We start from the raw sequence: 72089 nt of genomic DNA on the forward strand, positions 1-72089 counted from the left end.
GAACTGAGGTGGCGCTGGATCAGCTGGGGCATATATTTGGCACTGTGAAGGCGCCACTCCAGGGGGCACCTTAGCTGACCCGTGAGGTGTTGCTAGTGTAAAAATCTTCCGATGATTGAGCACGTGGCACGCACACACCTAATTGGAATGGATATGAGCAACACATGTCGAAGAACAACAATTACAAAGGTGAGTAACCGTCTTTTTCCGCACATAAACCGGTTGCTTTCCCCAGTCAACACTTCAGGTTGTCATAACTTTCAGAGTCCCCCTAGGGCTTATCTGGAGAGGAAACAGCCTGTGTTAGTGGAGGATTGATGCCAATTCACATGATCTCAGTGACTGTCAGCATCATAAACCCTATGCAAAAGTGAATCCCTTTAAAAATAAAGAAGTAGCCTGCTATAACATTTCTAAGCATATCTTCTCCCAAATTTAGGTCACAAACTAGAAAGAGAAAGGCGTGACCTTGAGATGTAATTAAGATTCACTGGCTGCAAGGTTTTGTGCTCCAGTCAGCTGGGATAGAGAGTCGAGGCTGTGAAATGGAGTAACCCGTTTTTAAAGGCAACAGTTAGGCGCTGAACTCCCCCCAGCCCCTTCTGTCACCACTCACTTCCCTGAGTGCCAAAGTCATATCCGGAATGGGAACGGGGAGGGGGGTTGATGGATGTCGGTGAGTGTTCCCTTTCTGGCTCCAACATCGAGGCACAATTACCCCCAGACGATGCGCAAAGCGTTCGCCGGTTGCAAAAGCGACCCCGCCGCCAGGGAGCCAAGCCCCAGCGGCGCGGGGCGGCGCGGGGCGGGGCGCGGCCTCTCCGGGCACAGCTGGATTGCGGGCCCCTCCAGCTGTTCCCGCAACATCCCAGCGCTTCTGCCTCTCGCTCCTGCCGGCCGGGCAGGCTGAGGAAGGCGGAGGCGTCCCTCCTTTCCCGTCACGCCCTGGGGAGCTCAGTCCGCCCCGCAGCCAGGCAGGGAGAGCCCGGCGCGCCTCCGCCCCACTTCTGCCGGCTGCTAACATCTGCTGCAGCCCGCGCGCTGCCTCCCAGCTCCCGGGCTCCCCGCTCCGCGGCGCCTTCGTCCGAGAGTCTGGCCCGGGAACTTCCCGCCCAGCCAGCCCCGGCTCAGAGCCGCTCCCCTGCCGGGAAGCCTGGTCCCCGCCCCCCGGCTCCGCTGTAACTTCGCTCGCCGGGCTCCCCCCCAGTTTGCCAGGCGGGACTCACTCACCCAAACTTTCGCACAGGCGCCGCCCCGCGGGGGGGGGGGGGCAGCGGCGCGCCGCGGCTCGGGGCGGGCTCGTGACGGATCGTGTCCAAAGCTGCCGAGCGCGGAGGCCACAGCAGCGACTTCTGCCTCCCGGGCCCCGGCGGGCGGCGGGGGAGGGACGGAGCGAGCGAGCCGAGGAGAGGCGCGCAGGGGCTCGCTCACGGGTATTCGCCGCCGCGAGCGCTCGCTGCCTCCCGGGGACGCCGGCTGGCTCGGCTCGGCTCGGCCCGGCCCGGCGCGGCGCGGGACGAGCAAAGGTCGCCAGCTGAAAGGAAGCCCCGGAGGGACCCGCGGGGAGGCCCAGAGCCACTGAGTTGCTGCGCTCGGCCAGATGGCTGCAAAGGTAAAGTCCGTGTTCGAGCTCGGTGCTGCCGGGCCAGGGACGGGCACTTGAGCGTCCTCTTTGTGCTCCGAGGAGCCTCAGGGAGTAATCGGACTCCTGAAAGGGGTACAGTTGTCTGGAAAGTTTGAGAACCATTCTTTAGACTGTAAGTTCTTTCAGGCAAGGAATCTTTTACTCTGTCTACATTTTTTGGCACAGTGTTTACAGTGCATGGCCAAATGTTGCAAAAACGGTCGCATAATTTAGGCTCCGCAGTCGGTATTTGTGCTGAATGCTCCTTGAAAACTTATTAATAAATGTAATTAATAATGAATATTCTGTGCCAGGTGTTGCACCAGAAGGGCATGCTACTTTTGTTTGTTTGTTTTTGTTTTTTACTAGCCACACATTTGTAACTGTAAACTTGCCATCTGGAGAAGATGTAAGTACATTGTTACAGGATAGCTTGTAGGAATTGTATTGCATGTTTACATTTGCTGCTTGTGCTTCAGCTCTATGCACCGCATCTGTCACTCCATTGAAATAAATGAAACAAGGAATAGACAGGGTAAGTGTGTGTGTGGGGGGGGGGGGGAGACGGTGCACATGGGCCTGATTCTGCTGTCACCTGCATCAGCTTCACACCAGTGCAATGCCACTGACTACTTCTATCTCATGTAGGTGGAAGCGGGAGGAGGATCAGAGCATTCAAAATTTTAGATCTTCTTTTTTGTAGTTAGTGAAAGATACCAAGGGTTTTCCTCCAAGATGGAGATTCCATGTTCTTGTCAGTGGTGTATTGCTTGAGATTTCTGACAGGAATACTGGATGTTTTTAAAATCAATTTGAGGAGAACCGTTAGGCTCGTAAAAATGAAGAACTGGGTTTACTGGTTGTGGTCAGGCATTCAGATTACTACAAACTCATTCTGCTAAGGCACTTCCAGTCTGATCTGCAGCACTCATGCCTTACGGTTCTAGTTTTAGGCCTTTTTATGAGCAGCAACTGTTAATCATGCCAACTTCTTAGTAAATTTTGGTTCCCCATTACAATACCACTTAGAAGTTGGCTGAGCCATTCAAATTTGTTTTTTATCATTTGATGTTAGGTCTCTGCAGATGAAAGGCTAATGCATTAATCTATAGTAACACTTAGCTTCCTAGTACATTTATTCTTGTTAAACTCAAGACCAGTTTTTTCTAGTAGAGGTAAAAAGTTAAAAAATGTTAAGTGCTAATCTAGCCAGGAGAACATTTCCCCCTAGAGAAGACAAGTTAGCAGTAAAGAGAGTTGGTGAACTCTCCTTTTCCCATGCTGCAAACCTGATCACCCTATCCCACAGAAAAATACATGGATTAGGTCATTGGGAGCAAAATTAGCCATGAAGTTCCACATAATAGGCCAGATCTTTGGCTGATGTATATCACTGTTTCATTTAATTTCATACAGCAACACTGATTTACACCAGTTGAGTATCTGGTCCACAGAAGTTCCCCTAAATTATTCCAGGGGTTGGGGTTTGTCCTCCTGTGCAATGAACAGAGGGTTCCACACATATATCCTGAGGTCTGCGAGGCTGGGTACATCTAGGTGTTGAGCCTTCAGCCTGGCTTTGTGGCCCCATGATCCCTTTAGGATTCTCGGTAGCTCAGCTTTATTGGAGCCATGCTGCGGGAGCTTCTTCCATCAGCAGCTACTGATAGCCCATTCCCCCTGCCCATGAATAGTGATTTCAAGATATAGAGAGGGACAATGAAAAAATTCTTTGAAGCTTCAAGCTACATTTACTGTTTTGCAGATTCCCATGAGTTTTGGAGAAGGCAATACATGCCCATACATACATCAGAGGATCTCTGATTTTGTAGAGAGGAGGAGTGGGAAGAAAGAATGGCAACATGGATCTCAGAGCAGGGGTGTTGGAACTAGGGGAGCTGGCGGTGTGGTAGTGGTTTAAGTGGTTTCCATCATGTACAGGGTTTACAGTTTTGTTCAGTGACTTTCAGCACCCCCACAATAAAAATTGTTCCAATGCCGCTGTCTCAGAGGATCATTAGGCCCCTTGTAATTGTAAATCAAGGTGAAAACACTGAGATGAGAATTATTATTGCAGATTATTTTTAAGAGAAAATGGGCCAACATTTTCAAAAGCACCTGAGTGATTTAGAAGTTTAAGTCCAATTGAAAAGCAATGGGATTTACACTTCTAAGTTACGTAAGTGCTTTAGAAAATTTGACCCATGATGTTCTGGGCACTGTGTAAGACAAAACAATAAGACCATTCCTGCGGCAAGGAGTTTACCATCCAAAAACAGATGCATAAAAGAAGATGCACTTGGAGACCCAGTTAACTCAGTGTAGGTTTGTAATGATATCTCCCCTCTTATATAGTGCTGGGGTAGAGTGTAGATATTGTGTGTGTATGTCATATGCTTTTGCAGAAATTACGATGTTGCCTTTCTGATCACAATCGTACCTCTGAGGTTGAAATATATTTCTTTCTAAACACATGAATCAAAATTTCAAAAACTGAACATCTGAGCAAAATTTCTTGCTGCTTGTACTGCAACTGATCTGAAGAAATAAAGCCTGTTTCTCTTCCCACTTATACAGGAACTGCTTACTAGTGGAACTCCACTGACTTGGAGAGAGTTACTTCTGTTTTATACCAGGGTTTCTGAAAGTTGAATTAGGCCCAATGTCTTTCAAAGTAACTGGTGTCTAATAAAAAAAAAAATGTCTTTACTTGCAGTTTTCCAAAACCGTATTTTTCAAGTTTGCCAGATCCAGGTACTATCAGGAGCAGATATTATGTTCCATTGTATAACAAGAAAATGAGTGACAGCCTCAGGTGCTACGCCTCAGTGTATTAAGCGGTACATTTGAACAACGGACTGAGATCAAATTTTTCAGATGCCAAATGTTCTTTTACATAGTTCTCCTGCTATCAGGAGAAATTCTGAGCAAATGTCAAACTCAGGTCATTGTGGGTATTAGAAGATGTCCATAGTTAAAGACAGCAGTAATGTCACACAATTCATGCTAAGAATGGGTAGTAGAGGATTTGGTACAGTGAAATCACGAAACCAAGCTGTTTAAATTATGAACTAAATATAAGCAGCTAAAGAGATGTGCTTATTACATAACACTTCCACAGTTACTGTACTTTTTAATTAACATTTTTATTTATGTTTTTTTTCTTTGCAGGCAGGAATGTTCCCCCTGGTCCTCACATATACATGGCTGAGTACTCGATTAAAACATAGTTAAAGAGGATACTGAAGCTTGGAATATTGTTTGTGGGTTCTAGGAGGATGGAGAAAAACAACTACTCTTGTGTATTCAGTCAGTCATGGTGTCCCTCGAGCAAAGCTTTCTAGAACACTTTCCCAAGGAAAGAAGATAAAGCAAAGTTCAAAAGGTAGGTTTAGACTGAATGTTGATTTGAGCAATGTTGTTGACTCAGCAGGTATAAGTTGGAGTGGTGAGGATTCCTGTGTGGAATAATAGCCTTGAAGTATCTGATCCACAGCAAAGGTTCAAACCAAAGAGTCCATAAGGAACTCAGTAGTAATGTGAGCTGCTTTGTGCTCATAGAGAACTTGTGAATAACTAGCTGAGGGTGGCTGGTGACTCAGTATGTTTCCCCTCCCATTGCAGCTTAACAGGGAAGCATCATCCTCTCTCCTTCTAATGCCCTCTGCAAACCCTCCCCAGTTCTCTCCATGTTAACCTAAATTTCATGTCCCATGGAAAGCATATCGGGGCTTTCACATCAGGTTATGTTTAATTAGGAGTCCAAATATGGATTTAGATGCTTAACTTTTAGGCAACTAAGTTTGAAAATTTTGCCATTAACTATATCTTTACTTATCCCTAGGCCTTATACTTATTTCCCCCCCCTGCTGGGTTCCGCATCTCCGGCTCTCAGCTGGCATGACACAATAATTTGGGACATATGAGGGGAAGAAATTTGCCTACTGAATCTTGGGCACTGAGATGTCCCAATCAAATAACATAACAGGGGGCCGGACCTAAACTTTGCTTGAGGGGAAGAATGGTCTGGTGGTTAGAGCAGTATCCTAGGACTCAGGAGACCTACATTCATTTTCCTGCTCTGCCACAGACTTCCTGTGTGACCTTGGGCAAGTCACTCAGTTTCTCAGTTGCCATCTGTAAAATAGTGATAATAGTTCTTCCCTCCCTCACAAGGTGTAGTGAGGATGAATATATTAAAATGCATCAGGTGATCAGATACTATGGTGATTTGGGCCATGTAAATACCTAAGACGGATGGAAAAGAACATACAGGAAGTTTAAAGAACATACAGACACCTAGGACTGAGTAACTGACAGACAGGTAAAATAGTTAACGTTGGGTGCATCTGGTACTATAGGGAACGAGAAATAAATCTGTGCACCCAGCTACCTTATGGGGTTTCAGTGCCCGGGCTCCAGCCTGAACCGAAAAGTCTACAATGCGATTTTTAGTTCCATGAGCCTGAGGCAGCCAACCTGCGTTCTGAGACTTGGTGCTGTGGGGTTTATACTGAAGTGTAGATGTATCCTCTGATGTGAACAAATACAATAGATGTATAAATACAAATAGATAATTATATAAATACAATGTACCCTCTGATGTGAACAAATACTAGGACTTAGGATATAGAAGTGAAACTCTTAAGGTAGGATTTTACCCACCAGAAATATGAATACAGTCAGCAAGTGAATCTGTGTGGATCACTACTGAATCTTCCTTAGCAGGGTTAACAAGATAGCATGGTGGGACTACATAATTGGCAGACCCATCTGGCAGCTCCTGACTTGGGTCACTGAAGCAATTATATTCTGTGCATGCTGCATAGAAACAGAAACAATGTGAGGAGGAAATCAGATAAAGTATCTAGTAATGGCAGAATTCCTTATGATCACAAATAATCCCTTGCAAAGATGCCATCAGTAAAATAGCACCATTTGAACAAAGATTAGAAATGTGTCAACAGTTCATGGGAAAGGTTGGACAAGACTCTGGGTAGAAGCAGTTATGTCGGATCTTGCCATTGACAAGTTTGTCCTTCTGGACAGATTAGATCCAGAACTCTGGTTCAGGTGACCTTCAGGTCTGAGCATAACCAGTGGCCCTCATCAGAACTGTCCCCCCTTGGATTTCAACAAATGTTCTTCATGGTTATCCCCTCCCTATGAGGGCAGGACTGAATTATCTTAATGTGTAACCCAAAAGATGAATAAATTTGGATTTTTTTTTAAATGTAGTTTAAACAGTGTAACTATTACTTTAAATATATCCTTGGACACTGGTTAATTCCCAAGTGTATGGTATGTCAGTTGGCTGTTTTTCTAGAATCTAGAGTTTTTTGCATGGCCACATGGGAGCCCAATGCCAGGGAGGAGTGATGCCTTCTGGAAAGGCTGGGTGAGGAATCTAGGGGTGGAAAAAGTTGTTGAGAACAACTGAGAACCACCACCTCCTCCTCTTCCCCTGGCTTGCAGTCCTGATGTGACCCACTTCCCCCCATTGCTAGTTCAGGAAGCAGCTAGACACAGCTGCTTGTGTGGGAAGCAGGCAAGAAGCAGTACTGAGCACAGAATGGTCTAATGCAGGAAAGAGTTACCCAGAAGAGGTCGGAGGCAGTCCTCTCTTCTTGTGTACAGTCAATGTATCTAAAAGTTGGTGGTGCATGAAAAGGTCATTGGCATCTCTGAGTTTCACAAGGAGCCTGGGATTTGTTGTTACTTTGTGTACACACAGTTTATGGTAACAATAGTAATAATAGTCAGGAGCTGCAGTAAAACATTTAAAATCTCCCAACAACCCAAATGCTCCCTACATAAATCGTTAGAGACTTAGTCAAATTAAATCATGCCTAAGTCCAGGTCTTCAGATATAGCCCATAGATTATGTTTACTATCCTCTTCTGATTATTTGAGTCCATAAACGTGTTTAGTTCATTTGAAGCCCAATTTAAGCTTTTCTTGCCCTGAAACCCAGCTGAAATAGCAATGCTGTCACTGAGCTGGTCAAGACAATCTGCTGCCCAAGGCAAAACGTCAGTGTGCTGTCCCTCTCAGAACAGTGTGGGAGGATATGTTGAGCCATCTGTTGGTTCGGTGGTGCCTAGTTTGCCTATAGCTAGAGTGATTGGTGAATTGGTGCAAAGCCCTTCTGTTCTCGTTTAATTCTGAAATGGACCTGCAATCTTGGCCCTGAAATTCCAGGTTCTGTTGCTGCCCTTAGCAATTTCAAGACAATGAGCCTCATTCAGAACTTGTGTGCCAGTTTTATGCCACTTTATCTCCACTGACTTCCCAGGAGTTACTCTCCAGTTACACTGATGTGAGGTCAGAAACCGATCTAGTGCTCCTAATTGTCAGAGCACTGCCGGTCACAAGTAGCTTGAAGAACTTAGATACCAGTGTGATAGGCCCTATGTGTTGATTAAATAGCTAGAGTACAAAGAATTCATGAAATAGGAAGGAAATAAGGTGATCATATTTTTCCAGAGTAGCCTATAAACAGAAACCAAACTTAAAATCTCTCCAGAGAGATTAACTTTAACCACAATGGGCACACCCATTATCTTCTAGTTGCCATGAAATGTTCCTAAATATCATGCAATAACTCCATGCAGTGCACTGGAATTCCCATCTCACATAGCAGGATCTCATACTATAGTGTGTGCTAGCTTATAAAGTTTCTCATGCACTGTAGTCAATAATGTTATCTTCTGTTCACAAACTATGGGCCAAATTCTTTTCATATATATGGTTCCCTTAACTTAATTAAAAGCTGGATGCTTGCTGCAGATCATAGTTATTCCACCCGGATTTTGTCTGGGATACCAGGATTAACGTACATATTCTTTAAAATGTCAAGTGGGGCTTTTACTGGCCACCGGTTGCCAACACATAAGGTTTATGGTTCCTCTGAATTAACTGCATCTGATGTCAGTGGAACCACTGGCCCGTCCCAGCTGAACCCCTTCAACTGATACCCATGTTCTAATTTTAGTTTGATTTTTCCAAATAATCAGCTGCGAATTCTAGAGATTTACTGTCAGGCAAAACAATTGTAATTGACCTCTGTGGTCTGCAAGTGGGCACTCAGAATTGATAGCATTTAGTTATGCACCCTGGACTCAATTCTGCTCTCAGTTACATCGGTGAAGCCCAGCTGCATGGGGTCAGAATTTGCCCTCACCCCCATGCTTGTGAGTGGATTCATTTTTTGTTAAATGTGTACTCGGAAGGATCTTGAACAGCGTTCATGGCTTTATGAATGAGAAACTCTGAATATCTTTTCAATCAGCAGTGTCCAACACTTGCAGCATGACAGTGGAACTTATTGCTTCAAAGAAGTCAAGAGACCACAATCCACACTTAAGGGGGACAGATTCTCTGCCTTGTTCCACTCACTTTGTGCCTCTCAGGCTGAGGAACAGCAGGGGAGGGACAGTAGCTGTTCAGAGCGCTCCAGCCTCCCATCAGGATCCATTCCTGACTGTAGTCAAAGCAGTGGGAGGCACTGGGAGAAATGAGGCCCCCGAACACATTCAAATACTTCCATTTAGAAATCACAGGGCATGGCTCTGGGAACACACACTGAACTCCTAATCAAATACACATTTTTTTCTTAATCCAATCGTCTCTGAGGGCCACAATTTAGAGCCTGGAGGGCCAGAGGTTGGACACCCCTGCTTTGGATACAACAGATTTCATCTCGGACAAGCTGCAGATATGCATGTGTCAAACAAAAACATCTTCAGATGAACTGCCCTGGATTTGAACATTCTACAGACATTGGTACCATAAAATGTCAGAGTGTCTGGAAATGTCTTTTTAACTCCAAACAGAGCAACCAAGACTGTTTGGTGTTATCAGAGCTGTCTGCTCTCGGTGGGCAGGTGGGTGGAGAATCCCACTAGGTTTGTTAAGGAGGCCAGGTTGAGCCCCTTACAGAGACTGCAGGGGAGCTATTCCCCTTGAGCTGGTGGATCATCTAATATCCATATAGATCTTGGGGGAGAGCCACACAGAAGTCCTGTGCTTCCATTCCAGATCCAGAGCCCCTGTCCTCCTCCTGGATTGCTGACATAGGAAACTCCCCCCACCCATTGCTACTTTGAGAACTTCTTTGGAAGTGTATGTGTGTTGTGAGGAGAAGGCTGTTTTGATTTCCCAGCATAGAAGGCGACTGAGGCTGTTTTAGCTGGATTTGTTGTTGCTGGGTTGACGGAATGATGTGTTCCCTTGGCCCTCCCTTTCTAGATTCCTCCCCACAAGCAGCACTCTGGATCCATGGAGGGTCCTTCCAGAGGGTCCAAAGTGGGGGGTGGCCAGGATCAGAGCAAGGCCTCAGTGAAAGTTGTTGACTCCTGCTCTGCGCAGGATGGGAGAGATCAGCATGCAGAGAGTCCTCTCTGTGCTTTGATCTTTGAAGATCCTGTTCCTGATTGTGACAGAATCTGACTGGCCACCCACAAAGGGATATTTGGAGAAGCATGCGGGGTAGGCTGTGCTAGGCACATGGTACTGTATTTAAAGAGCTGTGACTCGGTTGAGTCACTGCAGCGATTATCATACTTTAACTTTATTTAGCATATGTCTCCAGAAGAATCTCAAGAGCAGGTTTCTGTTTACACTGTGCAGAGCCTTGTCTGGGGTTTCTCAAGTCAGTGGGTTGGTCTATAGACTAGTATGCTAGGTGGGGCTCTGTATCTCTCAGTAGGATTTCAACGCCTTCTGTATTGTTGTATTAATTCTTAGCTTAGTAATATAATCATTGTTTGTCCTGCCTCCATGGTCTGTCTACACTGGTGTATTTGTCCCTATGTAATTACATGAGTGCAAACTCACAGTATAGATACCCTGCACTGCTATAAGTCAGGAGGGTCACTCTGTGTGACTTACCCAAGTGAAAGCCCTGTTTTGCACTGGTGTGCTATGGTGTGCAAATAGCTGGGGTTTGCCCAGGTCTAACTACATCAGTGTAGCTACATTAGTGCCAACTTCTGTAGTCTGCCCAAGTTGGTGACTGCCGAGGAACAATCACTGCTAAGGAAGGACGTGATCCTGTTCTTGGACTGGATTTACAGCAGTGAAATTCCGCTGACTTCGTTGGAACAGCTCCTGATTTACTCTAGCTAGTATCTGGCTAGAGTGTGAGATGTGTCTGGCTAGTATCTTACAGACAAAAAAGAGGGGGCTGGCTGGGGTGGGGGGCTAGATTGTGGGTTTAAGGCTTGTCCTTCCTTGTGGGGGTTATGATGCAGCTGCACTGCAGGGGGAGCCCCTGGGGAACTGCAAAATTCCTCCACCGCCTCCTCGTGGTGGAGCGGCAGCCTGCCACCAATTTGAAGGGCATAGTGTGCATCCAGCTCAACACTGATGCCTGTACTGAGAGGAGCAGGCCCCACCCCTACTCCACCCACTTTGGGTTGGCTACAGCCACTTGGGTTAGCCTGGAGCATCTCTACATTCAGGGAGTGCAAGGACAGTAACTGTAGTTGACCCCTGTTGCAGCAACACCAGGAAGAGAGAGGCTCCTCCAATCTCTCTCTCTTCTCCCTTACCCACTTACACAAGGCCATCACAAACTGCCTGAGATAATTTGTGGTTTTCATACTTATAAAGCTGCTCAAATCTGTGTCTTGCAAAAAAAAACAACAACACAGGAACAGAGAAGGATGCAGCTGTGAATCCATCTAGACTGGCCTATCAGTAGCCAAACACACATGCAGACAATAGCATAATAGGTCATGTGAAATAAGATGCCTGTTAGTGGTTTTTGCTCTGAAAACCTGGCAGTTAGGTGTAGACAGACAGACACCAGTGTAGACAGAGCCATGGAGGCAGGACAAACAATGATTATATTACTAAGCTAACCTCAGCACATACCTTGAAACACAATGGTTCATATGCCCTATCCCTACTTGTGTCCTGTCTCATGTAACTGTGGATGTTCACATTAGTCAGATAAATGCCTACACTTACAAAGCTTCTGAGCTCTTGGTCTCTATGATACAACATATAATGAGCCTGGCGCAAGGTTAGAAAGTGTTTCCTAAATCAGTTTTAAATGTGTTGCTTAGCAGTTTTATGGTGGTCTTGCATTATGTGGAAAGGTAAATAAAAGTCCTGATTTACCTTCTGTCATTACTATCTACATTGCTAGCAAGTCCCCGCTCTAACTTAGACAGGCTGCATAGTCAGTGCAGAGTAGTGAGGGCTACAAGATGTAATAAGCCTTCACTGAGTCCTGAGGGACTATCCTTAGGCAGGTAGATGAATTACTACACCTACCAGCTGGCATAACCTTGGCGGGACCCGATCTTGGCAGGAGCATCAAAAGAAGGTGGCGACTCCCACCTCCTTTCCTGCCATAACAATCCTACATAAGGGGAAAAAAATATTAACCCTGCATGCAACACATAAGGAAAATGGAACTTAATTAGAGGAATGGTATAAGCACCTGAGATACGTTATTAGGCACAGCCAGAGATTGGATTAGATAACGAGAGGCCAAGGAGAAGGGTAAACTTGGGCATTTCTATTCTATTCTGTATAGGTTCTTGTATCACTCTCATCATCATAGTATCGGAGCGCTTTTCAGTAGCGCATTAAGCATCATGACTAAGACTACGATTTTGTCACAGAGGTCTTGGAAGTCATAGAATCCATGACTTCCAAAGACCTCCGTGGCTTCAGCCCCAGTGGCTGGGAGCTGCAGGGTCCCACCACCTCCCGCAGTGGCAGGGAGCTGTGAGGTATCCCCACCATCTGAGGCAGCAGGGCCCCCAAGCTCCGAGCCACCATGAACAGCAGGGGTACCCCACAGCTCCTTGCCACTGCAAACAGCAGAGGGGGTATCCCAGAGCTCCCCACCACTGTGGATGGCCGAGGGACCCCTGCAGCTCCTGCTGCCGCTGAGGACAGGGGGACCCTGCAGCTCTGAGCTGTGAGTGAAGGGGAGACCTGGAGCTCCGAGCCCCCATGGGTGGTGAGGGCCCCCGGAGCTCCCAGCTACCCCACAGCTGCTCAGCCTCTTCCCTTTTTATCATGGATATTTTTAGTAAAAGTCATGGACAGGTCACAGGCTTTTGTGAATTTTTATTTATTGCCTGTGACCTGTCCATGACTTTTACTAAAAATATCCATGACAAAATCTTAGCCTTAGTCAAGACTGACATCCCTCTCTCTCTCTCATCCTTTCCCCAGAGGGAGAATGATGTGTGCAGTGGAGTGTTATGTTTTGGTAGGGTTTTGGGTTTTTTAAACATACATGCTTTGTGTTTGTTAGGGCAGGCTGGCTGAAAAAATATCTTGTGTACTTGGAATTGACGAACTTGCCCCTGAGAGAGCATGGTCTCCTGCACAGATGAGGTGGACATCTCCTTTCTGCCAGAGGGGTGGCATTGTCAACCACAGTCTTCCTCTGAGGGCTGTAGGCAATCTTTTAGATATGCTGAGCACAGGCCACTCAGCATCTTGAAGATAAGAACAGAGACCTTGAACTTGACTTCATGTTCTATGGAAAGCCAGTGTAGATAGGTCTGATGTGCTTGCGGTAACCATGTTGCTAAGGAGAAGTTCTGTGCTAGCTGGAGTTTCTTAAAGGCTAATGGCTTCATGCCCAGGTTTATCCCATTGCTATAACCCAGATGGGAAGTGATGAAGGTGTGTCTAACTGAGGCCAGCTCATCATCCACCAGGATGGGACACGGTCTCCTAGCCAACAGGAGATGGTAGAAAGCATTTCTCCCAGATGCTGCTATGTGAGAGCTTAATGTCAGCTAAGAATCCAACAGCACTCCTAAGCTATTGATTGAATTGACGAATTGGGTGTGTGTGCCTTCAGTCAAAGGAGTCTGCACCTAGGCTGCAAACTCTTTGAAGTGTGCTTTCCTCTGCCTACCAGCAGGGCTCAGCTTCAGCCAGTTGTTCTTCATTCATGAGCTGATCTCATCTAAACATTGGGCCATCTTGGTGGTAGTGGTGTGGTCATATATGGTGGAGAATAGTTAGAGTTGTGTATCAACTTCATATTGCTGGCACTTGAGTCCATGTAGTCTGACCAGTTCATCGCTGGCCATAGGTGGATCCTGAATAGGACCAGAGAGAGAATTTAACCTTGTGGAACCCCATAAATGAAGAGTCTAGTCATGGAGGTTTAATTTTCTATCACTATTCTTTGGGTGCACCTCTCCAGGAAGGACTCAGACCATTTCAGCGCATTAACCTGGATCTCTGCCACCTCTCTGAAACAGGATAGCAGTATCTCAGGTCAAGAGTGTTGAATGCTGTAGAGATGTCCAGGAGGATGAGAATGGATGTCTGCCCTCTATCCATTGTCAGGAGGAGATCATCCATCAGTGCTACTAAAACTGTTTTTGTCCCAGGTCCTTGTCTGAATCCAGATTGTGCCAGGTCTAAGATATTGACTTCAGTCAGGAGAGTTTATAGTTGGCCTTTGACTAGCATCTCTATGAGCTAGGACAGGAATGGAAGGTTTGAGATACTGGCTGATAGTTGGCTAAAACCAATGTATTTGGGTTGTTTTCTTCACTGTTAATAACACTACTGTGTGTTTGAAGGAAAAGTTCCTTCATTGAATTAGACCTTACCTTAGACCTTAGCCCATCCCATGCTTTCCTGCACATTGAATTACTCTCATTTGCCATCCTAGCCTGTCAACTGCCCTTCTCGCCAAATATTCCTATTTCATGTTGATGTGCTTGATGTCATTCAGAACGGTTCATTTCCATGTTATTTGCACTCTTCCTCTCTTCTTGCGTTTTCTGGCTTCCATTCAAGAGCGGTATTAGGTAAGCATTCTTTTTCCATTCTCAGCATGTCCCAGCCACCTATGTCGATTTTTGTACATTATTTGTGAGAGGGTGCCTTATCCAGTCATTTTTCTGACTTCGTCTTCCTATCTCTATAAGTTGTTCCCAATATTCTTCTCAGACATTTGTGATGAAATGCATCCAACTTTTGCGTATCTTTCTTGGTAAGTTGCCATGTCTCACTGCTATATGTTGTGATGGCAATAACAATTGCTTTGTATGCGTTCAGTTTTGTCTTGAGGGAGATGTTTTTGAGTCTTCCAAATACAGCGTTTGCTTTCTTGATTCTTGTTCTTCTTCTTCTTCTTCTTTCCTCAGAACTAGTACCATCTTGGCTGATGATACTTCCAAGATATGTAAAATTGTCCACCTTCTCCAGTTTCTCTTCTTCGATTTTGATATTTGTCCCGATAGTCCCCATTAACATGACTTTACATTTCTTTGCATTGTATCTCAAACGTATCTTCTCCATTACTTCTTTTACTTGGTTTGTGCATTTTTGTAGTCTGTTGACATCTTCATTGATAAAGAGTGATGCCGTCAGCAAAGTCTACATCAAATAGCCTTGAATTGTTTCATTTTAGGCCATACGTATCACTGTCTCATTGTTTTAATCCATAGTCAATGACTAGCATAAACAAAAAAGGAGACAGGACACATGCCTGCTTTACACCTGTCTTGGTGCTGAATGGCTTACTCAATCTGTTTTCCATTTTAATGCAGCATTTTGAGTTGGCATAGAATGCCTTCATAATGCTAATTAATAAAGCATTGGTTATTTCAGTCATGAATGGCACCAGTTGCTCAGGACTCTATCACCAATCAGGAAGGGCCTGGGTCAGGCTGTCAGGTCTTGTGTCCAGAGTGTCTTGTACTTTTGAAGAGTGAAGGATGTACTGACCTCCGGGAATTCAGGTGAGCTGTTTGTTGGCTGGCATAGGGGGATCCGATTCATGCAGTTTGAGAATCCGTTCCATTTCCTGCCATGGAAAAGCAAAAATGAGTCAGAGGTTTCTCCCTCCATGAGGTCTTCTGTACTAGGGCTTGAAACCTGTCATTGGTTCTAAGCAGCCTTTGGAGTGGGGTTGGCTTCAGGAGCATGGGCTAAGAAAAGAGCTAAGTAGGCAAAGGGAAAGCTATTTGAATTGGGAGGAGCTCAGAGAAGAAGTGAAGCTAAACAAACAGCTGCCAGCAAAGGATGTTGGTGCAGCCATCAAAAAAGCTAACAGAACATTAGGAATCCTTAGGAAAGAGAGAGATAATAAGACTGAAAATATCATGTCATTATAGAAATCCATGGTAAGCACACCTGAAATACTGTATGTAGTTCTGGTCACCCCATCTCAAAAAAAAAAAAAAAAAAAAAAAAAGATTAGAATTGGAAAAAGTACAGAGAAGGGCAACACAAATGAGTAGAGCATGGAACCGCTTCCATATGAGGAGAGATTAAAAAGACTGGGACTATTCAGCTTGGAAAAGAGACGACTCAGGGGAAATGTGATAGAAAATGGTGTTAGAAAAGCATGAGTGGAGTGGAGACAGTGACTAAGGAAGTCTTATTTACCCCTTCACATAACACAACAACCAGGGGTCACCCAATGAAATTAATAGGCAGCCGGTTTAAAACAAACATAAGGAAGTACATCTTCACACAACATACAGTCCACCTGTGGAACTCATTGCTAGGGGATGTTGTGAAGGCCAAAAGTATAACTGAGTTAAAAAAAGAATTAGGTAAATTTGGTAAATGGGGGATAGGTCCATCAATGACTATTAGCCAAGATGGTTCATTGCTCTGGGTGTCCCTAAGGCTCTGACTGCCAGATGCCGGGAGTGGATGGCAGGGGATGGATCACTCGATTAATTGCCCTGTTCTATTAATTCCATCTGAAGCTTTTGACACCACTCAGTGTCAGAAGACAGGATACTGGGCTAAGTGAACCATTGGTCTGACCCAAAATGGCCATTCTTATGTTCTTTTGTCTTTTTGTGAATGGAGATTTGTTGTTCCTGTCTGTTTTTGTTATGAGTCAATCTTCAGACTGTTGATAAAGTTCGAGAGAAAAGGCTGTTAGTTCTTACCTGGGTCTAGATCCTGTGAAAGATCTTCCCAGGCTCACCTGTCTGCTCCCCTAGTCTCTAACATGCCTCAAGAACCATTCACTGTGATGCTCACAATGTTCTGTTGACTTGAGTGGATGCTGGGAACCTGGCAGACACAGTATAGGCATCCATATGAGGTGGGAACACCACAGCTGCATACATGCTCAGCAGTGAGAGTCACTGATCACCACAAAGATCCTGCTCTCGATATCAGTTCATACTGGAAGCTTAAAGGAGCATGAAGTGGGGGAGAGGAGGAGAAGGAGGAAGGGGCGAGTGTTGAAGAAATTCTTCACAGCTTCACCAAAAAGTAAATAATTAAGGAGGAGAAAGACATACAGGGAAAAGAAAAGGTGGGAAGGACAGCAGACAGCCTGAAGAAAGAAAGAAAACAATAAAAATAAAAAGGACATCCAAAGAGAGCCTGGTTTTCAGCTGCTGGCCTTTGATTTTGTGCCTATAACTTGTACACCCTAATATTGTGTAATAAGTGCATCTGAATTATTTGCACCCTCAATAAATGTCACTTGGACTTCTGAATATATGGTTGCACCTTCAGAGCAGTTACGTAGACATCCAAGTGACTAATTGTACCCACTTATAATTGGGCCCACAATTTTATCCTTTGCAGTTTTTTGCATTTGTAAACTCATGAGTGCAAAAACAAACTCTAGTTAATCCTGGGCTGAAAATGTGCCCCAAAGGACCCATTTTGCTCTCACATAAACTCACACTGAATTTAATGGGAGGTTTGCTCTTGTAATTGAGATCAGGATTAGAGGCACAAAGGGATGGACACTTAGGTTCAGCTACACTGGTGCAGGAATTGAGCTGAGGAGGGAGGAAATAGTGGCTGTAAACCATCTACACACCCTTCCCCAATCCTGGAGCTAACTGAGGTTGTTTTGGACTCTAGGATAATGTAGAGCAGCTCTAAGGCTAAGTTGCTACAGAATTACAGGTCATTAGGATTCAGAGTAGCAGCCATGTTAGTCTGTATTTGCAAAAAGAAAAGGAGTACTTGTGGCACCTTAGAGACTAACAAATTTATTTGAGCATAAGCTTTCGTGAGCTACAGCTCACTTCATCAGATGCAACAGACTTCAACAAGACACCAGCTCCCTTCACCCACCCACCTCTAGTTTGCCTATGACATGGGGGAGTGCTGGGGATAGAAGTATAGAGACAGTTATACTGGTTTTATGCCATCTGTGGATTCCCCTAATCCTGAGGCCAGACACTGAGTTCAAAAGCTATTCCAAAATTATCTTATTTCATTGCAGATACCTATATAGTTGTTAGTGTATTAATCAACGCATTCTGTGGCTGAGGTGCTCCTGATCTTGTAGCAATTTTGCAAACCAAGAATTGAATAGTACTTCCTATGCACATTTCCTGAAGAAGGCCTTGCCACAGCAGTTTCCACGTGTATTCTTTGCTGACTGTTCAGTTTAGGGTGACCAGATATCCCGATTTTATAGGGACAGTCCTGATTTTGTTTTTTGTTTTTCTTATATAGGCTCCTATTACCCCCACCCCCACCCCCATCCCGATCTTTTCACATTTGCTGTCTGGTCACCCTGGTTCAGTTTCATATTTTTCAAATTCAACAAAACATATGACCATAAGGTAGCAAAGCTGTCTTCTGCTCTTTGCCTTCCTATTAACCACACACTCATACAGTGGTAGCTAAACAGCTCCTTTCAGAGAAAAAACATTGCAGACTGCTCTATGCATGAGCAGTTCCATTAAGAGGGAAAATGGAGTTATAACTAAGATCGCACCTGGATGCTGAGTCCTGTCTCATTTTAATCCAGTAATAGACATGATGCTCTTCACACTCTGCTGCTGAAAGCAAAAAACACCTGGAGAAAGGATCATTGTGCTTCGCTTTCATTGGAATAAAAACCTAAGTTTAAAAGCTGTTACATGGCAGGTGCCTTTTAATATGCTGTTGTACAACCTAGACCTCGGCAGTGCTTTTGCAGCAGACTCCCAGAGCTCCAGAAGGCAGAAGGGTGCACTGTGTGCTCCCCTCCATTGCTCCCAGGGCTATGACCCTATCTCACCACCACTTCCTTCACAGCAGTTGCTGCCACCATCTGGGAGCGGCCCTTACACCTGAGGGGAGGGCAGGGTCTTCTGTGCAAGGATCAGCCATACCTGGAGGTGTTGGGGGGGAAGTACCTTACCCCTCCTCCTGGCTTATAAACCCACACATTGGCCAGCCCCAATGCTGTTGATAAAGAGGATGCTCTGTCTGATTTTTAAAGCACTGGCTTTAATTCTTTATTTTTAATTTTAAAAAGCAATATTTAAAATATCTGAACAAAATAAATATCCACTATTAACTGACCTGTAAAAAAATAACTGTATGGTTCTGATCCTGCTTCCACTGAATTCAATAGGATTTTAGCCAAGGGGCTAAATTCAGCCCAACTCCCTAGTAGCATAGAGATGAAAATTGCACTTCTGCAATGCCAGGAACTGCTGCTAGTTTTTTCCTTGGGGGAGTGCAGGTGGAGATGAAAGGGAGTTGGCAATACAGACACCCTTACTCAGGCTGAATAGTATCTTACTCTGCAAAGTGTTCCATTGACTTCACTGTGCTACTTCAGCATGAGGAACAGCTTGCTGCAAACAAGGCTGACAAAATCTGACCCTGAATTAACATGCTTATGATTTGCTGCTACTAAGTGAGGTTTAATATAAGAAAATAATAGGGTTTTCAATGCCCTGTCTTTCTGCTGTCTTTGTTTTTAAGCTGTAGCCAAATCAATGCGGTTTTGTTTCTAGCAGAAGCTGCAATATCTTTACTGTACCCTTCCATGATTAAAATCTCACTATATTGCTGTCTTCCTACAGAATGAAGAGATATAAGTGTCCCTTCAAGTATCCCATGAGACAAAAGATCCTGATCCTGTTTTTAACGGTGTGGCTGCTTGCACTTCTGAAACTCCTCAATGTTGAAAGACTCTTATTCCCTCACAAAGGTATTTATTTGGTTGAGCACTTTTTAAGCACTTCTTCTTATGTTAAAAACAAATACTCCCATCTTAGAAACGATTTCCAGTATGAAATTAACTGTTCGTGTATATACGAACAAGAACCCGGTGAAATTGGCAAGAGTTTAGAGATAAGAAGAAAAGACATCATTGATTTAGAAGATGAAGACGTTATAGCTATGACCAGCGATTGTCAGGTGTATTATACACTTAGAGGATACCACCTAAAGCCCGTTTCCCTGGAGGAGGAAAGTTTCCCATTAGCCTACTCTTTGGTTGTTCACAAAGATGCAATAATGGTTGAAAGAATCATACACACAATATACAGCCATCAAAATATTTACTGCATTCATTATGACCAAAAGTCCACTAATACTTTCAAATGTGCTATGGACAATTTAGCTAAGTGCTTCCCCAATATTTTCATTGCATCTAAATTGGAGATAGTGGAATATGCACACGTTTCTAGGCTCCAAGCAGATTTTAATTGTTTGTCCGACTTGATGAGGTCGTCGTTTCCGTGGAAGTATGTTATTAATTTGTGTGGTCAAGACTTTCCTTTGAGGTCAAACTTTGAATTGGTATCTGATTTGAAGAAACTCAATGGAGGAAACATGCTGGAGACCGTAAAGCCAAGTAGCAGCAAAAGGGAACGATTCACATATCACTATGAACTTGAGACAGTGCCTTATAAGTACATGCAGATGCCTGTAAAAACCAACATTTCTAAAGAGCCACCACCTCATAACATTGAGGTTTTTGTAGGCAGTGCCTATTTTGTTTTAAGTCGAGAATTCATCCAATATACCTTTGAAAACTCTCTTGCTAAAGATTTTTTTGAATGGTCCAAGGACACTTATTCTCCAGATGAACATTTCTGGGCAACCCTTGCACGTCTGCCTGGAATACCTGGGGAGATTTCAAGGTCAGCTCAAGATATAACAGACCTGCAAAGCAAAACACGCCTGGTGAAATGGAATTACCTGGAGGACCACTTATACCCTCCTTGTACTGGTACACATCTTCGCAGTGTGTGCATCTATGGAGCTTCAGAATTAAGGTGGCTTATAAATTATGGACACTGGTTTGCCAATAAATTTGACTCCAAAGTGGACCCTGTTTTAATAAAATGCTTGGCAGAAAAACTTGCCGAACAACAGAAGGAATGGGTTGATTTGTCTTCTGAAAGCTCTTTCATGCACAGAAGTTCTGCAGATGTTTCACTATAGCAGTACACTCTACTCAGTAGTCAGTGTTATCCAGAATCTGATGCTCCATAGCCTTGACTTTGTACAGTTGTTTATGGGGTGTAAAATACTACCAAATCAGAATGCTCCTTCTGTACAAGTGTAAATGACTACACAAGGTGCAATGGAGAGTCAGCCCCAGACGTGATGTTATATGTCATGCCCTTTAAGGATCATTGTATAAATCACCAAACCAACACTGTGTCCTTAATGTCTTTCAAGGTGATACTTATAAAAATAAACTCCACTTTTGAATGTTTTTGTGGGGAACTGTGGTAATGGAATGCTTCAAATTGAGCCTCCCTGCGCAATAGATAGGATAATTCCTCATGTCTGTCCTCCTTATTCCCCTCTTCTTCTTTAAAAGATTTGAAACATAGGAAGGAAGATGTCCAGGTCTGCTACCTCAGGAAAGCTGGAAGGAAAAAAACCCAAAACTCAAATGAGTCTAAAGAGAGAGTCTGATGACCATTGAGCCATAGGGCTGATCCTGTGAACCCTCCACTCCCAGTTAGTGGGAGATGATGGTGCTTAGCCATTTGCAGGATTGGACCCATAACAATGATTTTTGTAATGTGAATATGGTTGGATGATAGAAGAAAGATCCTGGAACCTTGTCCACTGCACTGGAAGTAGCAGTGTTCTCGCCTAGCTGTCTGTCTCCTGTATTTAGTTTTCCTCTCTATTAATTTTATGCTTCCATACACTTTTCCATACTTGTGAATTTTGTGATGGTTGATAGAGGCAGCATTACACACGGCAATTCTTTTGAAGTCTGTACATACTCGTCGGAGATGACAGCTTTCACAGCTCTACCTAACAGAAATCAGGGCTAGAAAACGTATTATTCTAGTTCAGTTGCCATCTCCTCCATTAGAAACATCCTCCTGCAAAACCACAGTCATTCCGGTCAGGGACACCATTTTAGGATGGTGCACTGGGTCTATGTAGCTACAGTAGGTAACAAATGCAGCTTCTAATTAGCATTCAACAGTTTGGTATTACATTAAAATGCAAAAAGAAAAGGAGTACTTGTGGCACCTTAGAGACTAACAAATTTATTAGAGCATAAGCTTTCGTGAGCTACAGCTCACTTCATCGGATGCATTTGGTGGAAAAAACAGAGGAGAGATTTATATACACACACACAGAGAACATGATGTTCTCTGTGTGTGTGTATATAAATCTCTCCTCTGTTTTTTCCACCAAATGCATCCGATGAAGTGAGCTGTAGCTCACGAAAGCTTATGCTCTAATAAATTTGTTAGTGTGTGTGTATATAAATCTCTCCTCTGTTTTTTCCACCAAATGCATCCGATGAAGTGAGCTGTAGCTCACGAAAGCTTATGCTCTAATAAATTTGTTAGTCTCTAAGGTGCCACAAATACTCCTTTTCTTTTTGCGAATACAGACTAACACGGCTGCTACTCTGAAACCTATTAAAATGCAAAATATTGACAAGTCCAGATTTTGTCCTAGCCACAGGCCCAGATCCTGATTTGGGGCTGAGGCGCACTCAGTGCAGCTCAGGAGGGGGCTGTGCAGAGGTGGCTTTATGCCACCTTTGTGCTTCCCTGCTCCTGGGCTGATCTGTGCTAGGCCAGGCTCCCACTTCACCTTAGAACCCACTTGCTTCAAATTGCTCTAGTTGCCAATGGCCCCAAAGGTTATCCTGGTAGCCATGGATCCTGGGGCATGACAGAGCCTTTGCCATCTCCCTTCTCTCAGCTATGCCCCCTACACTGGGGGCCCGAAGAGGTGGCGGTGGTGGAAGAGTCTCTACTGTAGCTGTTGTAACCCACAAGTCCCGCTATGCAGGGGGAAGTCATCTGGGACCAGAAGAGCTTTGTACTGTCCCAAGACAGCCCAGGATCTGGCTCGCAGTGTTCAATAACAGTATTGCTCTTGTCTTTATCTATCCGTAAAGTGCTGCAGTAATGACAATGCCCTGTTGTCTCATTTACAGACTGGAACCAGAAGTACCCTTGATGCACAGTACTCATGGAAAGTGTTTAGCTGATTACATAAAATTGTGACTCAAACTGACAGGATTGAGGACATACATAATTTGAGCAAGTAATTCAGTCTTAGCTTTAGCACATAGGGTAGCCATGGACTAGTCTCTAGTGGTTTAAGAATGGCACTGAGGGTCAGGAGTCATAGGCTTTCCTCCCAAATCAGCCACCAACTTGCTCTGTAAAGTCACTTAACTTCTGTGTCTCAGTTGCCCCGACTGTAACATGGGAATAATGCTGTTCAACCACCTTTGTAAAGAACCTATTGTGGTTAAAATTATAGATTATAACAACTTCTTCTCACCAAAATTATTTATGAAGTCTATAAATGCATGGAACACAGATTCCCTTGATGTTCACATAAATAGGAATATATTTTTAAAACTAAATGAAGTTTAGGCTGGTAGCCTGCCATTACTCCTTTGGTGCTGTTCTCGTTTATCATGATAATATGGTGTATGGGGACTTTCTAGAATGGGAAGTATTGATTGTATTTACAGAGTTGTGCATTACCATGTTCACACTGGGGAACTCCAGAATACACAGAATTATGCTGTCATATCATGAAAGGCTGTTAGGGTGTCAGAGGGGCAAACTTAGGCCTTGTCTATACAAGACAACTTGCACCAATTTAACTAAATCAGTTTAAAAACACATCTTAAGTTAATCCACTACGAGTTTGTGTGAACAAGGCCTTATTGACTTCCTAGATCATGGAAAATAAGGGAATGTAGAAGTGATGCTGTCTGCTGAGTTAGTATCGCAGGGCCCCCATCATGCTACGTGTTGCTGTGAAATATTTGTTTGAAGTGAAGTACAAGGTGTGCCCAGTCACAACGCTGCGAATTGTAAATATCCTGATGAATATCTGTTCTTTTTGATGATATAATCCAAAGCTCTTCTACCTTGTGGCATAATGGTCTACAAAATGTTTTCAAATACAGTCTATCCCCAAAATTTAAGATTAAATTTCTGGATTATTTTCTCCCTCTCACTTGTAAAATTTAACATTGGCTATAGATAGTTGTATAACACACACGCAGTATATATGTATACATGCAGTGTAGAGACCCCTGGCACTGTTCTGCGATAAAATATGAACAAAAAATCACAGTAATTATGCATCTTTGAGGTCATCACCTGCCCTCATCCATCCCTCTCTCTCTGCTGGGACTTGTTTGAAATGACTGGTATGACCCACCTGTGGCTTTGCCATTCATGAGAAATGTGGCCATATCAAACATATGGTGAGATAAGTATAAAATTTAGTGTGGGCAGAAACTTAGTACACAAACAATTATTAATCAGGTATTATACTTCAATGGGGAATTTTTGCTTATTAAAGCCAGAAACTTCCCCCACGCCCTCTACAAAAGCCTTCTATATAAGTTCATGTCTATAGCATTTTCAAATGGAAAATATATTTGCATCATTAGATGGCATCCCATATTTCCATCCTATTAAATACAAGGGGCCTGCTCATGGTCCCATTCCACCTCCTTTGCACAGCTCCAGTAGCACAAAGCAGATGGAAAAGCAATTTAACTAGCCAACTGGGGATTTTCCGAGAGAAGGCAACATGGCAGGGATATTACCAACAGAAAGAGGGCCTGAATATTGCAGAATATTGCTGTGGTTCCTGGCTGCCAGAGTAGCCTTTGCAGACAACACAACTTAGAGCACTGCTCAAGTTGCTACGTGGATCTTCCAAGCTGTGCTGTGGCAGAAGAATTAGTCCCCGAGATCAGGCCAAAGATATTTTTAGTGGCTGGAAAGGGGCTGGGGGGTGTTTGACAATAGTGGTAACTAAGTTCTAAGAGGCATTTTTTAAGGAAGAGGAAAAAGTGACCAGTTTAGGAAACTAAGAAAACCTTCTTGGTGGAGAGCAGTATTTGCCGAGTGCCTCCTTGACTTTGTTCAGGATTTGCCACAGATTTCATCAAAGGAAATTATTGTGAATGCCACAATAAAGCTTATTTGAATGTGACATCTAAAATTGTATTGAGTCTCCTCCCTCTACTATAGTTGTTATGATTAGTATATACAGTAATTAAAGTACACTTTAATTCACTTGAGAAATATGCATATTTGGTAGGTGTGGTCATCTGTCCATCTCTCACTCCTCCCTGTCTCTATCATACACACAGTTGATCAGAGGCAGCTCTTTATTTTAGTAATGGCTCCTTTTAACGGTAGAGCAGTTGAATAAATATGATACAGATGAGAGTCCGAAACAAGACCCTGCATCCAGACCTGCATGCAACCACTTCTGTCTGCTAAACCAGTAATCTAACCCTACCTCCCAGCTGCCAAACCTGTTCACATTCCACCCTTTACCGGTGCTCAGATCCAACCCCAACCTACCAAATCCATCCATGAGTCTCTCACCCCACCACAGCCTCCCTGACGTTGAGAGGTCAGAGAAACGGGGGAAAGTGAAGGAAAAAACAAAAAATCGCAGAAGATAGAGAATTTCATGGCTTTGGCAGGAATTTACTTGGCTCATTGAAAAGGGATTTCTGGAGCTTGGCAGGCAAGTGAATCTGCAGGTCTCTTTGGCCCCAGTCCTACAATGACTGAGGCATGTATTTAACTTTAAGTAGAATGGGACTTCTCACATACTTAAAAGTTAAGCACATAAGTCTTTGCAGGATTAGTGTCACTAAGAGCCCAAATGTTGGTGTCATGGAAGTCAATGGCAAAACTCTCATTAAAGCCAATAGAATCAAGCTTTGGTACTAAGGGTCGCAAGCTGATTTATTTCCAGTGAAGTCAATGGAAAGATTGATACTGACAGCAAGGGGAATTAGATTGGGCCTTTAAAAGTTTAGCCAGCAGATTGATCAATTTTGAAAAATAGTCACAGACAACATTTTTGTAACTTGTCATGCTAATAAATGGACTGGGGTGAAAGCAGGAGGGAGATTGCCAATTTGAATGTGCGGTTCTCACTGTTCATATTTTCTTTCATGTTGGAGTAAAAGGATTTTAAAAGGAAGATTAGCAAATATAGAAAATGATCATACATTCTATATTTGCAGTAAAAAAAAAAAGTCTCGGTTGAGAATTTCTATGACTGCTGTATCATTAGCTTGTGTCACTTAAATCAGAATGAGGACCCATGAGAAAAGCAAAATGCAGGAGATGAAAATGGTGAGTAGATGGTACCTTATTGTGAATTAGCAGTGTGACCTTGATTGTTAAGTACAGGGATAGCCTTTGTTGATGTTTTTGAAGGATTTAAATTAGCTCTTGAAGGTAATGATTTCTGTTTATGTGAAAATGATGGTTTCCTTTCCTTTTTTTTTTTAAAGACTAATGTAATCAGTGTGCATTTTATTCTAGTATCTGCTGAAAATATTCCTGTGCTTTTTGTATTTCAAGTGAATAGTTTGATACTCCTTTCCTTGTAAAGCTTTCCAAAAACGTTTGATTTTAATTGGTGACACCTTTTTGCAGACACTGCTGCTCTGTTTGTTTCCCAAAATCAATTTTCCATTCAGTTGTATTTTACAGGATTACACTTTATGTTGCTCTTGATGAAAAATCAAGTGGGCTTTGAGATCTCTCCTTTAATGAATGGCAGTAAGTGGATGCAGTATTCATAGTCTTAAATACGCATTCCCTTTACAGAGGTCAATCCATCAATAATACATGCTGGAAATGTAGGCATAATGTTATGCTGTACCCTCATCTCGGGAGCATTGCAAGGTCAAAAGACAAGGAGTATATTTTATGACAGTGTAACCACTCACGCTTGAATGGGTTAATGAGTTTATAACAGTTACTTAGTCACTGAGGCCAAATCCTGAGCAGTCAGTGGGACTGAGTTGCAGATGCTCAGCACCACTTAGGATTGGGCCCTGTTCCCATTCAAGTTAATAGCAAAAGTTCAACAGAAGAAGGATCAGGCCCTACGTCTGGATGGAGCACATGTATACACACACCCCTACAATCTGACTAACTGAACATCATGTATCTTCCTCAGTCTATCCCTTGTTCTTCATCTCAAGCCACTGAAGTGGTATAAGGCCGACTCCTGCTCCCACTTTCTCAGATGGATGGTCCCACTGCAGTCAGTGGGATTATTGTGCAAGTAAGACAAGCAGAGTTTGGCCCATGGATTCTATGTCTACAGATAGGATTTTGTTCTAACATCAGTGACTTCCATGAGAATTTTCCCACTGACCCTCAATGGGATTGGGATTTGGCCATTCATTTACAAAGAGTATAAAAGTCTTCGAAAACATTCCAGTGTGCGACAGTGTTTTTCATAGTACAGTACAGAAGAGATGGATAGTGTACCTGCGGACCTATGAATGCAAGTGTGTAATGCTGCACAACAGAATACTATTCCAATAGCTGGTCGTCCTGAGCCGATAAGCTCAGCACTAAACAGAAATAAAAAACAAATTGGATAAAAAATGTGTTGCCTTTTCCTTTAGTCTGAAGTTCATGAAATAACAGAGCCTGATCCTGCACTACATACTGAGGCAAACATCCCAGAGAAGGTAATGGGATTTTGCGTTAGTTTGCGAGGCCATACACTCAATTTGATGGTATTTGTCTGTCTGTCTGTCAATAACTTTTGAATGCTGCATCTGATCAATTCCAAAATTTCAGGGAACATTCTAGGCATCAGTGGCCAGAGCCCTATTGAGCTGAGGGGAGGGGGCAAATGGAAAACCAAAGTGGAGAACATAGGTGACATATGGAGCTCCTGGCATCAGCAAAGTCACGGCTTCAGGCACCTCTGTGATTGTCTATCCATCACACACTGGCTGATGGCATCTGTTAACACCTTCCAGCATAACAGAACCCCTTCTCTTCTCTGCTTTTCCTCCCAATTGAGTTTAACATGTTGCCAACCTGAATGACTCATCTCCCAGAAAAACAATAATGAGGGGAGAGGGAGATGAGAGAGTGCATACAGCCGCTGGCATGGGGTGGAGGAAATAGGAGACTCTGTTATGGGGAAGGGAGGAAATAAGGGGTTACAGAATCCTAGTGTGTGTTGGAGGGTGAAATTAAGGAGATCTGATATGGGGGACAGGGCATAGAGCCCTTAGCATGGAGGTGGTGAATGGGGATCCTAATATGGGGGGAGGGAATGGGAGTGAGAGAAACCTTGCTCTCGGAGAAGGAGAGAACAGGAGACCCACAGAACCCTTGCCATGAGGAGGGGAGAATGGGGGACCCCGGTATGGGAGGTGAGAGAGATTCAGGTAAACAGAACCCCTGGCAGGGGGGAAATTGGGGGAATTACAGGGAGTCCCTGCAATAGAGTGGGATGGGAGAGTGGCACACAGTGGAGGAGCATGGAGGGATGCAAGAAGCCCCTGGTTTGTGCAATGATCTCGGTCTACACAAGCTACAAAGTGTGTGGCCCCTGAGTTACCTGAGTATGTACTACAGGGGTTGGCGCAGAGGACAGATCAAAACAAATCATATCATAGGATGGGCTGCCTTGAGAAGGAAGAGCAGGAGCATCTGATCTTTGGAAAGTTCTGGTGACCACGAAGAAGATGTAATAAGAGTTAGTAACTCAGAGGGCTTTGGAACATGCTTTCTGGAACTAGAGGAGCCTTATATTGTCCTGCTTCACCCTAGCTGTGGGGACAAGCAAGCCAGAATTGAGCAAGCAGAGCACTGTCAGAGGTGAACAGTTAGGATAGCAGAAGTGTCTGAGGTGGGACAGAAGATGCCCTTTCCATTGCCTCTCATTCTCTTTGTTCAGTGCTTCTCCTTTCTGGGCCAAGTGCTGCTTTCCTTACTCATTTAAGTAGAGGTTTGGCCTGGTGAGGTGTGACGGCTTCTCCTGGGTAAGGAAGGCAAGACTGGACCACTAAAGTAAGAGCCAACAGAGCTACAAGAGAGCCCTGGCCCCTGACTGGATTCATAGAATCATAGAATAATAGAATCATAGAATATCAGGGTTGGAAGGGACCCCAGAAGGTCATCTAGTCCAACCCCCTGCTCAAAGCAGGACCAAGTCCCAGTTAAATCATCCCAGCCAGGGCTTTGTCAAGCCTGACCTTAAAAACCTCTAAGGAAGGAGATTCTACCACCTCCCTAGGTAACGCATTCCAGTGTTTCACCACCCTCTTAGTGAAAAAGTTTTTCCTAATATCCAATCTAAACCTCCCCCATTGCAACTTGAGACCATTACTCCTCGTTCTGTCATCTGCTACCATTGAGAACAGTCTAGAGCCATCCTCTTTGAAACCCCCTTTCAGGTAGTTGAAAGCAGCTATCAAATCCCCCCTCATTCTTCTCTTCTGCAGACTAAACAATCCCAGCTCCCTCAGCCTCTCCTCATAAGTCATGTGCTCTAGACCCCTAATCATTTTTGTTGCCCTTCGTTGTACTCTTTCCAATTTATCCACATCCTTCCTGTAGTGTGGGGCCCAAAACTGGACACAGTACTCCAGATGAGGCCTCACCAGTGTCGAATAGAGGGGAACGATCACGTCCCTCGATCTGCTCGCTATGCCCCTACTTATACAACCCAAAATGCCATTGGCCTTCTTGGCAACAAGGGCACACTGCTGACTCATATCCAGCTTCTCGTCCACTGTCACCCCTAGGTCCTTTTCCGCAGAACTGCTGCCGAGCCATTCGGTCCCTAGTCTGTAGCGGTGCATTGGATTCTTCCATCCTAAGTGCAGGACCCTGCATTTATCCTTATTGAACCTCATTAGATTTCTTTTGGCCCAATCCTCCAATTTGTCTAGGTCCTTCTGTATCCTATCCCTCCCCTCCAGCGTATCTACCACTCCTCCCAGTTTAGTATCATCCGCAAATTTGCTGAGAGTGCAATCCACACCATCCTCCAGATCATTTATGAAGATATTGAACAAAACGGGCCCCAGGACCGACCCCTGGGGCACTCCACTTGACACCGGCTGCCAACTAGACATGGAGCCATTGATCACTACCCGTTGAGCCCGACAATCTAGCCAGCTTTCTACCCACCTTATAGTGCATTCATCCAGCCCATACTTCCTTAACTTGCTGACAAGAATGCTGTGGGAGACCGTGTCAAAAGCTTTGCTAAAGTCAAGAAACAATACATCCACTGCTTTCCCTTCATCCACAGAACCAGTAATCTCATCATAAAAGGCGATTAGATTAGTCAGGCATGACCTTCCCTTGGTGAATCCATGCTGACTGTTCCTGATCACTTTCCTCTCCTCTAAGTGCTTCAGGATTGATTCTTTGAGGACCTGCTCCATGATTTTTCCAGGGACTGAGGTGAGGCTGACCGGCCTGTAGTTCCCAGGATCCTCCTTCTTCCCTTTTTTAAAGATGGGCACTACATTAGCCTTTTTCCAGTCATCCGGGACTTCCCCCGTTCGCCACGAGTTTTCAAAGATAATGGCCAAGGGCTCTGCAATCACAGCCGCCAATTCCTTCAGCACTCTCGGATGCAATTCGTCCGGCCCCATGGACTTGTGCACGTCCAGCTTTTCTAAATAGTCCCTAACCACCTCTATCTCTACAGAGGGCTGGCCATCTCTTCCCCATTTTGTGTTGCCCAGCACAGCAGTCTGGGAGCTGACCTTGTTAGTGAAAACAGAGGCAAAAAAAGCATTGAGTACATTAGCTTTTTCCACATCCTCTGTCACTAGCTTGCCTCCCTCATTCAGTAAGGGGCCCACACTTTCCTTGGCTTTCTTCTTGTTGCCAACATACCTGAAGAAACCCTTCTTGTTACTCTTGACATCTCTTGCTAGCTGCAGCTCCAGGTGCGATTTGGCCCTCCTGATATCTTTCCTACATGCCCGAGCAATATTTTTATACTCTTCCCTGGTCATATGTCCAAGCTTCCACTTCTTGTAAGCTTCTTTTTTATGTTTAAGATCCGCTAGGATTTCACCATTAAGCGTCCCTCCCTCCTTCCCAAAACCCTTGGCAGAGGGTGGCCTCCTCTGACAGAAGAGGAGAGTGACTGCTGCCCATTCTTCGTGTATGCAAACAGCATCCCTTTTGCCTATGGAGGGACTCCAGGTGTGTGTCTCTGAGTCAAAGTTCCTCGAGGGCGGGACTGTGTTTTTTCGATTATATAGCAGCAAGGACACTGATAAAACTCAGTGAACAAGTGTGGCAAAGGTGGTGAGGACAAATGTTATGAATTGTTGATGTACAAATATTTCTCTCTGAAAAGGCCTTATCCAAAAGGCCCTATAAGGTCTTTCAATACAGTACAGTAACCACTTCTTGGTTGTTAAGATGATTGTTGGTTCAACATGTAGTTGGGTTGAGATTCACACAGAAGCCAGCGCCAGGCCCAGTGGCTGTAAGTGAGCTGGTCAGTTGCTATTATTATTTATATTGCCTTAGCACCAAGGAGCTGGACTCCATTGCAGGGGGGCTGTACAAACACAGAACATAGGGTAAGTCTGGACTACAGCTGGGAGTGAGCGTCCTAGCATGGGCAGACAGACTGTGGTATCAGGGCTTGGGCTAGAAATAGCAGGGTGGACTTTATGTCTCTGGTGGAGATTCAGGCTAGCTCAGACCCAGGGGATGGACAAGCTGTAGAGCCCAAGCTGCTGCCCGGGCCACACTGCTAATTTTAGTGCACTTGCTCAAGCCCTGCTAGCATGAGTCTGTCTACCCACTGTGAGAGACTGGGTCAGTGCAGAGACCCAGCTGCAGTGTAGACATGCCCAGTGAGGTCTAGGAAGTTTCTCAGATGAGATATGCAGGATCCAGACAGCGTGCCTAGGGCAGAACAGAGAGAGAGCTTATTTTCTGACTAAAGAACTGGACAGAGAAATATCTTAGCTGGGATGTCTGCAAGTGGAATTGCCTGTGTGCAGCTTGAAGGTTGTCACCTCTGCTCAAGGGAAACAGGACTTGGTACATTTTGAAAACAAAAATGGATTTGAAGAAAGTTGCCAAAAGCTGCATCAATTGCTTCCCCCCCGCCCCCCCAGGAATCAGACCCACTGCAAAACCTTAAGAATCTGTTCCTGCTTGGCAAAGGTGCAACAATAATAATGAGAAGAAGATTACAATATTTGGGTCAGAGAGGGTAGGAAAACATGCCAGCATCTGAGAGAACAGTCATCTTCATTAAGAATTTCCTTGGCCAAGGCAGTTCACTGGTTTTTATTGGAGTTTTCTGTGTTGCTTATTTAAAACTAAATTAAAGAAGTGAAAATGTGAGAAAGAGGTGACAGATTTTCACTCTTCATCTAATGCAATCTTTTGACAGGAACCCAAACACATTTGAGTTTATTTTTAAATATCCTCTGTGGGCTACAATTAGAGACTGCATGTCAGAATGAATCCTGTAATAGTAAAATTTCATTAAATGCAGCAGCATTTCTGTTATTTCACCTTTTCTCTGACTTCTGCCTCAGTCTGTTCTCCAGGATGGAATGACTTTTGCTTGAAGTATTGAAAGGAAGAACAGAACGTACAGAGAGACGTGCAGGTAGCATTAGCATCACTATAAAATTATGTAAAATAAAGACACAAACAACTAGCTCACAGAGATTCAGTGAGCTTTATTTGTCCATAAACATAATGGGAATTGGAAATTTCACAGTCGGAAACAGACAAGGTCCAAATATATGAACACTACTGAATCACTGGTTACTCTGGGAAGCAAGATGAAAAATGTCAGAGGTCTGCATTTTTCTCTAGCCCATAGAGATGGAGATTCAAGGGGGCTTTCAGATAGAAGGGCTCTTCCTACAAGGATGCAGAATGGTCTCACTGAAAACATGAGATGTTTCTTTTATGAAGTTAGCATTGTGTGCTCTTGTTCATGAGATTATTTCTTGTCTTTTTACTACAGCAGTCCCAGCTCATTAGGAACTTCACAAATATTTGTATTGATTAATGAATACTATTGTTATCGTTTACTCTAAGCCATCTTGAAGTCCAGAACATATAAGCCGCTTCCTGGACATTAGCAAAACAATAGACGAGCACAGGGTCTGTATGAACTAGAGGACAAAATTAAAAGCAAATTGTCATAGGTCAAATAGACCCCCATGCTACTCTAGCCACTAAGGGGTTAACAGGCAGACTAGCTGTCTCCTCAGCTGAGACTAATTGCTGTGGTGATCAAAAGGCTGCAGACTAGAGGACAGCTGGGCTGTCAGAAGCTGAGGAGCTATGGAGGAGAGACTTTTTCAGTCACAGACTGGTAAGCAACTGCCAGGAAGTTGGCTTTCCAGAGTGGGAGCATTGAAATGTGAGTCTGGGAAAAGCCTCCAGGAGAGATGAGGTAGGAAGCAGTGAGGGATTGGGAGGAACTTGTTCTAGTGGCTATGTACAGGGTCCCTGGACTGTAGTGGGTAGGCCTGGGTTCTGCTACCTTCTGCAACCCTGGAGATAGTAAGGACTTTGGAGCAAGGGGGTCAGGGCCATGTGGGTTCTGGGACTGTTGACCCTCTGTTGGAGTCACTAGGCTCCTGGTTCACCAGACTCTTTTGTGAGACTATTAATGACCTGGTTGGAGTCATAACAGGAAATTACCAACTATAGAACTAAATGATTATTGGTGGGATGGAGACACTGAGCCACACTTGCTGCAAAATCCTGCATGGCTTGAGAGGGTGCCAGTTGGTTAAGGCAGCCAAACAATTTGCTACCTATGACTTCTTGCTTTTAATTTTTTTCTAGTCCATACAGACCTAGTGTTGTTCTATTGTTTTCCTAATGCCTAGGAAGTGCCTTATATATTCTGGACTTCTGTTTTAACAAGTAGACATGTGTGGACTTTTATTCAGTCCCATGACAGTTGTAAAGCCCCTTGATTCATCAGTCTAGCCAAAGCTAGGGTTGCTAACTTTTATAAACACACAAACTCAAAACACCCTGCCTTCTGCCCTGCCCCTGTCCCTTCTCTGAGGCCCCACCCCCACTCACTCCATTCCTCTGTCACTCACTCACCCACCCCACCTTCACTCACTTCCCCTGAGCTGGGGCAGGGGTTGGGGTGTGGGAGGAGGTGAGGGCTCCAGCTGGGTTTGTGGACTCTGGGCCAGAAATGAGGGGTTCAGGGTGTGGGAGGAGTTCTGGGCTTGGGCAGGGGGTTGGAGTGTGTGTGGGGGGGTGAGGGCTCTGGGGTAGGGAATGAGGGGCTTTGGGTGCAAGAGGGGGTTCTAGACTGGGGATGAGGAGTTCAGAGCGGGCTCAGGGCAGTGGTTTGAGGTGGGGGCAGGGGGTTCAGAATGTGGGAGGAGGCTCTGGGTTGGGGCAGGCGGTTGGGGTGTGGGGGGGGATGAGGGCTCTAGCTGGGTGTGTGGGCTCTGGAACACAGTTTGCCCCATTATATTTCAAGGAAAAGTTATTCCCTTTGCTCACAAACCATGCTTATCCCCCCACTCTGTTTGCTCATTTTCATCATGGAGGCTTAGGAGGCAGAGAAATGTTTGACATGTCAAGAAATATAATGCCAGTAAAACTCAGTAGAAGCAGGTGAATTCTGTAAACGACAAATAAAGTAGGAGAAAGATTGGGGGGTGGAAGGAGAGAAGGGAAACCAGAATGTTTAGAATAAATGTCATTCCAATTAATTTAAAAAGTGCCTGATTGAATATCAACAAAGCAGGAGTAAAATGCGTACTGTTACTGAACAGTGCTTTCTCTAACTAGAGTGTACGATTTGAAACTTCATGGTCACTTTCAACAAGGCAGTGGAGGATAGAAACAGGGAAAGCTTCCTACATTTCTTTACAAAACCAGTGGATTGTACATGGGAAAACAGAGCTTTAGTTTGTTGCTTGGATGTTGCTTTGGATTGTGCCAGTGCTCACAATCTAGAAGATTTCAGGGAGATGGAAAAGCTTCTGGCAACTCATGCAAATGGTCAAACACCCTCCCAAACAACTGAACAGGATTTATGCCAGCCAACTGTGCAACTGTTGGGTCTGTTTCATCTTCTTAGGACGCATCAGCATGGTATCACTTTCAAAACCAGTCTCCGTCCTTTAGCTCTGTTAAGTGTATTATCTTGAGTATTTTTATTGGTGAAAGTTGCAATGATCTGCAATTTGCTTGTATGAACCATTATTTCATGTGGGGGGGGGTTAAACGAAGGTGGTTTTTTTTTAAACCCCCCCCCCCCCACGCATATACTTCATAAACTGGCCCAGTGTCCCTTTCTAGTTTGCCTTCATTGACCTCCTATGAAACCTTATATGAGACAGCTTTGCCCATCTTCTGATGTTACAAAGCCACTGGCGTTACCTGGGTTGCTCCGTCACTTTAAAACGGAGCAGCCTTTGCATCCTGCCCCTCCGTGGTTGCAAAGTTTTACATTCACCTACAGTCAGGAACTTCAAAAATCTGAACAGCAGGGAGTCCAGATATCCAAGCAAATATTCTGTAGGGTGATAGATTGAAATAAAAGTATTCAGCTGATGTGAAGTGAGTGGTAGTCTCAGTCCCATTCCTGGACAGGTGTTTATACCATAGAACGACTGGTCCCACAACTGGCATAATTGGTACTGTTGCCAGCTATACCAGTGGCATGAAGACTGATCTATCCCCTGCCCAACTAGAGCCGATCCCCTCTGGTGAGACACCATTTGCAATCTATGTTGTAACTGGATAAACAGAAGGCCTCCTTCTCGAGCACTCGGGAAATAACTCACTGGGTAACAGTATCAGAGTCTCAGGGCTACTGGTCTTGCCAAAGATAGCAAACTGCATCAGTCAGCTCCAGCACGCAGACCTGGAGAAGGGAAGAAAATACGAGTAATCTCGGTGACTTCCACTGAAGAGAAGCAATAATTGGCTCAGCCTGATGGAGGATTTCCTTCAGCTCACTGGGCAGAGTTGCTAATTACAAACTACAGAGGCTATGGCTATTGTAAGAAAATGACTCTGTGGTGCAGAGGGCCATCTGTGGCTAACTACTCTGTGTGAGCAACTCTTGTCAGGTGTAGTGAGTATGTCAGGCCTAACACGGTGTTGCTATAATCTGTATCTAAAAGGTATCCTATAAGATAGCATTGGAAAACAAAGAACTCACTGATCGTTGCTATTTTTGTGCAATGTATGTAGGGAATGTGGGAAAAGAGTTATGGATGTCTGCTAGAATTATGCTCTTAAAATGTGTTTGGCAAGCTATGCATCAGCCCAGTCTGCCAGAAACAAATAAATGTGTATTTGCTCGGCTGACCAGCCTGGTTGTCAGGCAGAAACAAGGAAGGCACGTTTACATAAAAGGCAAACAAAGCCCTCAGCCTAGCAGGTGGGGGAAATGGCTTCCTAGCTATAAAGTCAGAGGGTCTGAACCTCAACTGATAGTAGACAATATTACTGTATTATAAAAGTATATCAAGTAAGGTCTTTTCTGAAAGCTAATGACACCATGGTGGTTAGTATCATTGTGAAATGTATGTATGAAAAACTATAGGAGGAAATATGGATACTTAATGATATTATGCTTTAAAGTCTGTGGCCAAACACCGGGAGAAACAGTTTTTCTTCCAGACAGGAGGGAAGGCAGCTATCTACCAGTCTCTAATGCAATTAAGCAATGTGTGTCCAAAAGCAATGGAAGCCCCATTTACATACCAATCAGCAGGGGGATGGGAAGCCCACAGGAAAGGAAGAACAGCATGAGATCATCCTGAATCTGAGACCAAACCAGTAAGTTTGGGAAGATACAAGGAGAGAGCAGAAGCCATCTTTGCATCCATCATTTGAGTGACTAAAGAGACCGGAGCTCTTGAGATCTCAGAAAGATGGGCCTTTCAAACAAGGGGGTTGAAGTCTTTGGAAATTGAGTATAAGTGAGACAAAGATTGTAACTGCTAAAACAAAGATTGTAACTGGCTAAAATTAAGTTTTAGTCTTAAGTGTATTCCTGCTTTTGTTGTTTGTAATTGTGATGGGTGCACTTGCCCCGCACTGAATGGGGAGGGGCTAACTCCTCAGTATGGGCTGAAGAAGACATGCCCTCACACCCTTACTGGAGTTCTCTTACCTACAGACATATACAGTTCTTGGTGACCCCAGTCCCTCTCTTATGCCAAGGAGAGTGGAGCCCCCAATGATGCCCTGACTACTGTTCCAAGAGACATGGTAGGAAGTGGCCCGGGGAGGTGGGACTAGCCATAGTCCTGTGGAAGTTGGCATGTTTCAATCAGAGCCTTGCTTATTTAGTGGCAGAACACTGCCTGGTCTGGGACCTGGTAGAGCAGAGTGAGCCCAGGTGCCCCTACTCTTCCCGCCACGCCTCCCCAGGTAGCAGCCATGTTGATTCTGGCCATTAGGTCCCCACAGCCCTGAGTGTGAGGGCAGCCATTTGATTCTGGCCGCCAGACCATATAGCCCTGAGCACAAGGGCAGCTGTACTTGCCCCACACTGGATGGGGTTCCCCCACGCTGTCACCATTACCCTTTCTAACCTTTATTCCTTCTACTTGTTATCACTTAACCTATGTTGGTTGTTGTTAGTTAAACTTGTTTTGTTTTTACAATAAACCAACTCAGTGCTGTGCTTGAAGGAAAGGTGTATTTACCACAATTAAGTTACTAAGCTGTAATGTGCTTTTTGTCTAGTTAAAGGAGTGAACAAACACTATTTCTGAGTGTTCCAGGAGAGGGCTGGACACTTCAGAGCAGATGGTTTTGGGGAACTTCAGGGCTGGGAGTGTGTTGGGGTCACCTCTGCAAGTTGTAATCAAGATAACCAGGGTGGGGCTGTTGTGGTATAACAAGCAAACTTCTAGGGTCAGAGCACTGAAGTAGAGCTGCACAGTGCATGCCCTGAGGGAACTGCAGGGCTGTTTGGTGTCTGGGCTGTGAGCCACACCAGCAGAGCATTTAAGGCACCCAGTGCAGGTGGTGACACAATCTTTCACTGGTCTGGATGGCACCCCAGAATGTGACAGCAGCCCATATAGAAAGCAAGCCCAGCCCTGGAATGGGGGACTTGTTAGTTTAATTCTGAGAGTAAATGGCCACAATTCAGCAAAGCATGGTTCTTCCCTCTCTCATAATTCTGTATTTCTTGTGTCTGATTTTTTCCACTTATTTTTTTCAGTGTTATTAATTCATCAACTAATACTAAACACAATACTATGTGTCCTTGACTCCTCTGAGTATCAGTTTTCATCCCAAAATCCACTTTCTCTCACACCCACACACACTCCACCCCCAAACTTGAACATGCTATGGTTTCAGACTGTATGGACCTGATCCTGTAGCCTTTACTCGCAGTCCAATTGAGCAGACACGCCTACAGGCTAGCAGCACATTTGACCCCTTTCTAGTCTCTGAATGCACCTTCCCCCAGGTCTCAGACCTTGTGCCTTTACCTCTCCTGGGGTGTAATCCTGCAATTCTCCCACTCTGAGACTGAGCTCTGACCTACAGTACCCTCTGCATCAACCATTCTTACCCAGCAGGTCTGAATGGATTCAGCACTTGTGGTTCTTCCTTTTGGTAGTCTATGACCAGTGGTGAATATATTGACCAGACAGCCTTCATAAATGCAAGGATATATTTACCACAATGGGAACAAAACATGAGAGAAGGCTTTTTAAAACAGTACACACCCATGTATCTTACCAGTCAAACTTGCATCCCCTGATGGAATCTAGGCAGGCCTATCTTTGTCAGACATCCAGCAGATGTCTGTGTGTGACAGGTGTAGTTTTGTGGAAAAACTCCTCTACAACTGCTTCCCTCCCTTCCTAGCATCCCTCTTGCAACTGCTATAGTCCTTTTGAACTCCTGTTCCTAGATCTCTTCCTGTCCACCACTTTCTCTTAAGAACCCCTAAGTGTCTTACTGAGGAGTAGCTTATCTTGAGTCATCATTTACCTTCCTGCTTGTCTGTCTTGACAACCGCCCCTCCATTGCTAAACAAATGTATTCATACAGTAAACATCCTCAGTAGCCATGGCAACATACAATATTCATAAAGTATTATAGAGCTGCTCAGATTCTGTCACCTGGGCTATAATGTGATGTAAAGGTGGGCTGGTTTTGGTCCACTAACGAGAGTTCTACACTGTAGTTCAGAATCAACTCTCCTTAATATGAAGGTGTGTGTGGCCTCCATTTCCTAGCATGTAAAACTGCTAAGCAATATGAGCTGGGCCCTAAATTCTACTTGGTCACATTTCTTTACTGAAGATGAGGGTGGCTTAAATCTACTCTATATTGCAAAAGCTTGGGCAGCTCTGTGTTCTTGGTATGTTGCCAAATTAGCACACAGTAGGTCAAAGTTTGCATGCTCCTGGCAGACAAGTTACAATAAAACTAACAAGGTTGCTTGTAAAAGACATGCTGAAGGGGCAAATTTGGATATTCAGTTACTCATACAATAGTTATCACAAAGCTGGAAATTAGTGTTATAGCAGGAAAATACTAGTATCTACAGTATATTCAAATAAAATTGAGAAATTTTATAATGAAAAATCATTGAAATTTAAGAACATAAGCAACTTTAATAGGAAAAAGCTAAAGTACAAAACTGTCAAGATTTAAAAGCAAGTAACTGTAAATAATGGCAGTTCAGCAAAGGGTCAAGACCTAGAGAGTGAGAATTAGGGATGGGAGGTCAATTTTTTTTTTTTTTAAATTCAGGTGTCTAGTTTTGCCCTTCATTTTTTGCCTAATTCCTAATTATAGAATTAGGAGTTTAATTTCTGAGAAGAAAGCTTCCTTATGAAGCTTGGCTAGAAGATAAACTGCAACACCTATGTGTCAAGGTCAATTTTATAATGTCTTTATCGGTGCTTTACAGCTACTTAAAGTTCATGAGTATGAATAAGGCAATATTGCCATACAGCTGAAGATGACTTTGACTTTCAGATGCATTTGAATAGAAGAAAACTCTAGATAACCTGTTATCTTGTACTTGCATCCACACAGAGTGTGTGGCTTTCTAAAATTTGGATGCTTGTAAACAGAAATCACATATAGTCTAGATATTATTTTTTTCACTCCTTTCTTTGCTTTCCTCTGACTTCCCACGTGGTGATAGCAATCAAATAAACAAGTAACTATGTTCTTATCCCAGAAACCCTCTTCTCCTGGAACTCTAAGTGGAGTTCCATGCAGGGGGGGCTTGCAAGTCTGGGCCTTTTGAGACCAGTGAGCTAGATTCCCCAGTATGCTCCAGCTGCTCTGTTCTACTCTGCCACTTTGAGTCTGAGGAAGGATGGCCCAGCAAAGAGGGTGCTGGTCTGGGACTTGGGAGACTGGCATTTGCTCAGCCACATGGGCAAGTCACATAGGCAGAGGCAGATGTATCCTCCATGGGTACAGTAAAATAAACTCTGCTTGGACATGGTTTTGTGATGTAGTCAAGGAGAGCACAGACCAGAGCACCACCACCACAATCCTAATCCTAGTCCAGTGCAGAAGGAAGGCCCCAGGAGGGTGTGGACTGGAGAGTGAGCTTGAGCTGTGCTCACCCTGTAGTGGTGGCTCTGGCCTGGCTCCCTGTTCCAGGTGTTTGTGATCTGGCTCATGGGGGTTGCACAGTTGCTCAGGTTTGGCACCCTTGATTTTTGTTTCTGTGGGTGCAATGGAACTCATGCTAAAGCTGCCCCTCAGGCCTTGATCCATCCCCCCGCCTCCCCCCCAAAAAAATTATTGGAGCAGGGGAACTGGGCTCTGGGCCTCCCAGGTAGATGCCCTAGCCACCAGGCTACAGAATTTCTCATGCACCCTCTACAGGAGGTCTGGTCTATCTGGCCTTGGAATCTATGGCCCAATGACTTAACATTTGTTCACAATGAAACTGCTTCCTCAGGAGAGTGAGGAGCCCCACAGCAGTATATCTCATAGCTCAGGATTAGCACACTCTTTTGTATACAGCGAGAAGACCCAGGCTCAGTTTCCCTCTTTCCCTGCTGGGAAGAAGGGATTTGAACAAGGTCTCCGTTCTCACTCTCGGGCTGAGAGGAATCGAACCTGGATCTCCCACACTCCATAAGAGTGCTCTAACCTGTGGGCTAAAAGTTGTAAGTTTGGGGGGGGGGACACCCATTTCTCTTCTGGCTGTGTGGAGTTAGATGCCTGCCTCACTCATTCTTGCAATAAATGACATGGGCAGCTAAGCTGCCTGACAGGGGTTCTGGGCTGTGGCGCATTAGCAAAGGTAAGCTTTGGCTGTAGGAAGAGCATTGGTACCTATGCATGTGAAGGGGTGGGGCTTAGGACACATTCCCTCCTCATCTCCCATTGGCTAGTGTAGGGGTCTCCCTGCCTAAGATGCTGTCTCTTGTAGATTACACTCTAAGATGCCCATCTCTCTCCATTAATTGTACAGGGAGCCTTGATATCTAACTCAGACTTTCTGGATCATAGGAAAATCACAGGAACAAACTAAGCACCCGGAAGTTAGTTATGTTGAATGTAACAGCACCTCAAATCTTCTGTAGATCCAGGCCTTAGTCTCTGGCCCAGATCCACAAAGGTATTTAGAGGCCTAAAAATACTTTTGTGGATCTAGACATCCATCCATGCGTCAGTCTCCCATGTGTAAAATGGGGATAACAGCACATCCTTCCTCACAGGGACACTGTGAGGATAAATAACTAAAGTTTGAAGCACTCGGACATTATGGTAATGGGAGCCTTCTAAGTATCTAAGATGTCCTACAGGGCTTTGTGTTGCCAGAGTGATGTAAAGCAATAGGAACATCATGGTGGATCTAGTTCAATGAGTCCAATATCTCTGTCCTTAGACCAGGGGTCTCAAACTCCATTTGCCTTAGGGCCAGTGCCAGTCCTCAAATCCTCCCGGCAGGCCAATAATGTCACCGAAGATGGTGTTAAGAAAAGAAAACATTTATATTGTATTTTTTATTTTGAATTTATTAGAAATAATAAAGGTTTCATACAACTTTATACAATTCATCGCCTGCCAGAGAGTTTAATGTTTTCCAGACACCTGGCAACGCTTCAGTTCTGTCAGTTTGTTGATGATTGGCCTCAGTGACTGAGCAGTTGAAACTTTCAGGATTGCAGTAAGGTGTGCTTCACAAAGTTGTGTTCAGTATTTTGACTTGTTTATATTCATTGTGGAGAAAAAAGTGAGGCTGACTCTGCCCAGCAACTAATGATATCTCTGTCCCTCTCCCCCAGCCAATGGGAGCTATGGGGGGCGGCGCCTACAGCAGACTTTGCTGGCAGCATCTGCCTGCATCTCTCCTCCCGTCTCTTCCGCGGGCAGCAGTGGGAGGTTATGGCTGCAGATAGTCTGCAGGCTGGGAGTTTGAGACCCCTGCCTTAGACTGTTACCTGGTTTCTTTACCATCTTGCACCTTCAGGGAATTTATCTTGATAGGTCTCTACGTACACCAGTAAGAAACAATCCATTAAGTTATCATGATATGAAATGTAATGTGATCAGAAAGATATCTCCTCCATCCTTCCCCAAACGTGTCAACAATCCAAGTTTGCTCCATTAGACTCCAGCCAATGCATTTCCTGGAACTTGAACACCACTGCAAAGCAGCAAAATCCAAAAAGTAAGAGATGAACTCTCTATGCTGGCTTGTAAAGGTTGGGCAGTTATATTCGTTCACTGTAATCACAATCTTGGAGTCATCAGGGAGACAGACTCATATTCTTCTCTCCCCCTCACTCCCCCCTCCAGTTACTGGGTGAAAGCTCTTGAATTCTTGTCAGGATAAATATTTTATTGTATTTAACATTTTGGGCAAGCTTCTGATCATGCTCCCCTCTTCTAGTTTGCATGAAACACAAAACAAGTATCTCTCTTTTTTCCTAAGAGGCTCCAGAAGGCACTACAGGTCAGTGGTTCTTTACCTCATCTGATGCAACCAAGCCACATACTGAATATTGACTAGAAACTGGGCCAAGGACGAATGAAGGGAACTGGGCTTATTTAGTCTGCAAAAGAGAAGAGTGAAGGGGGATTTGATAGCAGCCTTCAACTACATGAAGTGGGAGGCTCCAGAGAGGAGGGAGCTAGGCTGTTCTCAGTGGTGGCAGATGACATAACAAGGAGCAATGATCTCAAGTTACAGTGGGGGAGGTCTAGGTTGGATATTAGGAAGAACTATTTCACTAGGAGGGTGATGAAGCACTGGAATGGGTTACTTATGGAGGTGGTAGAATCTCCATCCTTAGAGGTTTTAAGGCCCACTTGACAAAGCCCTGGCTGGAATGATTTAGTTGAGGTAGGCCCTACTTTGAGCAGGGGGTTGGACTAGATGACCTCTTGAGGTCTCTTCCAACCTAATCTTCTATGATAAGTAGCTGTGACTCAATCGTCTTAAGATGAAAGAAATGCCAATAGGGTGGGGAAAGGAACCAGAAGGCTTGGGAGATTATGCTAGTGCTCCTGATGGATCAGTATACCTGCCTTAGGCACCTAAGACAGACACCTTTCTCCCCAAAACAGAAAATACTAAATGCCTCCGTATAAGTCCATGGTATGCCCACATCTTGAATCCTGTGTGTGGTTCTGGTTGCCCCATCTCAAGAAAGATGTATTGGAATTGGGAAAGGTACAGATGGGGCAACCAGAACTGCATGCAGTATTCAAGGTGTGGGTATAGCATGGATTTATCTAGTGGTATTTTTTCCCTTTTTTAATCTATCCATTTCCAAATGGTTCCTAATATTCTGTTAGGTTTTTTGACTGCTGTTGCACACTGAGCAGATGTTTTCTGAGAACTATCCACAATGACTCAAGATCTGTCTCATGAGTAGTTACAGCTAATTTAGAATCCATCGTTTTGTATGTATAGTTGGGATTATGTTTTCCAATGTGCATAACTCTACACTTAACATAGAATTTCAACTGCCATTTTGTTGCTCAGGCATCCAATTTTGTGAGATCCCTTTGCCACTCTTTGCAGTCTGCTTTGGACTTGACTTGAGTAATTTAGTATTTCTTCAAATTTGCCACCTCACTTTTTTAACCCCCTTTTCCAAATCCTTTGAGTGGGTTCAACAGCACAAGTCCCAGTACACATCCTTGGGGTACCTTGCTATTTACCACTTTCTATTGTGAAAATTGACCATTTATTCCCTCCCTTTTACCCCCTATCTTTTTAATCAATTACTGATCCATGAGAGGACCTTCCCTCTTATCCCATGACTACTTACTTTTGGTGAGGGACCTTGTCAAAGGCTTTCTGAAAGTCCATTGGATCACTCTTGTCCACATGCTTGTTGACTCCCTTAAGGTACTCTAATAGATTGATGAGGCTTTATAAAAGCCATATTGACTCTTCCACAGCATATCATATTCATGTGTCTCATAATTCCATTCTTTACTATAGTTTCAATTAGGGCTGTCAGGCGATTAAAAAAAATTAATGCTGCTTGCTTCTTGCTTACAGCATCACCTGAAAATGAGTACAGGCATTCATATGGCACTGTTGTAGCTGGCATTGCAAGATATTGATGTGCTAAAGATTCATATGTCCCTTCATGCTTCAACCACCATTCCAGGGGACATGCGTCCATGCTGATGACCGGTTCTGCTCAATAGCAATCCAGAGCAGCTTTCTTTTTTGATGGCTTGGGTTCTGTAGTTTCAGCTTCAGTGCTGCACTTTTAAGACTTCTGAGAGCATGTTCCACACCTCATGCCTCAGATTTTGGAAGGCACTTCAGGTTCTTAAACCTTGGGTCAAGTGCTGTAGCTCTCTTTAGAAATCTCACATCGCTACCAGAGTAGCGGCTGTATTACTCTGTATTCGCAAAAAGCAAAGGAGGACCTTGTGGCACCATGCATCCGATGAAGTGAGCTGTAGCTCACGAAAGCTTATGCTCAAATAAATTTTAGTCTCTAAGGTGCCACAAGTCCTCCTTTGCTTTTCACATTGGTACCGTCTTTGCATTTTGTCAAATCTGCAGTGAAAATGTTCTTAAAATGAACATGTGCTGGATCATCATTGGAGATTGGTGTAACATGAAATACATGGCAGAATGCAGGTAAAACAGAGCAGGGGACATACAATTCTCCCCCTAGGAGTGCAATCAAAAATATAACTAACACTTTTTTTTTTTTTTAAACGAGCGTCATCAGCATGGAAACGTCCTCTGGAATGGTGGCTGAAGCATGAAGGGGCATACGAGGCATGTAAATACCTTGCAATGCCAGCTACAAAAGTGCCATGCACGTGCAAATGTCTGTTCTCACTTTCTGGTAACATTGTAAATAAGAGGGCAGCATTATCTCCTGTAAATGTAAACAAACTTCTTTGTTTTAGCGGATTGGCTGAATAACAAATAGGACTGCATGGACTTGTAGGCTCTGAAGCTTTACATTGTTTTGTTTGAGTGCAGTTATGTAACAAAAAAAATTTCTACATTTGTAAATTGCACTTTCACAACAAAGATTGCACTACAGTACTTGTATGAGGTGAATTGAAAAATACTGTATCTTTTGTGTATAATTTTTACAGTGCAAGTATTTATAATCAAAAATATACACTTTGATTTCAGTTACAAAGCAGAATACATTTTCATATATATTGTAGAAAAACATCCAAAATATTTCATAAATTTCAATTGGTATTCTATTATATACCAGTGTGATTAAAACTGTGATTAATCGCAATTAATTTTTTTCAGTTAATTGCGTGAGTTAACTGCGATTAATCGACAGCCCTAGTTTCAACCAATTTGCCTGTACTGAAGTTAAGTTTAGTGGCTTGTAATTACCACGACCATCTCTGGAGCCTTTTTCAAAGATGGGGGTTACATTAGCTCCCTTCTAGGCATCTGGTACAGAGGCTGATTTAAGCGACAGGTTACATGCTACAATTTGTATTTCTGCAATTTTATGAGTTCCTTCCTCCTTTATCAATTCGTCCCAAAGCTTCCTTTATTGACACCTCAATCTGGGACAGTTCCTCATATTTGTCACCTAAAAAATGTCTCGGGTGTGGGAATCTCCCTCACATCCTCTGCAGTGAAGACTAATGCAAAGAATTCATTTAGTTTCTCTGTAACAGCCTTTTTTTCCTTGAGTGCTCCTTTAGCACCTTGATCATCCAGTGACCCCACTGATTGATTGGCAGGCTTCCTGTTTCTGATGTACTTATGAAGCTTTTTGCTGGTAGTTTTGTGTCTTTTTGCTAGTTGCTTTTCAAATTCTTTTGTGGCCTGCCTAAGTACACTTGACTTGCCATAACTTATGCTCCTTCCTACTTTTCTTAGTAGGATTTGACTTCCAATTTTTAAAGGATACCCCTTTGCCTCTAGCCCAGGGGCAAGCAAACTTTTTGGCCTGAGGGCTGCATCGGGTTTCTGAAATTGTATGGAGGGCCGGTTAGGGGAGGCTGTGCCTCCCCAGGTATGGCCCGGCTCCCACCCCCTATCTGATTCCCCTTTGCTTCTTGCCCCTGACAGCCCCCCAGAACTCCTGCCCCATCCACCCCTGCTCTCTGTCCCCACAGTTGTCATCTATATAATAATCCAGTCTGGATTGAAAGTGAGCTCTTCATGGGGCTAAATTTTAAAAGCCTTTCACTAACAATGAAGAATATTGTTGTTCACCTATTTATAGCCTTAAGTGTGTGTAGTGGGTTTTTTGTTGAACCACCAATGATGCATGACTGCAAAACTGAGTTTGTATCATTAGAAATAAACACCTGCAACTGAACATAGGTCAATAGGTGCCATTTTTGCAACATCACTTCTTTAACACTTCCTCTTGTGTCTGATCTCTTTTTTTTTTTCAAGCAGAATGCCACTTCAGACAAGGAGAATAATTTCCCCTAATTATGTTTATTCCCACCCTCTAAAGGAATCTGATATCTGCTGACAATTAGGTGATAGGAGAAGTTTCCAGAATAATTATGGGAAGTTGTGAAGCTTCTGGTTGCCTGAGACAGTGTTTTAAATCGCAGTTTGCTAGGCACCATGCAGGGTCTTTCACATGGAATTTAAAATGCAATTACAATGGGGGAAAATCCAATTAAAATGTGAACTACAACCCTGGAACAAATGTAATTCTCTTAATGCCATTGTGTGTTTTCTACTAGATATGCACCTTTACGCTTTAAATCAACATCAACAACTATAGAGGTGTTGCACCAGAGACAAATATGGCTCATCAACTTTCTTTATGGTAATTTTTATGTACTGAAGCCTTACAATATTCCACTGCCAAAACTACCCAGTGACCCACACCAGTGATTATAAATATTTTAGATCTTTGTTAAATCAACTGGCAATGACTTTCATTGCATTACAATACATGAATTTAGACTCCACTCTTGCAACTGGCTCTGCAGGGGGAATCCCCTGAAACTGCCAGGACCCATACTGACTTCAGTGGGATGCTATGTAGTGCAGAGGTCTAGCAAAAGAAACACAGTTGCAGGACTAGGGACTTGCATTGTTGTTAGAAATCAAGGGCCAAATACAGAGCTAGGGTAAGAAATGAGTGCAGCAGAGTGGCATCTGTTTTTTTTACACCAGGTGTGAATTTTGTCCATAATATTGGAGGCAGCATTTATTAGCAAAAAAATATTGTGTGGGCTATTTTTAAGGAATCTTGCTAATTTCAAAAGAGCCAACACACTTAAATATGTATTAGAGAGATGGTCAAGCACCTGTCCTTTTTGGGGTTTTTCCCTGTCTATTGCACTATCCCATTAAAGTCTTAAACAATACTGTATTCTACCAATTCGGTTTATTTCCATGACCAACACTAATTCTCCACCCACTCTTTTTTCCTTATTTCAGAGTAGCAGCCGTGTTAGTCTGTATTCGCAAAAAGAAAAAATGCATCCGATGAAGTGAGCTGTAGCTCACGAAAGCTTATGCTCTAATAAATTTGTTAGTCTCTAAGGTGCCACAAGTACTCCTTTTCTTTTTTCCTTATGGAACACAAGGATGACTTCTACATTATCAATATCAGCATAGCTTTGGGATGAGCTAGCTTGTTCTCCCTCTGCATGCTGAGTATCTGGATCTGAGGCAGTAGAGCAAAACTATTGAAGAGTCAAGTATAAATGTCTTAAAATAATCTCAACAGATTTGTGATTTAAATAGATATTTAGAATCTGAAGGCTACGCCCCTAGTAGAAAGGCAAAATGTGTGGGCTATGCTATTTAATAGTGCTTCTTTAAATATGTGAATTATATATTTACTGAAAGATGTCCATTAGATGTATCCATCCTCAGGTGTAAGTAAACCTATTTTGATGCCATAGTTTATATTAAAGATGAAATGTACTTGCTGCTTTGTTGGTGTGGCCCACGCAACTTTAGTGTGTACAGCTTCTAGAACAGAGGTCAGCAACCTTTCAGAAGTGGTGTGCCGAGTCTTCATTTATTCACTCTAATTTAAGGTTTCACGTGCTAATAATACATTTTAATGTTTTTAGAAGGTCTATTTCTACAAGTCTGTAATATATATAACTAAACTAATGTTTTTTATGTAAAGTAAATAACATTTTTAAAATGTTTAAGAAGCTTCATTTAAAATTTAAATTAAAATGCAGAGTCCCCCGGACCAGTGGCCGAGACCCAGGCAGTGTGAGTGCCACTGAAAATCGGCTCACGTGCCACCTTTGGCATGTGTGCCATAGGTTGCCTACCCCTGTTCTAGAATGACCAGGTGTGAGGTAATATATTTTATTGGAGCAACTTCTGCTGGTGAGAGAGACAAGTGCTTGAGCTTGCACAGAGCTCTTCTTCAGGTCTCTGCAGCTTGAAGGCTTGTCTCTCTCACCAGCAGAAGTGATCCAGTAAAAGATATTACCTCACCCACCTTGTGTCTCTCTCTCGTATCCTAGGACCAACATGGCTATAATAACACTGCATACACGCTTCTAGGAGGATGATCTTTGGCAGTAGGGTGCTTTGGTTTACTGCTTTAACGCTAGTAGAAAATACAGCAGTAGATCCAGGCACATTACAGAACTTTTAGTGTGAAGCAGCAGAGTCCACGTGCCCAGTTAGTGTGCAGCAGGCTAGAGCACTGTAAACTTAACGCTCCAGCTTGCCACACTATGAAATGTCTTCGGGATCCCAATAAGATCACTAGATAGTTATAACGTGGTGCATATGGTGATAAGTTAAGCACCACAAATAAAGCCACTAGTTCCACAGCAGATAAGATTCAACTGGCTGCTGAATTACCTGTTTTTGGCACATGCCTCACATGAGTGAACCCTAAACGTACAATTCCTCTATTTTAATTTTAAAAGTGCCTGTTATTGACATCTACCATTTCCTAAAGTGCACTGGACATAAGGTATATTGCTAGTGCTTGGGGGGGACAGATAATGAGCATGAGATTGACTCGGGGTATGGAAACCCTGTGTACTGTGATCCTCTAAAAATGTTCATAATACCCACTGTTGCTATATTTGTGCAGCTGATTTAAATACCAGTAAATATCTGTAACTCCTTTAAGATCTAATGGCAAGCCATTACCATACTACTAAATTCAGTGCTTTGCATAATGACAGGGCTGCTACTCTGAAACAAGCCATTACTGACTGCCTATCACTGTATCTATTTGTACCCAGGAGTGGGGGGAGGGGTTCAGGTGGGGTTGCGCTTGTGATGGGATTAAGGGATTTCAGTTTCCCTATAGATGTTGGGATACCAGCTATCATGGTGTGAGGAGAGATTACTAATGTTTTTTAAATGCTTTTGAGGAGCTAATAAGAATGGTGCATGTATATTCATATGCAGAGTTTGGCTGTAAGCTTTGGTAATACTAATAACTTGGTCTCAGATAAAATTTCTTCAAATCTACCCCCTTCTTTTGTTGACTCCCAACCCATCTACTTCTGAATGATTCAGTTTGGTGGTCTTGTCTGTGGGAGAATTCCATCACCAAGCATATTTGTGATACTGCTTGTCTGTGAGATGCTGTAGCAAGGTAAATCGTTTTTAGTAAAAAGGCTCATGAGCTATTGTCAGTGGGAAAGTGAGAGGCTCCTTGTATTCTCCAACTCTGTGCTGCAAAAGCACAACAAATAAGGTAAGTGTCATCCCACATGAACCTGGATGGAGCCAAATCTGAGTCTAAACACCTCCAAAATTTGGGCAAAAATCAAAATTCATATCCAAATTCTCAACTGGGCCTCAGCTCTAGTATTTTTTTGTTTAAAAAAAAAAAAAAACAAAACTTCATGTACAAAAATGGGGCCTGCATAGGAAATGAGCTGTGTGTGTCCTCTATGGTATAGCTTCTTAAGAATGCATTTGACTCCTTCATATCTATGCTCTTTGGCATACATTTGCAAACAGCACATGTATGGTGAATAATACAACACCCAAGGATGTGATATTTATTTCTGGAAGTTTTGTTTTGCTTCAGTAACTTATGAAAATGAATCATGCTTTCTGCATCAGCCTTGGGAATGTTTGCAGTGTGCAGCAGTCCAGAAAAGGTCCCTCTGAGGTTCTTTCTCTGTGTTGGTTTATAGCAACTTCCCTCCTCTGCTTTTTTTTTTTTAATAGCCAATGTGTGAAGATCCATCTGTGTATACGTTGGAGAATGCTCCTGTCGTGCCTTCTCTCTGCGATCTTCAGGGTCATGCTGTGATGGTTTGTATCCTCACTGACACTGGAATAGTCTATTCTGCACGTTTTTCCTCTTCCTCACAATAATTCTCTTGCAGTGTCCAAAGAGCCCACAGAGCAGCTCTTGAGGCATTTGTGAGGACAGTCATGTGGAGCAGCAGACTCTCCTAAGGCTGAATTTAGGCAAAGCAAAAGCTATTTTGTACTTCTGAATCTGGGACAACCAGAATACACGCAATCGTATCCAGACCTGAGCAAGAACACAGAATCCATTCCTGATGCATCCGCTTACCTTGAACATACAGATATTGAGACAGTCTTTAGAGAGCTAACAGAGGATATTAAAGAAGTCATTTTCAAATGACAGTTTGTCCATCTTCTCTCCCTACTACATTAACCTACTTTTTAGCTATTAACATGCACATTTGTATAAAAGTCATCTGCATGTTTGCATGATAAAGTATATAAATATTGGAGCTGGTGGCATACTGCCATTTGAGGAGTCCAGCTGGTGTCCTAAGCTCCCTGGGTGAGTAATGGCTAGGAGTGTTTTATTCATCCCCTTCTGGATCTGGGTAACCCCTCTCCCCCATGGTTAATTCTCAGAATGATGTTAATGGGCTCCAGAGAAGGAAAAAAATATAAAATTCTTGCATTTTTCCTAATGGAGCATCCAAAAACATTCACAAAATGTCTGAGCAGTTCAGGAATCAATTGCCCATCGCTGAAGTGCGTCCACTTCTGGGGTGGAACAGGACACCTGTTTAACAGTACACAGCTAAGTTGACCAACAAGTTAGGAAAGGTAATATTTCAGAGTTCAACAATACCATATTCAGTTTAGAGCTAATTTAAAAAAGGAATTTCCATCTCATGGAAATTCCACCCTTTGGTCTGGTTTAGAATGACAGTCAAAATATTGACAGGTTTCAGAGTAGCCCCACTGTATTTTCCACTGAATGCATCCGATGAAGTGAGCTGTAGCTCACGAAAGCTTATGCTCAAATAAATTTGTTAGTCTCTAAGGTGCCACAAGTACTCCTTTTTCTTTTTGTGAATACAGACTAACACGACTGCTACTCTGAAACCTGGAAATGATCTCAATGAACATTTACACCGGGATTAGCACACCACACTGTAATATGTGTGGGACACACACATTTGTAATCACCGACATAAGGGTGTTTTGCCAAATGGCATGAGAAATGTCAAATAGTGAATGATAAATATGATATTGTTTCACAACATGCCACAGAGATCAGTATTGGGGCCAGTCTTATTTCATGTTTTCATTAATAGTCTGGTAGTGAGGATAAGCAACACAGTCATGAATGTTGCAGATACAAAATTGGAAAATGTTGTGAACACCAGTGAGGACAAAGTAATACAAAAGGAGTTGGAACCCAATCCAGTAAAGCAGTTAAGTGCCTGCCCACTGAAAACTAGTCAGGTGCTGAAAATTAAGCAACTGCTTTGCGGGTGGTTACTCATAGGTGGAAGATGAAATGGGGTCTGCTTGGTAAAATGCATGCGAATGTATTTGGGGAAGACATTTAAAAACAAACCGAGAAGTTAGAGGGACAAGATGGGTGAGGTCATATCTTTTATTGGACCAGCTTTCTATTGGTGAGAACGACAAGCTTTTGAACTTCTACAGAGCTCTTCTTCAGGTTTGAAGACCAATCCAATAGAAGATATTACTTCATCCACCTTCTCTCTAATATCCTGGGACCAACACAACTACAGCAACCATTAGTAATTCTGAAAGAGCAGTGACGTGGTCAAAGCCTGCCAGTGAAATAAGAGTTTGTAATGTGTTTTAGTGTGGAGAAGCAGAAAAGGGCAATGTGCTTTGGGTGGCATATTTACAGGCCTCAGGTCAGAACAGAGGGGATCATCCCTTTCTGTGGGGAGCTGGGGAGTCCACTTTATTTATAAAAATCCAGTATAATGCTCACTGTATAGCTGAAAATTGATGTCCACCAGGCAACAGTTTTATTTTGTATGACAATTTGAATAATGGTATTTGCTACCTAGTAATCTCATGTACTAGCAAATATTTCCTTCCATTACATTATAAATAACAGACTTCTATGCTTTCTGAAAAACAAAACCAAAAGATCTTTGTCTGAATGGATTTTGAATTGTTTTTGTTGCCCAGTGAAAGTGCTCAGACAGTTTGGAGGTATTCAGATAACACTGTGATGGGACAAAAAGAAAAGGAGGACTTGTGGCACCTTAGACTAACAAACTTATTTGAGCATAAGCTTTCATGAGCTACAGCTCACTTCATCGGATGCATTTGCAAATCCGATGAAGTGAGCTGTAGCTCACGAAAGCTTATGCTCAAATAAATATGTTCATCTCTAACATGCCACAAGTACTCCTTTTTCTTTTTGCGAATACAGACTAACACGGCTGCTACTCTGAAACCTGTGATGGGACAGTTTCAGAACCTAGCTGGACAAATTAACCTATATGGAAAAGATTTGTCGAATCTAATGGAAAATGGTCTTTTTTTATCATTATTATTTTTATTTTAAGAAATTCTATAGAAATCATAGAATTGGGGAGAGATCTCAAGAGATCATCTGGTCCAGCCCCCTGCACTCAAGGCAGGACTAAGTATTATCTAGACCATCCCTGACAGGTGTTTGGAGATTTTTAAAAGCGGGTTAAACAATGATGGCGATTCCACAACCTCCCTAGGCAACTTATTGCAGTGTTTAACCACCTTGCCAGTTGGGAAGCTTTTTCTAATGTCCAACCTAAACTGTCCGAGCTGCAACTTAAGCCCATTGCTTCTTGTCCTATCCTCAGAGGTTAATGAGAACAATTTTTCTCCCTCTTCCTTGTAACAACCTTTTATGTACTTGAAAACTGTTATAATGTCCCTTCTCAGTCTTTTCCTCTCCAGACTAAACAAACCCAAGTTTTTCAATCTTCCCTCATAGACCTCAATGTTTTCTAGACCTTTAATTATTTTTGTTGCTCTTCTCCAAACTTTCTCCAGTTTATTCACATCTCTCCTGAAATGTAGTGCCCAGAAGTGGACATGCTACTCCAATTGCAGCCTAATCAGTGTAGAGTAGAGCAGAAGAATTACTTCTTGTGTCTGGCTTGCAACACTCTGGCTAATACATCCCAGAATGATGGGGTTTTGGTGGGGAGGGGTGTTTTGTTTTTTGGGTGTTTTTTGTTGTTTTTGCAATATAGTTACGGTATCTTATTTACCTTGTGATCCGCTATACCTAGATCCCTTTCTGCAGTATTCCTTCCTAGGCAGTCCTTTCCCATTTTGTATGTGTGCAACTGATTGTTCCTTCCTAAGTGGAGTACTTTGCATTTGTCCTTATTGAATTTCATCCTGTTTACTTAAGACCATTTATACAGATCATTTTGAATTTTAATCCTATCCTCCTACCTTGGTATAAAATTTGCAAAATAAGTGTACTCTCTCTATGCCATTATCTAAATCACTGATGAAGATATTGAACAGAACCAGACCCTGCGGGACCCACTTGTTATGCCCTTACATCATGACTGAACCACTGATAACTATTCTCTGGGAATGGTTTTCCAACCAGTGATGCATGCACCTTATAGTAGCTTCATTTAGGTTGCATTTCCCTAGTTTGTTTGAGAAGGTCATGTGACACTGTATCAAAAGCCTTATTAAAGTCAAGATATACCACATCTATCACTTCTCTCTCCCATCCCCATCCACAAGGCTTGTTACCCTGTCAAAGAAAGCTATCTGTTTGGTTTGACATGATTTCATAGAATCGTAGAATATCTGAGTTGGAAGGGACCTCAGGAGGTCATTTGGTCCAACCCCCTGCTCAAAGCAGAACCAATCTCCAACTAAATCATCCCAGTCAGGGCTTTGTCAAGCCTGACCTTAAAAACTTCTAAGGAAGGAGATTCCACCACCTCCCTAAGTAACACATTCCAGTGTTTCATCACCCTCCTAGTGAAAAAGTTTTTCCTAATATGCAACCTAAACCTCCCCCTCTGCAACTTGAGACCATTACTCCTCATTCTGTCATCTGCTACCACTGAGAACAGTCTAGATCATCCTCTTTGGAACCCCCTTTCAGGTAGTTGAAAGCAGCTATCAAATCCCCCCCTCATTCTTCTCTTCTGCAGACTAAACAATCCCAGTTCCCTCAGCCTCTCCTCATAAGTCATAGGTTTCAGAGTAGCAGCCGTGTTAGTCTGTATTCGCAAAAAGAAAAGGAGTACCCGTGGCACCTTAGAGACTAACAAATTTATTAGAGCATAAGCTTTCGTGAGCTACAGCTCACTTCATCGGATGCATTTGGTGGAAAAAACAGAGGAGAGATTTTTATACACACACACACACACACACACACACACAGAGAATATGAAACAATGGGTTTATCATACACACTGTAAGGAGAGTGATCACTTAAGATAAGCCATCACCAACAGCAGGGGGGGGAAAGGAGGAAAACCTTTCATGGTGACAAGCAAGGTAGGCTAATTCCAGCAGTTAACAAGAATATCAGAGGAACAGTGGGGGGTAGGGTGGGAGGGAGAAATACCATGGGGAAATAATTCCACCAAATGCATCCGATGAAGTGAGCTGTAGCTCACGAAAGCTTATGCTCTAATAAATTTGTTAGTCTCTAAGGTGCCACAAGTACTCCTTTTCTTTTCTCATAAGTCATGTGTTCCAGTCCCCTAATCATTTTTGTTGCCCTCCATTTTGTTGTACGTTTTCCAATTTTTTCACATCCTTCTTGTGTGGGGCCCAAAACTGGACACAGTACCCCGGATGAGGCCGCACCGATGTCGAATAGAGGGGAATGATCATGTCCCTCGATCTGCTGGCAATGCCCCTACTTATATCCCAAAATGCCATTGGACTTCTTGGCAACAAGGGCACACTGACTCATATCCAGCTCCTCATTCACTGTCACCCCTAGGTTCTTTTCTGCAGAACTGCTGCCTAGCCATTCGGTCCCTAGTCTGTAGCAGTGCATGGGATTCTTCCGTCCTAAGTGCAGGACTCTGCACTTGTCCTTCTTGAACCTCATCAGATTTCTTTTGGCCCAATCCTCTAACTTGTCTAGGGCCCTCTGTATCCTATCCCTACCCTCCAGCATATCTACCTCTCCTCCTAGTTTAGTGTCATCTGCATACTTGCAATCCACACCATCTTCCAGATCATTTATGAAGATATTGAACAAAACCGGCCCCAGGACAACCCTTGGGGCACACCACTTGATACCGACTGCTAACTAAACATAGAGCCATTGATCGCTACTGTTGAGCCCGACAATCTAGCCAGCTTTCTATCCACCTTATAGTCCATTCATCCAGCCCATACTTCTTTAACTTGCTGGCAAGAATGCTGTGGGAGACTATGTCAAAAGCGTTGCTCAAGTCAAGGAACAACACATCCACTGCTTTCCCCTCATCCACAGAGCCAGTTATTTCATCACAGAAGGCAATTAGATTAGTCAGGTATGACTTGCCCTTGATGAATCCATGCTGACTGTTCCGGATCACTTTCCTCTTCTCTAAGTGCTTCAGAATTGATTCCTTGAGGACCTGCTCCATGATTTTTCCAGGGACTGAGGTGAGGCTGACTGGCCCGTAGTTCCCAGGATCCTCTTTCTTCCCTTTTTTAAAGATGGGCACTACATTAGCCTTTTTCCAGTCATCTGGGACTGCCCCCGATTGCCATGAGATTTCAAAGATAATGGCCAATGGCTCTGCAATCACATCCGCCAACTCCTTTAGCACTCTCTCTTCTTCTTGACAAATCCATGCTGGCTGTTATTTATCACCTTATTATCTTCTAAGTGTTTTGCAAATTGAGCCACACTATCAGAGGCTCGTTCACCTGCGCATCTACCAATGTGATATATGCCATCATGTGCCAGCAATGCCCCTCTGCCATGTACATTGGTCAAACTGGACAGTCTCTACATAAAAGAATAAATGGACACAAATCAGACGTCAAGAATTATAACATTCAAAAACCAGCCGGAGAACACTTCAATCTCTCCAGTCACTTGATTACAGACCTGAGGGTGGCTATCCTTCAACTAAAAAACAGACTCCAATGAGAGACTGCTGAATTGGAATTAATTTGCAAACTGGATACAATTAACTTTTAGGTTTGAAGAGAGACTGGGAATGGATGAGTCATTACACAACGTAAAACTTTCCCCATGTTGTTTCTCCCTCCCACCCCACCCCCCACTGTTCCTCAGATGTTCTTGTTAACTGCTGGAAATAGCCTACCTTGCTTGTCACCATGAAAGGTTTTCCTCCTTCTCCCCCCCCCCCCCCCGCTGCTGGTGACGGCTCATCTTAAGTGATCACTCTCCTTACAGTGTGTATGATAAAACCCATTGTTTCATGGTGTGTGTGTGTGTGTATGTATGTATGTATGTATGTATGTATGTATGTATGTAAAATAAATAAAAATCTCCCCTCTGTATTTTCCACCAAATGCATCCAATGAAGTGAGCTGTAGCTCATGAAAGCTTATGCTCAAATAAATTTGTTAGTCTCTAAGGTGCCACAAGTACTCCTTTTCTTTTTGTGAATACAGACTAACACGGCTGCTACTCTGAAACCTGCAAATTGATTGTTTGTTTGCTACATTATCTTTCCAGGTACTGAAGCTAAGCTGATGGTCTGTAATTCCCTGGGTTGTCCTTACTTCCCTTTTTATAGATTGGCACTATATTTGCCCTTTTCCAGTCCTCTGGAATCTCTCCCATCTTCTATGACTTTTCAAAGATTATCAGTAGGACTGTCAAGTGATTAAAAAAATTAATTGTGATTAATCGCACTGTGAAACAATAATAGAATACCATTTATTTAAATTTTTGATGTTTTCTCTATATTTTCAAATATATTTATTTCAATTTCAACACAATACAAAGTGCACAGTGCTCACTTTATATTTTGATTACAAATATTTGCACTGTAAAAAAACAAGATATAGTATTTTTCAATTCACCTAATACAAGTACCGTAGTGAAATATCTTTATCATGAAAGTTGAACTTACAAATGTAGAATTATGTATAAAATATAACTGAACTCAAAAATAAAACAATCCAAAACTTTGGAGCCTACAAATCCACTCAGTCCTACTTGTTCAGCCAATTGCTCAGACGAACAAGTTTGTTTACATTTGCAGGAGATAATGCTGCCTGTTTCTTGTTCACAATGTCACCTGAAAGTGAGAACAGGTGTTCACGTGGCACTGTTGCAGTCAGCATCACAAGATATTTACATGCCAGATGTACTAAAGATTAATATGTCCCTTCATGCTTCATCCACCATTCCAAAGAACGTGCATCCATGCTGATGACTGGTTTTGCTCAATAAGAATCCCAAGCACTGAGGACCGACGCATGTTCATTTTCATCATCTGAGACAGATGCAACCAGCAGAAGGTTGATTTTTTTTTTTTTTTTTTTTTCCCTTTCTTGATGGTTTGGGTTCTGTAGTTCCTGCATCTAAGTGTTGCTCTTGTAAGACTTCTGAAAGCATTCTCCACACCTCATCCCTCACAGATTTTTGGAAGGCACTTCACTTTCTTAAACCTTGGGTCGAGTGTTGTAGCATCTTTAGAAATCTCCTCTTGGTACCCTCTGCATTTTGTCAAATCTACAGTGAAAGTGTTCTTAAAATGAACAACATGTGCTGAGTCTTCATCCAAGACTGCTATAGCATGAAATATGTGGCAGAATAAGGGTAAAACAGAGCAAGAGAGATACAATTCTCCCCAAGGGGTTCAGTCACAAATTTAATTGACACTTTTTTTTATTTTGTTTAACGAGAATCATCAGCATGGAAGCATGTCCTTTGGAATGGTGGTCGAAGCATGAAGGGTCCTATTAATCTTCAGTGCATCTAAATATCTTGTGATGCTAGCTGCAACAGTGTCATGTGAATGCCTGTTCTTATTTACAATGCCACCAGAAAGTGAGGAGTGGGCCGCATTATCTCCGATAAATGTAATCAAACTTGTTTCTCTTAGCTATTGGTTGAACAAGAAGTAGGACCGAGTGGACTTGTAGACTCTTAAAATTTTTGCAATGTTTTGTTTTTAAGTGCAGTTATGTAACAAAAAACCCTACATTTGTAAGTTGCATTTTCATAGTAGAGATTGCACTGTAGCACTTGTGTGAGGTGAATAGAAAAATACTATTTCTCTTGTTACAGTGCAAATATTTGTAATAAATAACGAGCAGTGTACACTTTATTCTGTATTTTTTCTACATTTTCAAATGTATTGATTTCAATTACATCCAAAAAGGTCATACATTTCAATTGGTATTATTTAAGTGTGACTAAATTAATTGCGATTTTAACTTTTGTAATTACCATTAATTTTTTGAGTTAATCACATGAGTTAACTGTGATAGACAGCCCTAATAATCACTAATGGCTCAGATATCTCCTCAGTGAGATCCTTTAGTATTAACAGAAGCTTATATCCCTGCTATAGAATTTTGTAGAATGGTTTTTAAAATACTTATAGAAATGTTGCCCTTTTTGATTGATTTAAATGATGTATATTTTTTTAGAACGTCTATAGAACCCTATAAAATATTGATTGGTTTCTTTCCTATTAAATTCTATATAATGTTACCATAAGGGAATATAAAAATATTACAAATACTTTCTATTTAATGTTAAATAATAAATTAGTATCTATGGTATTTTTTTCCCAGTGACCAAAATATTGATCCTACATGGCATAAAATATCTTCTTGACCTGTACAATTTTCTTTTGAATAAGAACATACTATAGTAAGGTTGGCAGAAGAGGGGGATGGAGGGCAATGTTAATTAGGGCCCTGTTCCCTCCATGGATATGTCTGGTACGTCAGGCAGCAAAAATAGCTCCACTGAGTGTGTACTGTATTGTTGTTTTGGGAGGTCAGACATAGGTGGCACAGAAATCCCATACAGTTGTGAGGAGAGGTCTATAGGCTCTTATTGGGCCAGGGAGCTCTGCTTCTCAAGTGCTTCATCCAAGGACCCTTGCATTTGGAGGGGGACCACAGCCTGTGCTTTTGTCTCCTATGAAAGTCACTACTCACTTCCGTCCCATTTAATATGGAAAAACCCAGTGGCCGCTGTCACAAAGTGCTGATATTTCTACCCAAACACAGGAAGAAATCTGGGCCTCCAGCTTCTGATACTTCCATGTAACTTGTATTGCCAATCTCTGCCTGACAACACCACAAAGAAAGGATGGGTCGCTTTTGATATATTTTTCTTTGACAAGAATCAAAATCGGAAGCCCCATAATCCAGTTTTGCTGAGGGCATGAGAAGCTGTCTGCATGCTTGTATAACTTTGGTTAGCTATTCAGATGCAGGATCCCTTTTGTTCCATTAATATCACCCAGCTGCCTGATCCAGGCACAATATATTTTCCTGTATATCCTCTAAAGTGCTGACCTTGGTGATGCATCCCTTTTGACCATGTGATTTGACAGTTTTCTCAGAGGACAACACTGTAAGGGAGCATACCCTTCACTTATCAGTGAACTGACAGTGCTGTTGCTTAAAATAAAATAAAATAGGCCTAATTCATAATTGTGGTGTTTCTCCCATTTATAATAGGATTAAATGAACATGGGAACATAAGAAATGGCCATGGTGAGTCAGACCAATGGTCCATCAAAGCCCAGTGTGACGTGTCATTCCATATTCGTTATGAAAATATGCTTGATATGAATATGTATTTTATGCAAGATGGCTCATAAGATATCATTGGAAAGGTTATGAATTACTGAATGTGATTATCCAATTTGTATGCTTGTATCATTTCTGTATTTGAAGTTAGGAATATTAACTTTGTATGGGGACAATTTCCTGGTGCAAGTGCTGGAGGAACCAACTAAGGGCAGAGCTCTTCTTGACCTCCTGCTCACAAACCGAGAAGAATTAGTAGCGGAAGCAAAAGTGGATGGGAACCTGGGAGGCAGTGACCATGAGATGGTCGAGTTCAGGATCCTGACACAAGGAAGAAAGGAGAGCAGCAGAATACGGACCCTGGACTTCAGAAAAGCAGACTTTGACTCCCTCAGGGAACTGATGGGCAGGATCTCCTGGGAGAATAACATGAGGGGGAAAGGAGTCCAGGAGAGCTGGCTGTATTTTAAAGAATCCTTATTGAGGTTACAGGGACAAACCATCCTGATGTGTAGAAAGAACAGTAAATATGGCAGGCGACCAGCTTGGCTTAACAGTGAATTCCTTGCTGATCTTGTACACAAAAAAGAAGCTTACAAGAAGTGGAAGATTTGGACAAATGACCAGGGAAGAGTATAAAAATATTGCTTGGGCATGCAGGAGTGAAATCGGGAAGGCCAAATAACACTTGGAGTTGCAGCTAACAAGAGATGTTAAAAGTAACAAGAAGGGTTTCTTCAGGTACGTCAGCAACAAGAAGAAAGTCCAGGAAAGTGTGGCTCCCTTACTGAATGAGGGAGTCAACCTAGTGACAGAGGATGTGGAAAAAGCTAATGTACTCAATGCTTTTTTTGCCTCTGTCTTCACAAACAAGGTCAGCTCCCAGACTACTGCACTGGCAGCACAGCATTGGGAAGAGGTGACCAGCCCTCTGTGGAGAAAGAAGTGGTTTGGGACTATTTAGAAAAGCTGGATTACCACAAGTCCATGGGGCCAGATGTGCTGCATCCGAGAGTGCTAAAGGAGTTGGTGGGTGTGATTGCAGAGCCATTGGCAATTATCTTTGAAAACTCATGGCAGTCGGGGGAGGTCCCGGACAACTGGAAAAAGGCTAATGTAGTGCCCATCGTTAAAAAAGGGAAGAAAGAGGATTCTGGGAACTACAGGCCAGTCAGCCTCACCTCAGTCTCTGGAAAAATCATGGAGCAGGTCCTCAAGGAATCAATTCTGAAGCACTTAGAGAAGAGGAAAGTGATCCGGAAGAGTCAGCATGGATTCACCAAGGGCAAGTCATGCCTGACTAATCTAATTGCTTTTTATGACGAAATAACTGGCTCTGTGGATGAAGGGAAAGCAGTGGACGTGTTGTTCCTTGACTTGAGCAAAGCTTTTGACACAGTCTCCCACAGTATTCTTGCCAGCAAGTTAAAGAAGTATGGGCTGGATGAATGGACTATAAGGTGGATAGAAAGCTGGCTAGATTGTCGGGCTCAACGGATAGTGATCAATGGCTCCATGTCTAGTTGGCAGCCGGTATCAAGCTGAGCGCCCCAAGGGTCGGTCTTGGGGTTGGTTTTGTTCAATATCTTCACTAATGATCTGGCGGATGATGTGGATTGCACTCTCAGCAAATTTGCAGATGACACTAAACTGGTAGGAGAGGTAGATATGTGGGAGGGTAGGTATAGGATACAGAGGGCCCTAGACAAATTAGAGGATTGGACCAAAAGAAATCTGATGAGGTTCAACAAGGACAAGTGCAGAGTCCTGCACTTAGGATGGAAGAATCCCATGCACCGCTACAGACTAGGGACCGAATGGCTCGGCAGCAGCTCTGCAGAAAAGCACTTTGAGGTTATGATAGACGAGAAGCTGGATATGAGTCAACAGTGTGCCCTTGTTGCCAAGAAGGCTAATGACACTTTGGGCTTTATAAGTAGGGGCATTGCCAGCAGATCGAGGGATATGATCGTTCCCCTTTATTCGACATTGGTGAGGCCACATCTGGAGTTCTGTGTCCAGTTTTGGGCCCCACACTACAAGAAGGATGTGAAAAAATTGGAAAGCATCCAGCAGAGGGCAAGAAAAATGATTAGGGGACTGGAACATATGACTTATGAGGAGAGGCTGAGGGAACTGGGATTGTTTAGTCTGCGGAAGAGAAGAATGAGGGGGGATTTGATAGCTGCTTTCAACTAAGGGGGTTCCAAAGAGGATGGATCTAGACTGTTCAGTGATAGCAGATGACAGAATGAGGAGTAATGGTCTCAAGTTGCAGTGGGGGAGGTTTAGGTTGGATATTGGGAAAAACTTTTTCACTAGGAGGGTGGTGAAGCACTAGAATGCATTACTTAGGGAGGTGGTGGAATCTCCTTCCTTAGAAGTTTTTAAGGTCGGGCTTGACAAAGCCCTGGCTGGGATGATTTAGTTGGAGATTGGCCCTGCTTTGAGCAGGGGGTTGGACTAGATGACCACCTGATGTCCCTTCCAACCCTGATATTCTATGATCTGTATTTCAAATGTGTTACTTGGGTGTCAACCTCAACCAGTCCTTCAGGTACAACAGTGGAAAAGCCAGACAGGGCTAATGGGTCATTAGCAGAAACAATGGACTGTGAAAGGTTTTAGTCTTCCTGTGGATGCTGGAGACCACCTACAAGCAATGGCAGCCACAGCCATGCAGAGACAGGGTCTGAGTCATCTGGTGCTGATACCCCTCCTCCCCTTTTTGGAATGCCAGTGATTTTTTTCCCCCCCCCCCCACTAGATGACAAAGGGCTTTTGCCTTGCACAAGAGCTATATAAGGCAGAGGAGTGACATTGTCAAGATTCTCCTCTGCCTCCTCACCCAAAGAGACACTGGAAAAACACCTGGAAGCAAGAACTGAACTAGGGAGAGAAGGATTGAGCCCAGGCTGGAAGGGCATCAAGCTTGTGAGACCAGTGCATCTGCCTTTCAAGACTTTCTGTAATCTGTCCGCAACAATATCTAGGGTGAGAAATATAATTTGTAACACATTTCTTTAGTGAAACTAGCTTAGTTTGCGTATTTTATTTCACTTGTTTAGTAATCTGCTTTGTTCTGGTATCCCCTTTACCACTTAAAATCTGCCTTTTCTAGTTAATAAAACTTGTTTTGTTAAACCCAATTTCTGTAATTTCTAACGGGGGGTGGACTCACCTCTCTGCACATTGAAGGAGAGGGAAAATTTCATAATATATTTTTGGGGTCTTGTAGCAGGGTGGTTACCCCACTCCTGCCCTGAGGGGCTTAAAACAGCCCAGGAGAGGACTGTGGCTGGGGGCAAGCAGCTCCCAGGCTGATTGGGGAAACAACCTCAGTGGTGGTCACACCCCAATCAGGGCCCACCTGGCCCTTATAAGAAGGCAGTGGGCTAGGAGCAGACAGTCTCTCTCTGCCTTTAGAGGGAGAAGCCTCTGGTTGCTGGGGAGCATACCTGGGTACCTAAGGTGAAGCAGGGCTGGGGAAGGCTAGAGGAGCTGGGAGGCTCCAGATTGGAAAAGCCCCAGGCTGCAGGCCTGGCAGATGGCTTAAGATAGGTACTGGGGTTGCAGGGGGCAGCCCACGGGTAGGCAGAGGCAGCAGGTCCAAACCCCCCCTTGCCTGTGGTAACTGGCTTTTTATACTGCAGTCTGCCCCAGTGAATGGGGGCTAGATGGTGACTGGGTAGTAGCCATATACTGAGGCAAGATGGGGATAATGGGTGGGGGTTCCTCTGGGAGGAGGAGACCCAGAGACTGTGGGACACTGCCAGGGAACAGCACCCCAGGGAAAGGGGCATCAGGATCCAGGAGGGATAGTCAGGGAGGGACTGCCAGGGGCCAGCGGCAGTGAGACACCAGCCTGCAGAGGGCACTCCTGAGGCTGGAAGAGCTAATTTCCTGAGAGACCAGCAGGAGGTACCACAGGGGTGAGTCTCACCCTGTGACAGGTCTGCTCTCCAAGGGAGATGGACACCTGAGTGCTGAAGCACATTCCTTAAAATGAGTCTTCCCAGAGCTGATCTGCAGCTGGGTGTGACTGTTAATGTGTGTGTTGGAGAAGGCTCAGCAAGACAGGTTAAAGGGGGCCCATGCTGGCATGGTAGACTCAGTGGTATCTCAGCACATCAGGTGGCATCCCAATGGGTCCGACAGGTCACACCCAGTATCCTGTCTTCCGATAGTGGCCAAAACCAGATCCTTCTAAGGGAATGAACAGAATAGGGCAATTGTCAGATGATCCATCCCCTGTCCCCTAGTCAAGCATCTGGCAGAGGATTAGGAACATCCAGAGCATAGGGTTACATCCCTGATCATCTTGGTTAATAGCCACTGATGGACCTATCCTCCAGGAATTTATCTAATTCTTTTTTTAATCCAGTTATAGTTTTGGTCTTCATAATGTCTCCTCACAATGAGTTCCACAGGTTGACCATGCAGTGAAAGGAAGGACTACTTCATACATTTGTTTTAAACCTGCTGCCTATTTCATTGGGTGACCCCCTATGTTTTGTGTTGTGTAAAAGGGTAAATAACACTTACTTTCTCCATACCATTCATGATTTTATAGACCTGAATCCTATCCTCACCCCCTCAGTCATCTCTTCTGCAAGTCTGAATAGCTTCTCTTCATATGGAAGCTGTTCCATACCCTTTTTTCATTTTTGTTGCCCTTCTCTGTATCTTTTCCATTTCTAATGTTTCGTGGGGGGAGGGGGAGTGACCAGAACTGCATGCAGTATTCAAAGTGTGTGTGTGTGTGTGTGTGTGTACGTACACACCATGGATTTATATAGTGGTATTTTTTTTGTCCTCTTATTTATCCCTTTCCTACTTGTTCCTATGTTCTGTTATATAATTTTTTTTAACTGCCACTGCACATTGAGCAGATGTTTTCAGAGAACTATCCATGATGCCAACATTTTTCTTGAGTGGTAACAGCTAATTTAGACCCCATCATTTTACATGTATAGGTGGGATTGTGTTTTTCCAGTGTGCATTACTTAGCACTTATCAACATTGAATTTCATCTGCCATTTTGTTGCTCAGTCATCCAATTTTGTGAGATCCCTTTGTAACTCTTCATAATCTGCTTTGGACTTAACTGTCTTGAACAATTTTGTATCCTCTGCAAATGTTACCATCTCATAGTTCACCCCTTTTTTCCAGATCACTTATGAATGTTGAACAACACTGGTCCCAGTATAGATCCCTGGGGGACATCACTATTTACCTCTCTCCAGTCTGAAAACAGACCATTTATTCCTTTCCTTTGTCTGTTATCTTTTTAACCAGTTACTGATCCATGAGAGAACCTTTCCTCTTAGGCAAAATAAGCAGTCATAGTATAAGAGCCTTTAGTGAGAGACCTTGTCAAAGGCTTTCTGAAAGTCCAAGTACACTGTATCCACTGGGTCACCCTTGTCCACATGCTTGTTGACTTCCTCAAAGAATTCTAATACTCATGAGACATAATTTCCCTTTACAAAAACAGTGTTGGCTCTTCCCCAACAAAGTGTGTGTATCTGTGTTTGTTTGATTCTGTTTACTATAGTTTCAACCAGTTTGTCTGTCTGGTACTGAAGTTAGGCTCAAAGGCCTGTAATTGCTAGGATCATCTGTCAAGACTTTTTTTTTTTTTTTTTTTTAAAAATATTGGTGTCATATTAGCTACCCTGTAGTCCTGGTACAGAAGCTGATTTAACTGAGAGGTTACATGTCACAGCTAGTATTGCAATTTCACATCTGAGTTCCTTCAGAACTCTTGGGTGAATACCATCTGGTCCCAGTAACTTTTTTTTATTACTGTTTAATTTATCCATTTGTTCCAAAACCAGCTCTATTGACACCTCAGTATGGGAGAGTTCCTCAAATGTGTCCCATTGTGTCTTCAAAACTACATTGATGTTTTATCTTGGCTGGGGATTTTCCCTAATTACACCAATTGGTGACTAGTTTAGTCTTGCTTGAAACTGAGCTAAGCCCCACTGGTATGAATAGTAGCTTTTCCTGTCTACACTATGGGTTGCACCTGTGCAGCTACACCAATGGCTGGGTGCTCATGGCTGTAGTTGTGGCAAATCTCATTGGAATCAATAGGAGGTGGGTGTTTAGCCTTCTTAAGAGCTTTTGACAATCCTACTAGGCACCTACCTGCATCTTTAGACGCTGAATACCTTTGAAAATCTGATCCTTAGTTCCTGCTCCAGTGCTCCCATAGTAGCAGAGTGGGATTCTCCGAGGTTGAAGTTGGTTCCTAATTCCCAGTTCCTTATTCAAAGGCCAAAATTATTTTAAAATGTATCCAAAGTAAGATTATTTTTTTAGAAATTAATATGATTGAATGGGATAAACCGTTTTATTATGGGATTATTTATTAAATAATCCCATAAGGAGCTGGGTTTTGACTGACTGTATGTGACAATACAAGTCTCGGGTCACCCCAACTGACCCATCCCACAACCATAATCAGATTGTCCTAAGGGAGCTGGGAGATACCTCAAAGAAAACTTTTTTGCTATGGGTGTGGCAACTTTTCTCTCAGATATTGTACTTCAACTTCTAAAGCAGGGATGGCCAACCTGAGTGAGAAGGAGCCAAAGAGCCACAGTAATATGTCAGCAGCCCCCCCCCCCATCATCTCTCCCACCCCTCCTGGTGCCTCCCATCCATTGGCAGCCCTGCTGATCAGCACCTCCCTCCCTCCACGCACCTCCCAATCAGCTGTTTTGTGGTGTGCAGGAGGCTCTGGGGGTAGTGGGGAGAAGGAAGGGCATGGCCAGCTCAAGGGAGAGGGTGGGAAGGCATGGAATGGGGGCAGGGCCTGTGGCAGAGCCAGGCGTTGAGCAGTGAGCACCCCCAGCACACTGGAAAGTTGGGCTGGAGCCACAGGCACCAAGAGTCAGTGCCTGTACAAGGAGCCGCATATTAACTTCTGAAGAGCCACAGGTTGGCCACCCCTGTTCTAAAGGCATGTAAAAATAAACTGTTATATTTAACTAACTTGTTGCAAATCCATCTATCATGTTTTCATAGAAATTATATTGAGAGCTGTCTACTAGAACAGACAAGCATTCCTACAAACTTCCTTAGACAAATGGAGAACAAGAAAATGGCTACATTTATCAACACTTAAGTGTGTTAGAAATGCATTTGTTATGATTATCATTGTTTCTTGCTCATTACACATCAAAAATATGAAGAAAGTACATGCACACATTTGACCCCCAAATAACCATCCTTTATTAACTATGTGCAAACGTAAGACTAGTTTAATGCCCACTGCTGCTTGGACTGGTTTCTGATGGCTTCCAAAACACAGAAAATGGTGAGCACCTCTAGAAGACTCTCAAACCACTTTAGCGGATACTACACTATTCCTATGCACTACAATTAGTTGAAACAGCTAGTGTCTTTAGTATGCTTTGAGACTGTCAAAGCTGCAGTGAGGGTTGGTACATGTTGTTTTCAAAGGAATTTGGACAACTCTTCTTCTGTGACTGGAATATCTCCACTTTCTTTCCTTTTTAATTCCAAAACTTCATCACAGAAACACAAGCTCTGAGTTTCATCAAGTTGTGGAAACATACAAAATTGTTCCATGTATTGTGTTTGTAATGAAAACACCTTTCCTTTTAATGAACTATTTATGCAAAGAACTTGGATATCATTTGTCAAATTTCAATTATCTTAATGCTACTTTCAAATTACATGGAAAAGTTACTCAGTGCAGATGAAGGCTTTTTCTGGGTTACAGTATTTCATTCTGTGACTAGTTGGCAAATGGCATTTGAAAAGATGCCATTCAGTTATTGGATTTAGCAACTGTCACGCTGTACAGAGTGGCTCATGACTGAGTGTGCCGATCTCAGGGCAGACTGTTACAAACCAGGGCACAAACACCAAGCTGGTTGTGTGTTTTATAACTAGATTTCAACAATCAAGTGTGAACGCCTCAGGCTCTAGCACAGCTTTAATATGGAGTCAGACAATCCCCTTGGGCATTCCGGTTTATCTTGCCACCCAGGCAAGCTTGCCTTTGTGATAGATGGTCTCTTGTACAAAAATCACAATATTCAGGTTACTCCCAGTCCCTCTTTAGCCAACACCAGACCCAAAAGTAAGTGCTCTAGCTTTTTCCAGGGTGTCACAGTGCTTGCATGCTTTGCCTTGGCTTTCCCTTTCTCTTTGTTCCTGTCTGTGGGGTTTGTGTGTTTTGTTTTGTTCTCTCTGCTTCCCCTCCCCCCATCAGAATACTTGGCCAAAATCTCCCAGATGAGTTCACGCACACCTTTTCTCTTGTCTTAAATGGGGATTTATGCTTGCAGTTAGTTTAACTGAAGGATGAGTTCATAGTTATCCAGCTCAAGGGGGTTTTAACTCAACCCATTAACAAGGTTTCACAAGACATGCCAAACCTGTGTGTGTGGGGTGGGGTTGGGGGGGGGGATACAGAAATTGAACTCGTTATTGGCTTGTGAGTTGCTTGTTGGCTAGTTTTTGGCTTCTAGCTTGTTTGCCTTGTAGCTGGTTGCTTGTTGCTTCTTTTTTTGATCAGCTGCCGGCAAGCAGGGGAGAGAGTCAGGGGTGCACAGGGGGCCCACCACAGTCCCAGACTGCATGCAGGGGGCATCTAGTCAGGGTGTTGGGGTTCTTGATTTTTGGCTTATTGTGAATGTTGGGGTGCTTATTTACCACATGAAAGTTGTCAACTGTGGGTTTCACCCAGTTCATAATATATGTTTAACACATGGTAAACACTGATGAGCGGAATGGGGAGCATAGGAGATCCTGCTCCTGCATTGCTGATGGTGCTTCTCTCCTTACTGGTAGCATGAATAAGACCAAAGAGGGAAATTTGTAGCTAAGTGAATCTCAGAGGTCCTATCTTGATGGGCAAAAAGGGAGTGTTTTGCAGTTGTGTTAAGGTAGCTCAATGAAAAATCTACTTTTGCCAGTCAAGACGGGGTCTTCCAGTCAGAGTATTACACTTGTCTCCTCACACCCTTATTCTCTGCACAGCCCCATCCCCTATTTACCCCATATTCCAGAGAGTACATGAATAGACCTGCAAGGGCCTAGAGCAGGGGTGGGCAAACTGTGGCCCGCGGGCCAGATCTACAGAAGGAGTTACATATTTGCCTAGCTATTTCAGAAGTATTTATTTTTCTGTGGCTCTCATGTCACTCAGCACTGGGAGTGGTTAGTATTTTGTGACTCACTCTTAGGTGTACGCATATTAAAAGTTGTTTTTTTTTTTTTTTAAATTAAACACTGCAAATAGAGCCTATTGTGTGTGCTCTGCCTGGACTAAAAATGCTGCCAAATCAGAATTTCCCACTTACAAACACTGGTAGTAGTGCTTTTATGCTTGTTTGGCACTGATAGGTTATGAAGTAATAAATAGTTAGGCCTCCCCTACTCCCTATTCTCCCTCACTCACAATTTTGAAATCAAGATTGGATGTTTTCCTAAAAAACCTGCTCTAGGAATTATTTTGGGGAAGTTCCATGGCCTGTGCGATACAGAAGGTCAGACTAGAAGGTCACTATAGTCCCTTCTGGTCTTGGAATATATGTGGTTATGTCTACGCCAAAGTAGCTAAGGTTGTGATTTCCCCTGCTCACGTTCACATGGGGTATTAACTCTCTGAGCTAGTGAGAGTATAAAGAGCAGTGTAGCTGCAGTAGCAGAGGCCTGGTTTGGCCATGCCAAATACCCACCAGCTTCAGGCAGGTTTGTATATGCTCAGTTCAGCTGAGCCATGCCTCTGCTGCCATTGCCCGCGCTACTGGGAAAGGTAGTGTGAGTATGTATCTGTGACCAGGGGACTTGCACTTCTAGCTCATCGTGTAGACAAAGGCTATGAATCTATGACCTCGTTTACAGCAGCATCAATCCAGAATTACACTATTGACTTCAGTGGAGTTACTCTTATTTAGACTGATCTCAGTGAGATCAGAATCTAGCCCAACAAGATTCTTTTCATGAATAAGAACTGCTTAACTGAATAAGGTATACAGCTTCTAAACTCTTTGAGGCAGGGACCACATCTTTCCTCTGTTACATACCGTGCATATTTATAGTTCATAATTGCATTAATATTTTCTTAAGTTTTGTTCAACTTCTGAAATATGGAATACAAAAAACACAATTGGCTTTTCAGTGTTCAAAATAAACAAGTCTCTTGTTCAGTGTGCGGGTGGGTATGAGGTGTGAAACATTAAACTAATGGGAATCAAATAGAAAATATGTGATTGCAATGTTATAAGTGAGGGAAAAAAAAGCAAGGAAAAAATCAGTAGATTAATCATCACTGAGGGTAATTGTAGCCAGTTTGCTATTAAGTGCTAAGGCTGTGAATTTGTGTTTCTCAAGGCTCAGGCTAATGTTTTTAGTAGCGTAGGCAATTTTCTCCATGGGATACAACTACTAAATAGGCAGATCAAGAATGGGTTTCCGGTCAATTGTTTCACAGCTCTATCTACAAATACAACCCAGGAAGCAGTCCTTCTCTCCCTCCCGCCTCCACCCCCCCCTCCCGACAGGAAAACTAACAAGCTCTTTTGAGTTTCTACAAGAAGAATCAGCAATATCAATGTATTTTAAATCACCTGTATCAGAAGTCATATAAACTGCTCAGCATGCTCATGTGAAGAAGAAAACACTAGACTCTGACACAGAAGTAGAATTTCAGTGTGTGTGAATTTTCAGTACATGGGATATATATAATGTGATTCTATGATCATATACTTCTGAAATACATTTCAGCTGTTTACCAGCAACAAAACTCATTATTCTGGTACAATTGCCTGGGGAGGGGGCTAATTATTTGACATTTTTATCTACACACATTTTGACATTAACTAATCATCATGATGCCCCTCCAGAGTGGGCTGGGTGTCAGAATTTAGGAATTTCTGGCCTGAGTCCTATGCTCTGATCATTACTCCCCCCCCCCCCCTTTTTTTTTTTAAAAAAGCTTCTGCAAAGAAGAGACACTTGGTTGTTGCATAGGAGCATTTTCCTTAATGCAGGATCAGGCTCCCCTACATTCTCTATCATGTACATCACTTTCTACTTATCATTTTAAGAGCAACACGTTTTGCACCTGGAATATGCAGAATTAAGCCCTAAAATGACACATGACTAGAGTAATCCATCCACTTCTCAAGACCATCCTTTTCACGGAATGGCTGTTTTCAATGGGATGCCCACTAAAATGAAAGGTGCAGCAGGATATCCCTGATGATTCTGATTCTCCATTGCCTTGCACCTTGTGTAGTTGCTTCTAGCTGTATAAAGTGGCTGTAGAATGCTAGCAGTCTGAGTTGGTAGTGTTTATGTCGGCTTTGCTCAAGGCTGCAAGGAATCAGGCAGAAAGGGAGGCGAGCCTTTTCCAGAGGACCTGGTCCAACAGCGTGCTCTCATGTGCAGCAGTGACATGGGCAGGATCTTCACATGCCTACATGTTTACATTTGCAAGTCCTCTTAGAAGAGGCATGGGCATAAGCAATGCAGCATCAGGCCACTGAACTATCTTCTGTCACAGACCCTAGCAAGCACCCTTTCCTGGCCACCTTCTAGGTGTGCTGAGAGGGGAATCCAAGCCTTTGATGTTCTGGATCCCTGGTGTTTCAAGCTCCTGGAGCTTGAATGGAATCCAGCTACTGCTCCAGCCTTGGTGTCTCTTGGCATGCACAAAGGGTGCAGACCTTCTCTCTGGCACCCCCTCAAGTGTTGGAACCTGCTGTCCAGCTACCTAGCCCCTCTAGCCCTGACACTTCAGACTCCCTGGTACTTAAAACACACCCCTCTCCCAGAACTCCACCCAGAAGGTGTGAAGCTTCTGGTTTACAGTAACTTTCTGAGGTGCACACAGTATTTGTGAAGCAGTCAGCACACACTCACGCTTCGTCCAGTCTGACACATTATATTTAACCATGTAAAGCACAGGAGAGTACAGATCATACACAACAATAGAATATCCTAAATGTTCCTCACTAGCTCACCCTTCCCTGGGAATCCTGGGGGGATCATCTGTGTTCCATCAGGCAGGGAGGGTCCTCTATCCCATTGTTTACCCTGACCC

The 72089-nt window shown here is 43.3% G+C and overlaps 1 protein-coding gene and 1 long non-coding RNA gene across 2 annotated transcripts; both read left to right on the forward strand.

Annotated features, from left to right (window-relative positions):
• The first annotated feature begins 881 nt into the window (after positions 1–881).
• GCNT4 (glucosaminyl (N-acetyl) transferase 4) lies at positions 882–21817 on the forward strand. The gene is made up of 3 exons (XM_038403626.2): positions 882–1612; positions 4796–5009; positions 19420–21817. The coding sequence occupies exon 3, from the start codon at positions 19421–19423 to the stop codon at positions 20786–20788; it is 1368 nt and encodes a 455-aa protein (XP_038259554.1). The 5' UTR covers positions 882–1612; positions 4796–5009; position 19420; the 3' UTR covers positions 20789–21817.
• An 8893-nt stretch (positions 21818–30710) lies between these two features.
• LOC119856271 lies at positions 30711–50990 on the forward strand. The gene is made up of 3 exons (XR_005293231.2): positions 30711–32986; positions 50231–50317; positions 50392–50990. It is a non-coding gene; the product is annotated as an uncharacterized LOC119856271 (long non-coding RNA).
• Positions 50991–72089: the final 21099 nt, after the last annotated feature.

The sequence above is a fragment of the Dermochelys coriacea genome, chromosome 5 (genome assembly GCF_009764565.3).
Source record: "Dermochelys coriacea isolate rDerCor1 chromosome 5, rDerCor1.pri.v4, whole genome shotgun sequence".
Taxonomy (NCBI): Eukaryota; Metazoa; Chordata; order Testudines; family Dermochelyidae; genus Dermochelys; species Dermochelys coriacea.

Coding starts and splice junctions, on each gene's coding strand:
- GCNT4 (XM_038403626.2), top strand. CDS start 19,421: ATGAAGAGATATAAGTGTCCCTTCAAGTATCCCATGAGACAAAAGATC.